Genomic DNA, 55,209 nt, shown 5'->3' with positions numbered 1-55,209 from the left:
AAAAAGGTCGCTACTCTAAACAGCAGCGAAATTCTCATTTGCAGAGTCCCAGAGATATTTTACAAGATTTGCTTCACCGCAGGAAGAAGCAACAAAAACACCCTTTCCCCAAAATGATCAATTTAAAAGAGGGAAAGTCAAACTCTATAAAACTGAAAAAAATGTTAATTCTTACTGATAAAAAAGTGTATATATGTATATAAAAATGATAACAGGAAGGGTGGGAGTGGGGTGGAGTGAGTACAATTTTCTTCTGTCTCAAAACGGAACACTGAGGCCATCATAGCAATAAAATGAATCTGACAATGTTTACTTTTGCCATTTAAACATGTTAACATTTTTGAAGGAAAAAAAAAACCCAGATCATGGATGCGTACAATTTTCATCTAAGCAATTTACATACAGGTTTAGTCAAGTGATGCCTAATCTGTAATGAATATGCTTTTGTGGAGTTTATATATATTTTTTTTAGACTTCAGTATACCAAGTACAATATAGTTAATGCAGCGTTCTAAAGAGAAACCTAGTAGTCACTAGAATTTATTTTTTTAATCTTCACATTAGAAGCTCTTCTAGCACATATCAGCAGGCAGAGTCTTAATTACCTTTATGGAAAAAAGAAACCCAATGTTTGCTTAGTAATATCCAGGATTCAAGGATTCATTCATAATGACGATGAAAACAGTTAGTTTTACATCTTTTCATTTCGTTTGAGAATGAGGAAAAAAGTAGGATGAGGAAGGAAAAAAAAAAATGTGCATTTCAAATGTATTTCTTCCGACAGCAAGGACCGCCACACGTCGGAGATCACGCCACGCACAGTGACTGCACAGAAAGGGGCAAAGCTTCTGAACCCAAGCAGTTCTTTTCTGGAGGAGAGAACTCAGGGAAAATATTGGCATGTGCACAATTATATCCTCTGTGAGCCAACCATTTTATATAGTTTTCAGTTTTGAAGAAACACAAAAAAGAAAAAGAAAGTCTTCGGGAACAGGACAATAGAAAAGGCTACAGCTTCAAAGCTCCATATTTAGCCTGCTTTCTGTGTGTATATAGTATATACATACCAATATATAGATAGATGCTGTGCATTTTATCTATATATACTGATTACATATATAATATATGGAACAAAAGTTCTTTAACAGCAAAAAATGGTTGCCCACAATGCCTGGCAGGTTCTGGTGAATTTGATCCTAGATGCCGGGGTGTGATTGGAAGGCAAATCCTGCTACGACCACTCTGCTCTGCTTCATTACATTGTCATAATGCTTAGAAACCTGCAGGAGACAAAAAACAACGGAGAGAGAGAGAAAGGTTGTTCAGAGTCTTGTTTTAAAAGCATCTCAGCAACTGGGGGAGTGGGGGTGTAGGTTATAACTACTGTGATCCAAACAAGGTCAAACAAGTCAAAATATTAAGCCTGCAAAACAGAAGGGGAAAAAATGCCCCGTCATCAGCACCCTCCTCCAAGGCTGGGATCCACCGTGGCACAGCACCGGAGAGAGAAAATCAATCATTTATGCGTCTATACTGGGAGCCCCTTTAAAGCATCTCTTTCACCGCGCCATTTGAAGAGCGTTGTCATGATCAGAAGGACTTCAGTTCTAAGCTGAGTGTCCTGCCAGAAAGAACAAAGCAGGCAGCTTATGAATTATATATCTGAGGTGCGTGGTGGTGATGGCGGTGGGGGTCAGAGAAGTGTTTTTTGCATGTTATCTTGAATGGCGTTTGCACACGAGGCAAATAATCCTGGGGTTTCGTGCCAACCAGAGATCAGAAATACCCTCTTCATTGTCTGGCAGAATGGCCATACATAGGCTCCACCAATGGGCTACTGTCTGATAGCAAAGAAGCCCAGCCTTATCTGTCATTACCCTGGCAAAGTGCAGGGGTGCAGCTAGTGCCGCACTGTCAAGAATGATGCACCCACTACAGCGCTGACTTAATGGAGTTAGTCCATTTTTCCCAGGAGTGCACGCGCCAACGGATCCTTTTCACTTCACTACAAAGACAAGGAGGAATTACAAAGGCCACTGGCTGCGTTTGATAAAAGTGATGTCTCACAACACTATACATTGTTCACACAGCATAATTACACTTACAACTAACTTTCCCATGGCAAAAAAGGTGAAAATGGTGATGCCGGTGTACTCTGGCCTCGCCCTACAGGTTGTGGTAAAACTGGGTCAAGTTTGAACATGAATGCATAAGGGCTAGGCTGGGCTATATGGCAAGCTTTTACAATGAGCTATCCTTACTTCTTCCCCCTGCTTTAATTTGATCTACCATGATTAAGACACAAAAGCAGCTAAGGTATTGCTGCAGGCACACATAGTGAAGCTGTGTGGCAGGGTAATGGAACAGGTAGGCAGTCTAATGGTGGAGGGGGAGGGGTGATGACAATGCAAATACACAAAACTTTCCAGGCCTGGAGAAGCTCTGTCACGCACCCTGAGCCGAAGAACCCGTCTGTCTCAGAATCACCAAGACGACATGGTAAGGGCGCAAGGTGGATTCTCTGTATGATTACTGACACTGCGCTGACATGAATCCTGCCGTGTGCAGAACATTTCATACCCTGGAACGGAACTTACAGGGCTCTTCCATCAGCCACCAAATTCTTGACGTTTCAAGTGTCTGGGTTTCATTCCACTGGTGTGGACAGGCCAGCTGATGTAACACAGCAGACATAGTAAATAAGGTGAAAGGGGAGCTCCATTCTCCATGTGTGTGCCACATTTAGCACCCCCCCCAACCCCTTTTCAATTTAACAACTAGCCTCCGGGAAAATGCTGTAGAGGAAACCAATCAGTAACTGCTACAGTACTAAGCAGTCACACACGCCATATGGACACCACACATTTTGGTTGGTTGACATGTAGATTAAGTGAACAGGCGTTTAGCTTTCAGCTATTGGCCTGAGACTGGTTTCTGCTTCAAAGAGCCTTGCACTTTTCTTAAAGCTTTGCAAAGCTGAGTGGACATAATACCAACACAAATATATTTGTTAAGTTGTACCTGTTAAGTCTGTTAAATAGCAATTTTCCCCCTTAGGAAGTTTTGTACAAATTTTGCACAAACAATTTTTTTTGTTCGTGTAGTGTAAAACTATGACTAGAAGGCTCCTTAGTCACTCATCAAAACCCTCATGTTGCTATGGTACATGCACACATTATCCTAAAATGAATGTTAAATCACATTATGACATCACAAATGTGTATGTATACTTCTGCATGCATACTACAATAGCAACTATCCTAAAAACAGGACAGACTTGCGTAATGAAAGTGTAAATTTATGTATTGTCCTGAACTTCAACTAGGTTGGTGGGCCTTTATAAATAGCTATCAAGTGGCTGAGCACCACATATGTGCAGTAGGTTTGCCCCTATGTAGACTGAAGCCACTACAGAGCAGTGCATACTAAGATGATGGTAGCTGTCACATTTACATAATGACAATAAAAGGCACATGACATTCAAATATGTGGCAGAAGCATTTAGGAGGGTCAGCTTGCAGAAAAGAAAAAAAAAAACCTGAGGGCTTTTGGTCAGCCTACCTGTATTAACCCCATTATGCTGAAACTGCTTACTCTGAACACATTTCATTAAATGTGTCCATTGTGCGATTACGCAGGAGGGTTGCAATGCAAGTCCACATTAACAATGCTTGCATTGTTACAAGGCTAATATAATGGGCAAGCCAAACTGGTATCCAAGAAACCAGCAATCCCCCTCTAAAGAAAGTTCTTTCAAGCTCGAATACTCCAGAGCTTTCAGTTTCCATTTAAATTCCTAGCCGGGGGGAATTCAGCTTCCTCCACTCGGTTTTTTCTCTCTTATACGGGCAAAAGAGCAAGCCATTTTAACCCTCTTGAAATGGCCGGTTATTTTGTCACGTTGTTCCTTGAAATTAAATACAGCAATATGATATCCACTGACAGTGGGTTTTGACGAAAGACAGGGGGGCTTCATTTGAGAAGACATTCCATCCTCAGTGACAGCTTAATATCGCAGATGAAGGGAATGTTCCCCCCAAGGTTGCTTTCTCCACCCCCACAGCAGCAACACATAAGCAAGGTCCTATGGTACAGAGTGAGGCCGCACACACAAAACCAAAGGCAGAGTACACAAAGGATTAGTTTAATACCACGTCATCAGCAAATCCTATTTATAGCCAGCATTTCTCCAAGGCGCTTGTTTACTGCCATCATTGGGGATGTGCCATGAAAGAGATTGTAAACGTCATCCTGCTTTGATTTCATATCCATATTTAATGAATTTCAAAGCTTTCTCTCCATCTCTCTCTGCAGAGTAGAGGCCGCACTGACGGTAACAAGGCGCTGATGGAATATACAAAAAGGATTTGATTCTCATCCTAAGATGGTATTAAAGCTGATAACCTCTGACCCCAGAAAATGCTCTGTAATAATGGCCCACGCTGGAGAATGTTGAACCCATTTCATCGCCTGTATTTTGTGAGTGGACACTTTGACAGGGACTGGCTTATTTAGAGCCGTGGCGGTGATGGTTGAGTGCTAGGGGGGCTTTGGCGGTCGAGGACCATCACAGCTGCGCCCTTTCCACAGGGCCTCGACTTCATGTGTAGCAAACGTTTTAGACCATGAATAAACGTATAATCTATGGGATGTTAAGTCCCAGCTGAGCATTGAGTCCTTCATTCAAACATGTCTAATCGGTTTTAACCGGGTTTGGCAGACATGGAATTATGCAGGCTGACGGCTCTGTTATCATGCCTGCATTTGAAGACCGTGGCCTGAACTGGGGCTCCCGAACCATGAGGAAATAGAAGCATTGACAGGTGGAGAGGAGTCAGACAACTGACCCATTTAAAAACCCACAAAGTGTGTGAAAGTGTACACCTGTGTCCCCATGGGGAACGCACAGACAAAAGCCTGGAGTATCTGGGGCAGGGATACTACCTCAAAAAATAGTTGTCAAGTGAGTTCTCCTTGTGAGTGAGTACATCATAGCAGCACAGATTGACAGGGCCGAGTTGTGAAAGTCAAACTGGGCTGTAGAACTCATCTGTAAGTTGCAAATTGCAATGGCAAAAAGTTGAAATGGGTATGTACAATTACTTTTTGGTAAATACAAAATCCCAGAAAGGCTTGGTCTGTCAGAAAACATTACAGTTCATCTAAAGATCCCACCAACAACCAGGGAAATTGGGCCACCCATTATAAACTGGACTACTGGAGAAGCAGTGAAATCTTCGTCCATTTAACCGGCCTGCCAGGGCTGGCTGTCTGACACTAAGTGAAAACGAAGAACCTAAAACTGGAATTAAAAAGGTAATGGTTAAATCATATCAAGAGAACACATCAATGGAGGCACATGGGAAAAGTGAAACACACCATTTGATTACCCACCAACACACAATGAAATTTCACAGATCTTCAACACGAGAAATGTCATTGTTAGTGTGTGGTTAGAATCTCACTCCCACTCATCCATTTTCTTAACAGAATTATCTAATAGAGCTCCAATAAAGATTAACAAGTGTTAGATCCAGGAACAATGGTCGAGAGAAATCTGTATCAATATCACATCCCATTTGGAAAGAGGTTAATTCATGGAGTGGATCACTTAATAGTTTTAAGTTCACAGATGACAATTATAAAGCCACCCCTTCATCCCAAAGAAGAGTAAAGACATTTTGGCATAAAGTTAGTAGTCAAATTTCCCAAGGACGTCTTTGCATCTGCAAGACAGACCAATTGAATTTCTATAAAAATTTCGGGTGTCTCCTCGAACTAACACCGTTGTTTTGTCTACTAAATAATATGGGGGGAGAGAATGTTCCAAATCCACTGTATTTTGTTTTAAACCTACTGAGTACTAAAAAAATGAAAGCAATTGGTGTCTCCATTTTTGCACTCAAAACGTCGCTTGGCTGTTTGCTACTAACCTTTCATGTTACTCTTGGGTTTGTCAGTTTGCTTGCCTGTGGGGGTTTGTGCCTGCTGCCCCTGTCCCCCCGAGGATGCGGCCTGCTGGGCTGCTTTCTGCTTCAGCATGGTCCAGTCGAATGTGTAGTCATACTGGTGGTTCAGGGTCCTGCAGACAGAAACACAAGCGGCAGCATTGACACATACAGCTGCAGTCATGCCGAGCAGCTGCTTCAGCCTGAAGCAGCAAAGCTTTATACCAAAAGACGGAGATGGAATGCTACACAGCACGGAGGGTTCCACATGTACTGACTTGATTCCAGGGGCTTAAGAAAACCTGACTTTTAACTGAAAGAACAGCAGGTTCTACCGCAAAGGGAAGTAAAACATATAGAAGACTAACTGCTTCTTAGTCTGGAGAGATGATGAAAAAAGGAACTACTGTCTCTTGGTTTTCACCACTGGCTGAAAGGATTTTACTGTCTCAAGCCGTCTTTAACAAAGCCTACTATCTGCACACAAGCAGTAGATGCTTGAAGAGTCTAAAGTGCTTTTACAACTAACAAAAGGTATCTTCACACCCCAGTGGCTGGGTTGTAATAATTCATTCTTTGAAGAAAATCAGGTTTTGTATACGTTTTCTCTAGCCATTTGTAACAAAGTTTGTAGCTTGTAGCTGTGCGATGTGCAAGGGGGAAATTCTTTTCTGAACAGTAGCAGCATGCACTAATATGTATTACAATCCTCTGATGTCCAAAGACAGATCACTGAATACTGTCAGGGCTGATCCCTCTCTCTACTCTGACGGCTAACCAAATCTGTTCAAAACTGCAAGCTAGCCAGCCTTAGTAGCAGCATAACCGAATAACTAACAGGCACAACGAGATATTTGGCTATCTAGCCAGCAAAATTAGCACTAGCACAATAAGGAAAGATGTTAGCTCTATGTGGCTGTCACACAGTGTTGAACTGGCTATCTAGCAATTTTGAAATGGATTCTTGTGGTATTGACTTTCCATGGTGCTAATATACCAAGTACCTATGGACTCAAAAATTGCACAGTGCTCATTTGCATGAGCTTGTTTGTATTCCGGCTCTAATTCTTGGCTGAGTATCTTCCAGTCTTGCCTGAAAGTGAGACAGCACACAGATTTGGTATGCACTAGAATGCTTCTTCCCCATGCACAACTAAAAATGTAGTTTACCACAAGACTGATATTTACTTCTCCCTTTTATGCAAATCTAAGAAACTAATTGCAGTATGGACACAATTGTAATGTTGGGCGACTCGAAACCGGTGCTTAAATGTTTTATGCCTAACAGTTTAAAACTTGTGTTCCTTTCACGTTGCTTGGGAAGAACCAGCGCTAGTTAGCGAGTGACATTTTTTCATGAACCAGGGCTCTAATCCAGTGTGACAGACAGCATCCAGAGGGCCGGTAAATGTAGATCACCTGAAGAGAATGCGGAACAGCTGTCGCAGGTACATGTAATCAGGCGCCTCCTCGAACCGCAGCCCACGGCAGTAGTTCAGGTACATGGCAAACTCTGCGGGGAAACCCTGAGCCAAGCAGAGAGAAAACGTTAAACATGTATGTAAGTTTTGTATTCTTGTTAATTTCTATTTGAGCTATGAACATCCCGCCAATATGGCTTAAAAACACACACCAGGTTTAATACGTTATGAAAGGTATAGATTAATGGGTAACTCCTATATTTGTTTCCCAGTTTCTAGCACATAAGCTGTAGGCTTGACAGGCTTCCAAGCCACCATTAACCACTGCCCCTACCTTTCCTCAGGGCTTTCTGCAGGATTAGTTCACTTGAAGCGGGTTACTCAACAAAAGTGTGCATCACATGGTCTCCTGCCTGCCACTGAACACACGCACATTGCCCAGGCCTTCGTGTGCTCGGCTCAAGGCCTCAAGTCACCCTAACTCCATTTAAAGCGTGGATTAGCTTAGTCGTTTTATCCACAGCTGGTTCTGCCCTTATACGAGTGACCCGTCTTGACAGTTTCACTCTACAGGCACTCTATTTGGAGGTCCTAGGACTCATCTTTGAGACACCAAAGGACACACATAATCTCTTAATTGCCCAATGAGCTTTTACTTTTCATTCACCACTCTGAGCGACTCATGCGCAGTCCTGATATTTCAAGACCTGTGCTAAAGAAGAAACGTCTTTTCAACAAGACAGTGCTGAAGTTTGTGAGGGCTTGCTACGGGGGTAAAGACACTTACCTTACACAAAACCTCAACGGGAGTTGACATCTTTTTCTCACTAATCTTCTCATACTTCTGTTTCTTTGTGGCCGCCTGTGGAATATGTGGAGGAGAAATGAAAATGATGTGCAACACAAATTCACTCTAAATGAACACCTCTAACTCTGGGAATACGTTAAGACAGAGTTAAAGCACTTTGGGGATGACCGCCTGTAGGCCAATCTCAGGCCAAGAACTAGAGTTCAACCCTGTGCTTTGTAATTCCCAGCTCACACAGTGGACCATGTGTCCTTATGTGTGCTCTTCCACACTATAATCCCCTTCAACAAGCAAGGTGCTATAACTCATGACTTTCCCTTTTCCAAAGCTGGTCCATTGCTCAACTTACATTACATTATCTTAAAGAAGAAAATAATTTCTTATTCACATGAACACTGAACTGTGTATAAAACAATGAATGAAAACAGCTCCAAACTTTGGAATATGAGTCAAGAGATTTTTCTGCGCAGCAGACCACATGCGAAAAGGCAACAGCTGTGGAATAAGGGACTCCCAGGCAATGTGTTAGAACAGTATCCCCGTATTAACTGGACTGGGAGCCCTCGAATACCTGCCTGGCCTACCTTTAGTCCCTGCCAGGGCAGGCTGGTCCTGTTGAAGTACATCAGCACGTATCCCAGTGACTCCATGTCGTCTCGGCGACTGCAAAGAGGAGGATTCATGCATTTAATTACCCTCCATACAAAAAACTTCAAAATTAACACGACTTGTTTAAGGTGTCATTTACATATGACACCTAGAACTGGCTGGCTTGACATAGTGTCATGGAATCACCTTCTAGAAAGAAACTTCAGTGATGAAACAGTCAGAGTGTAGTGAGATAATTCCGTGTTTATTCTGAAAGCTCTCAGGGGAAAACGCATCCAAGCAATCCATGCATAGAGAAGTCAGAGCAATTATAACTTTCAGTAGTGTAGATCACAATTTTTATGCAGTGATGAGGCATGCAACTCTCAAACAACATCATTTCTAGGAAGTATCCAGGCAGAAAAGTTATAATTGTATTTTGAAATATTCGGTGGTTAGCAGTTAATTGAAAATGAAAAACTCCCTAAAATAAATTCTTTTAAACTTGAGCCAGGTGAAACCATATCTATTGCTGACCGGGCATGACCTGTGTGCTTCATTAGACCCACACAGGACAGAAACAAGTCAAGGCCGTGGAGCAGATAATCTGCTCCGCTCAGAAAAGATACAACATCCTTAACATTTCAGGAGAGTACACGGAGGGCTTTGTCAAGAACAACATCTTTGTGTATAACTTTTATACATGCAGGTAGAAACAAAGAGTACAAAATGATCACACAGAAGGCACTCAGCTCTAACACAGCTCCTACATTCACTAAAAAATGCTCTAATAAAATGCAATAAACCTACATAGCTTCCATGGCTTGAAGATGTCAGGAAATAAGAGAACTGCCCCTTCATTCATTATGACAAACATGAGTGGCACAGCCCTGTTCATCGTAAGCAGGACTGTGGGTCAAAGGGAGGTGTAGCTGCCAGTGACAGGAAGCAGCAGCCCTAACAGGGATGTTTGGCATGTCCTGCCCCCAGTGAAAAACTAGAAGCAGGCTTGCCCGTTAAAAAGTGCCCACGACGGATACTCACCTCTGCTCAATGCCCAGGTGTGCGTTGATGCTGGCATAGCGAGCTGTACCTGTGAGGTTTTTATCTTCTCTGTAGGGTATGTGTTGCCGTGTCCTGTTGTCCCGGTATTTTTTTGCCAGGCCAAAGTCAATGAGGAACAACTGCAAGATGGGGAATAGAAAACACACGCGCACACACAGACAGACATTTTAGACATGCTGTTTGGCGTGACCAGGGCACAATCCACAAAATGGGAGCCGCTAGTTATTCTTTACTTCCAATTTCCTGCCTGGTGTCTCATTTGTCTTGACTTCAGGAGCAACGATCTTCCTGAACCAAGATGGATATCTACACAAACAATGCAGCCCATGTGAGCCTAGAGGATCAAAGTAAACGGCTTCCCACCAGATCACAGGGGAAGTGAGAGCAGGAAACCAGCAAAGCCAAACACAAGGCAGGCGGTATACAACAAGCAACACCAACTGCCTGCATTCTTCAACTGGGTCCTACACTAGAGTCCTTCACGGTCATGGCAATACAAGTCATTTATGGAGGTCTGTGCTTTTGACACAAAGCAGTCCACATGTGCCCATGGGCAAGAGCCTGAGAGTGCCTCACCCACGGTATTCTCCCCTCTCCACTGAGGCAGCAGTACTGCACTGTAATGGTATTGAAACAGAACCACTCAGCCATGCATCTTTGCTTGCTTGGCTCAGCGAGGGATTCAAACCTTATTTCCTCTTGTCAAGAAAATTAGTTACGCCAAGCGTGAAATTCCACTTAGACACTTCTATCTGGAAAGTCCAGTTGGGAAAAGACAACCGTGCACACGCGAACGCCGCCCGCCACTCCACGTCTGAGACTCGCTGCTGCAGAGTGCCAAACATCCATTTTAGATGTTCATTAACTTGAGTTTTTTTCCCCTCCCATCCCATAAGTACCTTTGCTTGTATTCAGCTGCAGAAGCAGAATGGAACATCGCAGGGTCTATAAATACTCAATGTGGCTAAGCCAGGACACCCAATATAGAATCTTTCAGCGTTCACAGAACAGACAGCAGGGGGTGGGAATGCAGTGTGCTTCTTCCTCACTTTCATGTTACAGTTTCAGTGTGCTGAATTTTAATTACAGCTGGGAAACCTGATTTGGAAAATGTAAAAATGCTTTTCAGGTGGGTGCCAACCATATTTGGGCTATAAGTTATATGAGCTAATCTGTCCAATAACACAAAGCATAGCAGGAACTATTATTTGAAAACGGCCTGTGTCAGACCACAGTATTCCCAAAATTTAAATCCTCTCCTAAGTTGCACTCCAGGGATCTTACACTGTAATGTAGCACTTTCTTAAATGAGAAGTTTGAACATTACTTTCTGACTGCTTACAAATTTCAGCTGCCATGTTACTCAAATAGAAATCAACCAGTTACATTTATCCAAACAAGATGACAAAAACTGCAAGAAATACCAATCACTCATGAGCTAATGTGCATCACTGGGGAACACACCGGCAGTGTTTACTGACACTTAACTCTTACCTCATCCCAAAAAGGGACAAACAAGCTTGGCTGACATTTCCTTTATGAGGAAAGCAATAATGGCACTTGGTCCTCCAACAGTTACTTTTTTATGGGTGTTTGAAAGTACAATGTTGAATATGTCCAATTTAAACCAAAAGAAAACAATTACTGTAAATACTAAGGTAGTGTTAGGTTTGGAAAATGCTGCAAATCATTTACTGCACAAATGGAAGATGCGGCTTCCAGTAACATGAAGCTTTTCTGACAAGTCATTTCACTTTCATTGAGGAAGTGGTCTCTTGTAAACACTGCTCCGTAGACTAGACTATGTGAGAACCTCTTCCTCTTCTGACGACAATCATTTACTCTTCCCGCAGACACGCAACCTAAAGTCAGGAAGTCTATGAAAAAGCAAAACTATGAACACACAGACTTTAGTGCAGAGCAGAGCCACCTATGTCATATGTTGCTTAAATGAGTGCTATCAGAAATCAGAAGGCCAGGATCTAAAAGCTCATTTTAACCACTCAGAGAAATTATCTGGGGAAAAACACATTATCCCTGCCACATAAATTACATATAATTAAAAACATTTTTGGCACAATTTTCACAAGACCAAAATATCACAGCTAGAAATGGATTTTTCTGGTACTCCATCACCTTAAAAAACACGTATCTGACCAGTTTTCTAGACAAAACAAGACAGGCTTGGTGGCCAATGCCTTTTATTCTTGCAGGGATCAAAGCTTTTCGATTCAGGTTTATTGAACAAAGGCATCACAGGCTACTTCCTGAGAACAGCATTTCACAAACTCTCTCTTGAGGTATCACTGTCAACAGCCTTCAACAGCAGGATGGGTCAGAAGGAAACAGCAGCCTGATAGTGAACAAAATCTGCCCACACCCTACTGCCAGGCCCACTACTTCCACACACACACACACACAAACACACACCCTTGCACTGCACTCCTATCTCTGTGTCCCTGGCTGCTGGCCAGGAGCAGGCTGTGACATCAGCCCTCCTCCAGGCAGCTGGTTCAGATGAGCTCGGCAAAAGATATGCTGTGAGTGGACCTCTAAAAGCAGGCGACTCACCCTGTGCCGATCCTCCGCCCCCATCCTTCTCTCTGGAGTGTGCATACCCAGACCTATCACCATCAAAGTAAACTCCACAGCGGCTTTTACCTCCACAGGTTGCTGAGGTATGACAATTTCGTGGCACGTCCTTTTGTGCCGTTCACAGAGGACAGCATCAAAGTCTGCGGACTGATTCTGATCACAGCATGGCATAAGCACGCTTCCTGCACCACCAGATTTTCAGGTACTCTGCCTTCCTCAGCGAGACTGGAGAGTGAGTGCTGTGGGCTATCCTGTGCAGCTAATGAGGCTAAATCAAGTCAAGGGATGTGGCTGTAAATTCTACTGTCAATCAAGCGCGAGGTTGGCCCATTCTCTTTACCAAATGACTCTGGTCATCTCCACGTTCCCCAATGACTATCTGAGTTAGGAATGCGCTGGTAAATATCTGAGAGAGCAGTGGGGGAAGGCTGGGCTCACGTGGGTTACTGATATGGCTCTGACATTTCCATATGATGCAACACCCCCCCACTTAACTGCCGCATTAGGAAACGCAATAATGTCAATCTTGTTTTGGAAGCCAAAACAAGATGCTGCACTCACGTATTCAAATTCAAATCCGTTTGCCTCAACAGCACAGAAACGGAGCAACTGAAAGACAGGTACATGCAAAAAAATTTGCTGCAATATTCTTTGCTACACTACCTGTAAACCCATTCAAACCAAACCCCCACTCCTACTTCCACTGGTCGCCTTGTCCTTCATCCACCTAAATGCAGATCCCTGAAATCTGGATTAGGTGTTAATCCTCCGATCTGTTTAGCATGTGTGTCTGGATTAAATGCCAACAACTTAATGGTTATTGATCAAATTAAAATGGTAATACTGCTGAAAAATTAAAATTGGAAAAAAAAAACCTCCAAAACAAATAATTTGGGGGAATATTAAGAGGCGGTTGTGGTTTCAGACCTGGTTTAATCCTGAGAAAGATGGGTCCTGAGAAGAACTAACAGCCAAGCTTCTTTTCCTCTTCCCCACTGGAGATTCTAAACACTGAACAAACAATAGAGGGTGCAGTGCATCAAACAGTATTGCTGACAACCCCATATGGCCAGCGCAGACAGGCAACACCAAGGCTCAGAAAAAGAACGGGAGCAGGAGGGAGGAGGAGGAGGAGGAAGAGAAAGCCCAAGGCCTCCTTCCATGATCAAGCTTTCTAGCCAACATCAGAGAGAGAGCTCTGCTGACTGCCCAGCCAGGGCCCAGACGCAAAACTGCCATCTCAATATTACGGCTAGGCCAGGGGTGTCTTCACTGTTTCTAAAGGGCCACGCCTGTGCTGACTTTTTGTTCTAACCTTGGCTCAATTGCTCACTCGGCGCTATCATTCACTTTTCACAGGTAAGCAATAGCTAAAGGTCGCATTTGTGTCATACAGACAATAACTCCTTTACTGATGTGTACACAGGTGTACACGTATGACGCTTCTGAATTAATTGGATCAACTAAGCCAGGGGAATAGTTTGGGAGGATAACTGGCATACCCGTGGCCCTCTGACACCCCTGGGCTAGGCTGTGGAGGGCATTCTGCAAGCTACGCAGACCACACTGCTCTTATTCTCTAAAGGCGTACCAGCAGGTTGACTGGGAAATTACAGCCATAAATTACAGCTGCCCGTCCCCCGCCCCCTATGCACATTAGTTGTAATTTTCAGATGTATACACTTCCAAGCCTGTTCCGCTTTTTGACTTTGCAGTGGCTTTTTGATGTCTCAGCATTTAACGCTAGCCGTGCCAGCTGATACACAAGCTCAGTGGGACTACCCCCATCTAACTGCATGGAACAGTCGACTCTGCACAAGGTCAGAGTACAGGCTGCAGCTGGCTTTCCGGGCACAACTAGGGTTAAAAGGGCAAATTCTCAGGCCACTCCCAAGAATGGAGCCTCCTTTTATAATTAGGCATGAGAATTTTTTTTTTCAAACAAATGCAGCATCCCAAACTCAGCACCCCCACACCACCCCCATCCATGATCTTATAAAGAGCAACAAATCATTTGTGATATTTGTCTTCTGTTTTGTAATGAGGTCACTGAAAAGGTGAAACACCTTCAGTAAGGAAGAGGGTAGAACACTTTGGCAACCTTTGGTGAGGCCCATCAGGCAAAGAGAAGCTCTACAGAGCCAAACAAAAAAAGCATGCAGCTCAACTAATGAGCATGAATTATTTGGTAGCTGTGAATTTTATGCAGATTTAGTACAGCTGAAGAAACGGGACAACAGGACAGTTTTTGTGAAGGTGGTTTTTGCTTTGGAAGTTTCAAGGGTGCAGCTTAGGGAAGGGGAAAAAAGCAATTAGCACACAATGATGCCAGGCTGAGCAGCAATCTCCACAGCATGGAAAAGCAGCTGATCGGGGATGAGTGTGTTTAAATATTAAACACATTTTAGCTTTAGAATAAATAAATCAGGGTTTATTTTCATGTTCAATGGTGCTTGTGAGCAAAGAGGACAAACCGTGGGACAAAATTACCATTTGCAAGGAATGTCTCTCTTAACCATGGATCTGACCGGAGTGGCTTCTTTCAAGTATTAGGAAGAGTAGATTCTCTCAAAGGTTGTGGGGACAGAGCAGTGGACAGCTGAGCCTGCCACATCAGGCCAGTGAAGGAAAAATATCTCCACAGTAAGCACCACTCTTCCTCAGGTCAGACTTTGGGGTGGGGGAGAGAACAAATGGAGTGTGGTTCTAAATCTGCATGGAACCACCTCTCTCCACTTTTCTGTGACTAACATTAACATCCAGGCCAGTTTGGAAAGGGTTTTTTTTTTTTTTGCACTTTTGATACGGTTGCTGGGAACACTTCCCACAAGCACAATTCTCACTCTACCGGTTGGACTGGTCAATACAGTGACAAGTGAGAGAAGGCAATCAGCACTCTGGCGAAAGAGGCAGGGGGTGGAAAGGAGTTAGCAAAGAGTTCAAATAGAGAGGCGCTGTTGATTCAGAACTGATGAGAGGGCTTTTTTTTTCGGCAAAAGCTATGGCTTTTCCAGTCTTCTGTGGCTGTTCTTCGGAATTACCGGATGGGACATCGGGGAACACCGTCCGAAGGGCGAGTTGCTCAATGGGTATTGGCATCGTTGTTGATGAGTGATTTTTTTTCTTGCAGATTAAATTTAGTATGAAAAATAAAAAATGGTATTTTATGTATGTGTGTTAAAAAAAAGAAGCTTGAGGCTGGCATTCACACAGACACACAATGGTAAACACTAGTTCCCAGACAGCACTGCCAAAAATGGTAATACAGGCTTTGATGGTAAGAGTATGTGACAAGTGCTACGTTTATTTTTTTTTTTTCTCTAAAGCTACATTTCTAAAGTAGCACCGACAACCATCAGGGCTTATGCTGGCGGTTGTGTGTTAGCACACATCATGCTTTAACTTTGCCAAATGTTGCCTGTCTGCAAGGGCTCCAAATAACGAAATATTTAAAACATAAAATAAAAATCAGGCAACTTTAGGTACAGTATAAATATGAAAAACTTAAATCACACAAACACCTCATTTTCTGCTGAGGGAAGAACAAGTAGGATTACAGGTCATGCAGAAGCCTTTTCTTACTCCTGTGAGGGCATTCAAAAACCGCAGAAAGAAATCAATGACCAAGATGCACTCCTAGACCCCCAAAGCACTAGAAATCTCACCAATATTGCTCAAGGGTTACAGTGAGTACAAAAGGGTGTCCTATCATATGAAACCTGACATTTCACTGGAGAAAAAAACACCTTCAAACAAACAGCTAATGAGCTATAGTCTAAGTACACACTTGTTCTCACAGTGCTACTGAAAATTGACGATCTGTATATATAAGGGGGAGATGGCACAACTTGAACATACTGACAAATCAACTGCATTTAAACATTTTTCAGTTCTGTGGACAAAAACAAAAATGGAGTCACTGAAATTAATATTTCCCTGCCTCGCCAAATACATGAAACACTGATGACGTGAACATATCTACTATCAGTTAGGTTTACTCTGGATGTGGGAAATTAAAATTCAGTGGGAAAACTGAAGTGTGAGCCATTTGATTAGTTTTCAATGCTGCGCACAACAGATCCTCTTACTCCTACACACTGAAGCAGACTGCAAGTGAACTGCTCACCATACCTCAGCATGCTGTCAAACAGATTGGACATCTGCTCCCTGTAACCTTTGGAAGTGACAGTACTGAAAGCTTACCTTGTTACAGTGACGGCCAATACCCATTAAAAAGTTGTCTGGCTTGATGTCTCTGTGGATGAAATTCTTTGTGTGCACGTATTCGATTCTGCTGATCATCTGTGAAAACAAAGAGGCTCACCGCTTCAGTCCACAGTGGGGAGTCAAGGGCTTCAAACAACAATGTATGTTCTGTACGCCAATATTTGTTCAGAAGAACTCTGCTTCTATACAACAAGGGCAACTGAAGAACTGTACAGGACATGCTATAACCATTTGGGAAAAAGTAAACATTTAACTTAGATCAAACGGCAAATTAAGATTGCTGTTCCAAAAGGCAAGTACAGGTTTATCAAGGCGTTCCAGAACATTATGCAATAACACCGCTGCCTCCATTGTCATAACCCCACCCAAAAGCAGCTTACCTGGTCTGCGAGCATTAGTACGGTTTTCATTGTAAACCTGCGCGAGCAGAAGTTGAAGAGATCCTCCAGACTGGGGCCCAGCAGATCCATCACTAGGACATTGTAGTCCTTTTCTTGGCCGTACCACCTGTAACAAAACCACATTCATCAATCAATACACCATCGAGGTGCAAGCATGACAAGCACAAGGCAAACATTTCAACACTGAAAGTGCTGGCACATTCTACACATTCCATAGGTTTTTAGCACTCTCCCATGATCGATCACTGGCCAAACCCAATGTTAGTGGTGAGGAAATAATTCTTTCCACAGGGCAAATCTGCCCCAGTGAAATGATTCAGACCGATGAAATTGAAATGAAAAGCCACAACATGGGGAAGTACACACTGTGCAAATTCAATATTGTTTCTGACAGAATATGCCCATAAAATATCAAAAAAAATGGTCAAGAACTGACATGAATAGATAAATCAGCTATCACCTAGTCACATCACCCTGAATGTGGAAAATAAAAAGTCAAACAGGAGGTTAATAGGGGTGATGTGATTAAAACGCGTTCCCTATACTGGAGCCTGGTGTAGGGTGGTGGCAGGGTGAGGTTCATACATGACGATTTCCAGGGGTGATCTGAACTGCACGGGCAGACAACAGTTAGCAATGTTGCCTCTCTACGGGGGGGGGGAATACAAGGGGTTCTCTCTCAAGCATGGCAGTCTGTATGAAAAAGAAACTAAAGGCTTTCGAGATAGATACACATCCCATTTCTGCTGAGGAGAACTGCCTGGTCAGACCAGTCCCACTGCTTGTCTGAGTGAAGCAAGAAAGGGTACTCTGCATGGCTGGATTCATTGGTATGAGTGCAAAGGTGACGCATTTAAGAACGACAAGTAAATTTGTGTGGAGAGTAGGGAGGGCGGACCCCACCGCCAAATAACCCCCCAAAGGGTTAAAAGATTACCACACAGGGCAAAAGCAACACGCCAATGAAATATCAGTGAATGTGAGAGATGTCAGCCTTGTGTTTGCCCAGCATGACACACAAGCTTCACAGGTCAGGAGTGGGAGGCCTCCCACTCTCAGCCAATCATAAGGCAGAAGCAAAGGGCTTTACACTACCATAACAAAACTACTGCTGGGAAATGCATCACATTCTGGTATGGATCACAGTCCAACATTAGATCCCAGTGCACACAGCACAGGAAAAAAAACAAAATCCTCATCAGAATCATGTGAGCTCATAAAAAAAAGATATTCACCTCTCATGGTGTACTGCTTTGTAACTCGCTTTATAAAGTCATCTGACTGTTAGCCATGTTTCAGATGGACTTTTCAAAAAAACACATCCACTCACAGACAAAAACATTTAACTTGTACAGACCCTTTCAGATAACGGAACACTACAGCGCTTTATGACATCAAGCTGTTGGCATACTAAGCCAGACATTTCATGCTCCGGTTTTACGTGTGGGTGATAGGGTGATATTTTACTTCTAGTATAATTTGGTTTGAGTTTGGATGAGTTTCCCAATGGCTTTAACTGTCAGCAGAAAATCACACCTATTAATATATTCAAATGCCAATTTAACAAGCTCATGATCAATGAAAATACACATCTATCCATATCTGTAATACATGTATCTAACAAGACAACTTTTAGTAACACTGTGCACAGCCAATTACATTTCTTCATTTGTATGCATCTACCAAGCTCATCAGTAGCAAGTCTGGCTGACACGCTAACTAGGAGTAGTCATACCCAAGGGTTTTCTTGCATAAGAGGAGGAACCTGCCAGGTTTGTTTGATGGAGGCACTTTAAAATGGAGACACTGTTCAGTAAGCCGACCTTGAGGCAGTGTCTGTTCCATGCTAGTAATGGACAACATTCTTTAGGTTTTTACTAAAGCTGTCTCTGTATGACACTGTGGGGGAAAAACATGTGCAATGCCAGATTATCAGCCATTTTAGTAGAACTTCAATTTGATAATTAATTTCAGAAAAAAGAAGATGCCTACCTGTGCAATCAAAACATGACAAAAAAGTGAACACACAAAAGGGGACTTAACACCCAAGTAAAAAATAGATGAAAATATGTCCAAAACTGGTATGAGATGCTTCATTCTGCAGGCAAGGCGCCCCCCGCACTATCCAAAACTAAAGGACACCTGAAACTAAAGGACATCACACCAGTACAACTTCCATAAACGTCCTGAGAAATACCATCGACCCATTATTCTTCATCATTCAGTTATTCTTCATAAAACAATATGACATCCCTAGCAGGGCAGTGAAAAATGTTTTACCTTTATGCACTAGTAAGAAATGCATCTAACTACGATTGGACAGTAACCATTCCTCATTTTTGTCATAGAACAAAATAACTGAAAACGTCACAGGTCCCCCATCTGGCCTCTTTTTCATTTTACCATCAGCCATTAATGCTGGACGTGGGACAATGTTTCCATCTGTCCTCCAAAGACATGTAGTTGAGTATTCCAAGTCCAGTTGTAGTCGAATGTTCCAATCTATAACTGAACTTGGAAAGGAGTCCATGATGTCTAACTGCTTTTGAGAATCTCAGAATGACTGAAAACAGACATGCTGGGAGTTTTGAATGCCTACAACAGGAAGAGGCTTGCTTTCTATATAAGCATCCTGCTGGGAAAGGTCACTGACTGGAAAACTTTTGTTCTCACCTTATTAAACCTCTGTGAAACATAAGATACAATTCAAGCAAAAAAGAAACTTAGATAACTTTTTCACTTAATGAATAGAACAATACAATACCTAACGCCTAACATATCGATGATCTTAAGACTGCTTGGTCCTAGTCATGCAAAAATAGCAATACTGTATTTTAAAAGGTTAAGTTTTAGTTGCTAGCTTTCTAAAATTGTAAAGATTCAGCACATCAGATGTCTCCTCAGGGGAGATCATTAGTCTTACCAGAGGTGGCAACTTGTGCACCCAACAGATATAATGAAATGGAACATTCAATGAGGCTAAAAGCTCCAAAGGATCTAGCCAATCAGTAAAGCAGATGCATCTCCAGAATTCAAGTTCACTCTTAAGATTAAACACCCCAGAACACACCTTGAAAACTTCTATTTCCACTAGTACTTCTTCCACCTCTTTGTTTTCCAACCAGTGATTGTAACACATTGAAACATTCTGTACTGCAAATGAGAGCCACACCAACTAAATAATGGTGTTTTGGGTAAGTAGGTAACTAGGTGTAAAAATCTCTCTACTCACCTATATTATGCACATGATATGTGATATTAGCAGATCATCTCAGAAACAGAATCAGTTTTGCAGAAATTAGCCAGCATTAGCTGGAGAAAAACAAAAGCGGCCGTCGATAATTTCCACTAGTAACCATGATGGGACTACTCTGGACGTTGTTACATTTTGACTATAAGACCTACAATCGTATACAGAGCATTTCGTTCCTAACGGATGGGCTCTTATTTCTGAACAAATTAACTTTCCTTTCACATCATCGTCCTTTGTTACCTTAGGAGGCAAGTTTGCTGGTTATACAAGTTTTGTTGGTTCCAAAACTGATATAGCATATTGTTTTGTGCAATATGATCCCTTGACAACACAAAAAGGTAATTGGCATTGCTTTGCATTTTTATATTCAAAGATCTTTTGTTCACATACATCAATAGATTGCACACTGCAGTGTCCCACAATTGTTTCAAAAAGAAATGCTGTAACCAGCAGTAACCAGGCTGTACCTGTTCTCCTGGAAAAAGCTCTGGTGCCTGGCTGGTCTGGGAAGGGGGGGGGGGGGGGGGGGGGGGGGGCTCATATATCATTAACATCTTGGTTTTATTTTTCAGGCTCCCTCCCGTCAGATCTGTTGTCTGAGGTCACAGGGAGTCCCGGACCTTACTAGCACTCAACAGCCACAGTCGCCAAGCAACCAGCAAGCTAACACTCCTGTGAACAAAGAGGGGCAGTGTGGTGAAACGAGGTGCCCCAACTGGCCACAGCCATTTTGCTTCTGCTTCCGCACTTACGCTTCAGCCGGACCGGCCAGAGCAGCCGTCCGCGTGTTCCGCAAGCTGGCTCATTTCGCAATGGCAACAATGGGGCTGCAGTGGAGACCTGTACTTTGAACTGGCAAACACACCCCCCCCCCCCAAGCAGAGCGTGCACACCCATGCAAACAGAACCACGGAGGGCAGAGTAAATGCCAAATGACGGCCATACAAAGAGGCCCAGAAAATCCCTTGCCTTCATCCATCCCCTCCTCCACTCCCGAGCTAATCACTCAGCCGAGACGACGGCAAAACAGAGTAATTAAAACAACATGCTGTTAATAAAACACAATGGAACCTGCATTAGGAGAAAAGTGAAACCAGCCTTTATTGTTGCAGAGCCCCTCGAGTTATGGAGCAGATCTTACTTATTAAAACTGCATCTGCCAGGTAACACAAACTTATGCACATAAGGAGCCTTGGCAGAGAACATTTTGAGACCGCCGTAATGCCTTTATTTCTGTGCAATGACATGTCTATCACGATAAGCCTTGGAACCAAAGGTTTTGTCCCGCTGTCCTCTGCTTTTCTGGAGTTTCTAAGTTTCCATGTAGCTACAGACAGGTGACTACAAGGATGGGTAGTAGGCTTTGTGCTCCACCCTGCTCACACAGTTGACTCCAGCTGCTCATATTTGCCATGGCATGAAAATAGATAAATTTATTCAGATTCAGCAGCACATCAAGTTCTGAAATGTAATAAATAATTCTCTACCTCCAAATTAATAGGTACTGATATTAAACATTTTAATGAACGGGCTCACTGAAATCCTTTCAGGTTTCCATAACCAATTTTAGGCTAACCTTCTCAGGAGTCCAAAATGCACTCTTCCTCTTCTCTGCAAATCGGACTGTTGATTATTAAAAAAAATAATTATAGGTCATGTAAATGCACAAATACAAACTCAAAACTCTTGCCAAGGTGTAAATACACTATTTAATGGTATAGTTTTCTTATACTGTACAGTACACTTCATAAACAAGTACATTTGTATATGCGTTGTAGCGTCATATGGAGGTCTGGACAAATTATTGCAGAACATAGTTTCACCTTTAGTAGTTAACCTTTTGTACAACAGAAGTAGTATACATGGTACTTTTTTGCAAAGCAAAACGCTCTTTATTTTGAAAAAAGTCTTTGGTGCTATTTTAGGCAGCATCAAAATGCCTTGCTAATGCCATTAACTTTCCATTTGCAAAACCAAAATTTACTCGCTATTCAACTTTAATACTGAATCACAAGCACATAATTACAGTGAGGCGTACCTTGACTTTATTATTGTACTCAAACATTCGGCCCTTACAGGCATCTCTACAATAACAGGAACAACCTCCATTTGGTTACCCAAACCTGGTGGAACAAACAACTCGTTAAGATATTTTAAGAAGGGGAAACCCAGGTGCCTTAGCTGTGTGATGTGGCACAACAGCTGGTTCCTGGTTTTTGTTTACATTTCTAGTATATGCTACAGCCAGGTGATTTTCATCAAGGCTGGAGCCTTCAGCTGCCCTGTGCCTCCCCGGGCCCATTCCATACTCCAAACATACATGTGCACAGGCTCTAATAGCTCAGCAGAACCACTGATAGCACATATTTCATGTTCACAAAAAAAAAATTATCCATGCAGGACCTGGGTATACCCATGTCAAGAGTTACTCAACTCATACCCAGTCTCACCTGGCCATGGAGGGTAGTTAAGAAACTGGATATGATCCCCAGGATTCAGACTGGCAGTCACAATGATAGTGCTTTCCCCAGTGTATTCTTGCAACGTCACTGCAGCACTGCCAAGACTCACAGCTAAGCTACTTTTTTGTCTCTCTAACTCCAAGTTATTCATATTCCTAAAAACGTATGATTGTCTTCATTTTCGGTAATCTACAACCAATAAGCCCATTTTACTTGCAGTGATCAGACAGCAAGCTGCCCCAGGAAGTAACCTGGTAGGCCGTGCAGTTTAATGGTTCTGACTGTGCTCTGGATCGGACTGGAATGCCAGAGGTACCATCGGCCTGGAGATTTGGACTAAATTATTCAAGTGTGGAGAAGCTATTTCAACCTAAGTTACCAGTGCAAGTAAAAATGTCCTGAGTGTGCTTGCTTCAGCCTGCAAAAATAATACTATATATAAGGCTTTAGTAAAGTCATCTCAGTTTGATGGACTTTAGCACTCCAAGTATCAAGTATCAGTATTTATTACATTTTATGCTTTATATACACCTCAAAAATCACTTCAGTTACTAAGACAGTTTTCTAAACGACTTCAAAAGTAGAATATAGGTTTTTCCCCTCTAGTACTGGACAGGCAGCAATTTACATTTCCATACTTTAGATACAGGAAATGACAGTCAAGGATCAAGTCTACGCAAAGGGTGTGTGGCACACTTTCAGCATGATGAGTACCCCCCCTGAACGTGGGGGTGACAGCTTATGGTTTTTTTCCATCTTCCATAGACCTTATGCTTATTCCTACTTGCTGGATCAACGTTGAATTCCCATAACATATGCTTCACATATGCCTCAAAAAGACATGCATCTACATCTACAGTTTAACTTCCATCCTTGTTAAGGGATAAAAGAAAGTATAGTGCCAAACATTTAATGTTTGGCTTAGGTACGTCAAATCTGCTGTATTTCAGCCATGGATTTTTACTAAAAATGACTTCCCAGTGCATTTGTTTGGAAGAGTTCAGCTCTGGCAGATGGAGAGCACTACCCGAGATTACGCAGGACTGCTGTAACACAAACTTGAGGACATCGGGAACATGCTGATGTCTCTGAAAACAATGCAAGTGCCCAAGCTATTGAGACTGGAGGCTTGAAATTCCCGATTATATAACAGCTTCATTATTCCCTTTGGCAGTCCGGAGTGCATAACAAAGCTCAATACAAAACTAACCTGCCAAGAAACGGGCCTTGAATAAATTGTATAACTGCAGCAGTGAGCGGTTAAGCCTGGACCGCTGACTTACTGCTCTGGAATCAGCGTTGGTTTTCAGGGGTGCAGGGTAAGAGTTCGGCCTGCACAGCTGTGGCCTCCATACCTTATCATTTTAGCATCAATGCTGCCTGCAGCCTGCTTCATGGCAATGCATCCTTACTCATTAGTGGCTAATGTCTAGGTCTACTTTATACCATACCTTCATAAAGGCAATCTTACAACAATTAAATGCTATCTTAGATAGCCATTGGGTTCACTGGTAATTGTTAGATGGCCACATCAATGAAATGACAAGATGTAATTGTAAGCTTTGGAACTGTGAATGTAACATGAAAAGTATGGTGGTGCTCCTGCACATGTGTGGTGATGGTGTTCCGTGACAAAAGCCCCCCCCATTTCAAGTATCTGTCAGCTTGGAAAGTTTAAGAATATAAATTTTTGGTAGAGCAGTATTTTCAAGATTCTTTTTTGTAAATCTGATCATGGGTGTTGAAACTACTGGCCAAAAAGTTTTTCAAAGAACTAATTAGATAATCAGCAACACTAACTTCAGATGAGTTGGTTGGCATACAGAATTATGTAACATTGAAGGTTACTATAAAAGTACATTAGGCCATACTGTACTTCTGATTCAATTAAATAATGGTAAATGTAAGGAGTTCAAGAGAAGACAGTGTCCACATGCTACTCAAATGATCCCAAATAATTTTATTTGCACAGGCGTAGCATGGACATCTTGATCCCTGGGGATCAGGACCTGGGCGCCTCAGAGTACTTCCTCTCGATTTAGTTAGCCAATTCCTGCACCTACCACCAACTACAACATATATGAACACATTTCCAAGAACAGCTAATGTTGCATCTAGTTTTGCAGTGTCATCAGTTCTGAGCCTGATGGGCGATAAGCATTTGCTTCTTTCTTTGGTGCAATCTCACCAAAGTACTTCAGCTCACACCATACTGGAATGTGTTCTTGGATATTTCAGTACAGTATGCCGTAAGTATCACCTAGCCACAGTTATACTGCATGACTGAGAACCAGAATGGGAAGGTACAGAAAATGAATTTGAGAATGCACGAGCCAACTACATTACTAGCACTCCCACTAGGGGTGCTCCCCATTTAAGTAGCTGTTCTACCCTGTGGCAGGGTCTGCAAGCAGAAGTGAGAGACCCACAGTGCTGTTGACCACAGAGCAGTGCGCATTCTGGCATGGTCAGGGGGAACCTCATTCATTAAGGTAACAGAGCAGCCAACTACTCAACCTGAAACCCTTCATTTCCTCTATTGTGCAGATTGAAACATTTCAAATGAACATACTCCTGCCAAACCACACTTGCATGCTAATTTTGTGCAATTTCATAGCTGTCAACATAGCAAGACATAACTAGAACTGGAGCGCTACAGCAGTAGTCAAAGGCAAAACAAATGGAAGTATATGCAAAATGATAGATGAGCTGCAGCATAATTACTTCTTTCAATGTTTCCTTAGTTTACAAAGTAACCTGAATTCAGAAGCTGGCAAGCACACTGCCGCATGGTACTAGCAGGTGATGTGTAAGAGGGCAGTGAGGGGTACTGACTTATGATGCTGCAGGAAAGAATTTGCAGACAGATATACCTGCAGGAATTAAAAAAAAAAAAAAAGAACAGCTTAAGCCAACGTGGGACAGGCTGGGTCCACATGAATGTAGCTATGAGGAAAAAAGCAAAATCTTAGTGAATATTCCTTTATCAATCAAGCATTTCATTTTCCTAATTAAACTGGCCATAACATTACTGATTCCTACTTTTCCACAAATTGTTTACCTTTATAACAACCATACTATACACTTAAAACCACTCCATACTTGTGTAACACAATTTAACATAACTGGGTAAAAGGTATCCTCTCCAAACACTGAACATCCCATTTCCACCCATCTGAAAATATTTTTTAAAAATTCCAGTCCTTTCTTTGACCTTAATTAAGGCTGTAATTCAACTGAAGCCATTCCAAATTGTCATTTTAATTGGATTTACAGCAGGATTCTGATCATCAGTTCTATCCTGAGAAGGAAGCACAACTAGAGAAACCAGTTCTGAAAATATTTAAAATTGAACACCCTTATCATTTAAGGCTTCCTTCAAAGCTAGTGAACAGGCTGCAGGGTGCACTTTAACTTTCAGAAATGTTGATTAACAGGCCTTGTAACAGGTCACACACATCAAGAGAAAGTCACAAGACAGACCACAGTCATCAGACAGCGACATGCAAACATAAAGGACACATTAATTCTTTACTACACAGAGTCATATTCCACACTGACCTAAACCTTAACACAGCTACATCAAAGAGGCTGCAGCTCAAATGTAGCTGAAAGTTTGCTAGCTCGGCTTGCTTGGAGACCAATAGGAAGTGTGACGACTCTTCTACACTAATGCAACTCTCCTTGTTCAACTGATGAAACTGAAGTTACTGAAAAATCACCATTACAAAGAACTTGGTTTTGACAAGGAAATGGAGCTTGAAACTTTCTATTATGATGATTAAGCCCAATTGTCCTCCTTGCAAATCAGCCCAACGCTGTCCATGTAGCTCCTTGTAACAGTGAGGGAACACAGCCAAAAACTGGGTTAAAAAAACCAACACAGGGCTTTGGCACCAAAAACTGCTTAATTTGCCTTACAATTCTACAATTCCAGGGAAAGGCAGACATTTCCTCATTACTTGAAGAGAACTTTCATTGAAAGTGGTGCTGCATTCAAATTAAGTGCCGAGCAAACAAACAACACTATTCATGTCCATATGATGGCAATTCCAATGCCAAAGTTCTGTTCGCAGACCGGTGAGACAAAATACTAAAGGCCTATCTTAAAGCAATAAAATCAAAGTTTAAAATGGAAAGTGGGTTCAAAGAGCAATCAAACATGGTAAACATGCAAACCCTAGCAACTTCAACCACTTCTTAAGTGTGAAAAATGCCAGTCCTCATATTGTTTCAGAAAAATATAATTGTTGAATATGTTGAGAAATAGTTTTCCTCAACCAGTCCTCACAAATCCAACCAAAAACAAAAACGGAATTCGATACACCTACCATTATGCACGACCACTTCCAAAAACTGAGAACAAAACTTCCTGGTGGCAGTATTCAGACAAAACCACGCACATCTTAACCATCAAGGAGAACTTTGTTGATATCAGCACCATTCACTTAATCCATGTCTTGGCTACAAGAACAAATTATGTTAAGCAATTACTAACAGATCCTAATCTTAGTCATACTCAACAGCCACTTACAAAATCCCCCTTGCCAGCTCCCCACTAACACTAGGACCTCGGTAGGCAACATTTATTGCCACATGAATCAGTGGGTGCCAGCTACATGCAGCATATTCCATTTTATTGTTGAAAAGGGGTGTGGGAATTACAAAACAACTGAAAAACTAATCCACTTAGTGATGAAATCCATTTTATTTCTCACAAAACAAGGCTGCACTTGTGCACAAAAAAAAAAGTTTTCATCTGATGAAGGCCTGGTTGTTTCAATTTGACATGTTTTCAAAAAGACACGCAAATAAAAGCCATGTTCAATGGTCACTTTATAACAAAACCAGGCCTCAGAGGCCATGCCTAAAGGGAGTAGTAAAAAAAAAATCTGGGGTAGGAGCATGACTGGAAAAACTGATCCAGATGGATAACAGGGGGCTCAGGGGTCTAATCTATCTTTCCCATCCCTCTATGCAGCAGAGGCTAATGATCACTCTGACCCTTATGCGCTTCGACAGGCTGGCTTAATCGGGCCATAAACTGTCAAACATTCTGCCGTGGATTAGCCGAGACAGTGCCTACAGTTTCGGTCTCTCACAACCAGGTTACCCCATCATCCAAGACCACAGCCGTCAGTGACTACTGATGAATAACTGGTGGAAAAAGACCCTTTTACGTTTTGGCCCCAATAAATAATTGGCGTGGGGATTAAACTATGCTGGTTTGGGATTCACACATCTATATTCAGCACCAGGTGGTTACTCAAAATAAATATCTATCCGAAAAAAGTTCAAAAGCGAAGCCACACAATCAAGATATTCATAGTTTAATTCCAAACAAAGTGACAATACACGAATGTTACTGATGGGAGAGGGATTTGCTATAGAGTTCTTGATATTAAGAACACCAAACCAGCTGTGTCGTATATGATCATACCTACGTGTAACAACTACTTATCCTACACTAGAACAGGAATACTCACTTCCCCAACGTTAAATAACGCCCTTACTTAACTAGCTATCGACGCACAAGGCAGCTTTCAATCAGCTAACTAAAGGTCCTAAAATGGCCGATAGGGTGTTTTCAGACGACGTTCCACCAACCTTCCAAAACGGTTAACGAGATTTACCAACACATACGCAGTTTTTGTGTAATTTCACTGATCTGGTCGAAAACATCGAAGTCACCTTGAAAACAATACCCCTAGGCCTACGAAGTTGTTTTCGCTTGCAACCAGCCGCCATTTTCTAACAGAGCAGGAAGACATGTTGGAACAAACACAACAAAAGAGGAGCGGCCATTTCCAACTTGCGCTTGTTAGCTAGCTAGTTATCAATGACATTTCAGATCGGAATTTTCATTCGTTTTTATTCGCTATTTACGCAGAGATTTAATGTCCCCAGTGAACACATCACAATTCACTGCAAACATTCGCAATACAAACATATTACTGATATTTCAAAGGAATATGCTGCTTTAAGGAAAACTGCCTATGATACTCAGCAAGACAAGTAGGATTCTTAGATGAACGATTCGATTGCTAGCTATTAGCTAACCTTATGTTAGCTGGTTACGTCCACCTCTTGTTCAGCTACAGCATTCTAGATAGGAATCTAGAAATAACGTAACCAGAAACATATGTTAGATAGTAGAGATTTCGTCTTGGGCTATGTTCTTCGGGTTACAATATTAGCTAACTGCCTGTGTAACTAGATCCTTACCTTATGTGTGGAATCCCCACTCCTCCCTGTAAGATTTTGTACAACTTGCTTTCATATAATAGCTGTGGGTGTCTGGCTTTCTGGGATTCCAATTTTACTGCAACCTCCTGAAACACAAAATGTGCGATTATCATATTCACGTCAGCTAAAATGTGCCCAGAACGATTCACAACCATAAAGCCAAAATATTGAAAACTGAATTCTGAATCACTTTACTAAATGGCCCTTACCTAGCCAGTAGGACGACTGATTTTGAAGTAAATTTAGCTAATTACATCAACTGTGAAATAACGTTAGCTACCTCGAAGTGTTAGTTACACTGATAAGGTAACGTTAGCTAGCTAATCCAAGGACCGTAGGTAGGTATAGCCAATTACCCAACTAGTTAGTGAGAAGTAACGTTGGATAACATTATCAAGCTAATGAAAATAACGTCCATTTACCTCCCCATTCGTGATATTGATTGCCAGATAAATGTCGCCAAACGATCCGGATCCAATTTTTCGAACAAGCTTGTATTTCCCACCGACGATGAATTCGGCTTTGGAGCCGCTACTGCTTGCCATGTCCTCGAAATAACGAGCCAACACTCGATGGTTTTAAAAAGATACACTGGGATCGATTAGGCGCAGCCCTATTCGGTCTCTTCGTCAACAGAACATAAAGAGTCCCGATGTAGTCGTCAGCGACAACGTAGCTACTTGAAACAATGTTGCTATCAAACGAGCTAGATATCAGTAGCTAGCTAATATTCAAAACGAAGTAGTTACAAACGAAATCCTAAACCCGGATTTATATGGGAAAGCTCGACGATAGAGCGAGTTATAGCAACGCAGTTCCTGCAACGCTCTATGCCTGAATCTCTTTCACCAAGCCTTCCAGTCGGGTCTTTTTTGGTAGCTAGCAAGCTAGCTAGCTAGCGAAAGGACACCAACGGCAATCCAAAGCCCCAGTTGATATCGACGCTTCCTCTTCACAACGCCTCGTCGTGAGGGGTGACGGTAACTTGTCGATTATCGGGTTCTTTGTCGATGTCCTTTAACTGGAGTTGAATTTTCTTTTCTGTCCGTATCCTGGGAATCTGTAACGTTTGAGTCGCTGCTTTCCTCCCAAAGCGCAACTCATTCACTCCGCCATCTTGTCGTTCCTCTATCCGTCTCGAGGTGGACGCACTTCTTCTCACAGAATGAAGCGGCGCGAGGCACTCTGGGGGAGCGGGGGAGCGAGCAGCTGCGGGCAGGGGAGGGGTTGTGACGTCATAACCAACGGAAACGAGCCTCAGGAGCGCGAGAGCGCGCATGAAAAAAAAAACGACTTGGACGCCCTTTATTCAATTTGTCATTTTTAATCACATGAACTTTGACAAACTTTTATCTCCACGAAGGATGCATTAATTCATTAAATTCATGGAAAACTATTCTTGCTATTAAATATTGTGAATGTTTACGGAGTATGCGTTTAAAACATATTACAAACAACAAAGACTTAGAAGAATGCAAACCCTGAAAACACTTTTTTGTTCATGGATGCATCGTTCCTCGCTTACAGTGCTCTGTGGTTGCTATTTATAGGGGAGCAGTGAGCTCAATTTCCAGTGTGGCAAATGGCCCAGTATGGTTGAGGTGGTGACAATTTCATTGTGGCTCACAGCCTGGTTAATTATGGATCGCTGGTGCCATCTACTGAAGTTTGTCTGTTTTCTGTGTTCAGTCGTGCCCACTGCAAGGATGCATTTTAAACTATGTCCTTTGCTAAGTGAGGCAGTAAGTGCTGGTATAGAGATGAAATGGGTAGGTGACTCTAGGACAGAGCTAGAAACATCATCCTGTCAGCAGAAAAGGTCAGACAGCAACATTATGAGATATGCTACTTGAAACCATGGGCCTCTCAGCACCCAAAATAGACAAGCCAATTGCTGTCACTGTATGTATTGCTGACAATGAGAAAAATTCATTATCTTATAAATGTTTTTTTTTTCCTGCAAGTATGTGAAATTTTACCACTGGGACAGATAACTTAGAGTGTATGTTAATGCATACATATGTCATGATACAGAACAAAATGGCACTGACCAAGCAAGATAAGGATCTATTGTGTGTGGGAGAGGAGATTGGGACATTGTGCATATGCTGTTTCCTGTTGCTGACTGAGTAGATCTCTGGGCTTTTATCATACACACACAGCAGTTTCTGTCCAGCATAACAGAGGACACAGCCCACCAGCCAATCTCACCTTGCACCAACAGATCAATTTACTGGCCAACAATCTGGCCAGTCCACAGAGCAGTCTCTCGCAAAGAAATGAGCATTTGATCATATTCACAGGAGCAATGGAATTCTCATTCTGCGGAATAGGCTTCTTGTTTATTGCATTGCCCATCGTATAATTAGATGGGTTAACTGAGCTGTGGCTGAAAGCTGTGCCCAGAGTTGTGCCCAGGGAATCACTTCACTAAACCTGCACAAACCCAACTGTATTCCTGCTCCCTCACACCGCAGACCCGTATTCTCCATAGAATGTGTCCTGAGAGTCAACTCCACTTCACCATGGCAGTCCCTACAAAGTTGTCCATTTAAACACTCAGGAGCCAATAACCTGTGCTGTATATACCATGCCTGACATTTCCATGCCATTATGAACTCACCAGGGATTTCACGATAAGCCTAGATAGGGCAGACAGCTCCTTACGAACATTAGAACATATTAAGTTTGACAGTGACAAAAGGATAAGGGTTTCTGCTTTTATTGGAAATCCAGGTAAACTATTCCAGGCATTAACAGCTTTCTCTATGTGAAAAACACTTTGCTGTGTCAATGTGATTTTTTTTATTAATCCCTTCAAAAAATGTCAGACCTCAATCAAAAAACCCTTAGTGTCTTGTCTTGATGACACTAACGTTAAGTCTCCTAAATATCTCTTAATATGTTATGTATTTGATGCCTGGAACCAGTGCTGTTGTTCATGCCTACTTTCTCAGGAGCTTGTACATCCATTTTGTAGTGTGGTTTCCAAAACTGTATACAGACTGGGGTCTATTATGATTATTATATGCAAGTCATTTTCTTACCGAGCTCAGTCCCAACTTAGTATCTTATTCAGTAAACAATCTCTTCCTAAATTGCTATTCCCCATACATAGAAGTTTACATTTTAAAATGTAGAATGTTGAAATTGTCTATATCATGACACGTTTTACAATTAATAGTGGAGTCATTGTAGTCGCCCATTATTAATGTCTCTCCAGTCTTATCTGAAGTTATCATACATCAAAGTGATGAGGTTAGGATCAGACATCCTTGTATTATGGCCTTGTCACCCCCCCCCCCCCCCCGCGAATTTAATTCAATTCCCTGCACATTTATGTTTTCTGTTAGGTATAGTTCTACCTCTCCTTCTGCTTTTTTCATCTCTATTCATTCTGATAAGATTATAAACAACTATATAGACTACATGGAATCAATATCCTAGAGTAAGAAAACATAATACAATATTAATGCATAATGTTTATGTTCTTATCTGGGGTAACGTATATATAATACATTTATTCATCAAGAACATTTCCTGATATACCATGCTCCAAGGTGAAATGCCAAAGTTCCCCACAAATGTTAAGACTGCAAGCTGCGTTCTAAACCTACTATACCGCACTGCCATCCACCAAAATGCATATACTGACATAAAGATAGGGGTGCACAATATTTGCTGTTAGAGCGTGATTGCTGTAGAGTGTGTACGCTGAAAATCCCCTCTCGTTCATTAACACCAAGAACAGAGGTGAGAAAAACTCCAAAAAAATAAGCACGCCAGGCATAGCAGCTAAATGGAGCAACAGGAGAGGAGGGTCAGGTGCATTGCCTTATTGTGCGCGAGCTACAATTGAGCATCGCCCAGAATTATTTAGCAACGTTAAACTCTTTTTTTTATTCAAGGAATGAGATCACAACACAGTAGAAGGAAAAAGTTACAACAAAAAACAATTCGTGCTCGCAGAACAGGATGTTCAAAGTTTAGATAATTTTGCCGGCGAACTTTATCGTCGAGCATCTGTTATAGATCATGACATTAGAGAAACAAAAGTACAGAGCAGCTTAAAAAAACTTGCAAGGACTTTTTTTGATAATAGGTTCCGGTAATAAGAGGATGGATATAATTTAGCCAGAGAACAGTTTATTAGTGAGGGACGAATACTGCATACGCCATTGTTTTTCCTCAATGCGCACTGACCCCTTTGCAAGCTAAGTTTAACTTTCTCCCATCATTTTAGAATCAACTCTCTCATTATCTTACCTCTTCCTGTCATTTACGTGAAGAGCTGTGCAGTGGGGGCACATCCTCTGACAACATAATGGGCTTATTCTTTGTTATTTTCTACTGACATAACATGAATAAATAAATGGCTGCTTCCTGCGTATAATTATAGCTTCGAATGGAAGGATTGGTCTATGTGCATGAAAACGCTGCATGTGGGCCTAAACATGTCACGTTGCCTCGTGAAATCTATGCTTTGAAAATCTCCCATAATGGCCTGTTACTAACTGTCATCATCATATTCAGAATTACAATGAGATGCATTGATTGCTCTCCCTCTTCTTCCAATGTGTTTCATTTTGGTGTGCGAACGAAAATGATCTTGCCCAAGCAGCATCATGTGGCCATTTTCAAGGAAACCTTTAATGTGTGCAGGTGTATATACATTCCATGTACTGTATTTCTGATCTGTGAAAAGAATTAATACTGTAAACACTGAATCTTACTCATTCATGAAAAATGGGACCTCTGCTCTGCACATTACTCTGCTTTGGTTCATTCATTCTTAGCCTTTGGTCAGTCACACGTCGCTAAAGAAAAATGATGCTACAGTATAACTCAACAATCCCAGGCATTCTATGTGACTATTGATGAGCTTTGGATATACAGTGAGATATCTCTGCAGTCTGTTGACTCTTTTCCAGAATACAGATTGTACCTTTCTAGATGGTGCCAAAGGTCTATCATTACTTATCATATCATCACTTTTTACCATAAATACATATATACAATATCACATTAAAGCCTGATACTACTTTTAAGTTTTCTGTATGGATACAATAAGAATTTGTGTTCACAAAGTATTTGTATTATAACCATTTGTTAAACACTTATTTAAAAGACTTCTGCTTTGTACTCACTGGGTCAATCAAATCTTTCGTGCAGCTTTATATTCTTCAGAAAGCCACGGTAAGTGCCCTTTAAGGTTGATAAATTGGTTGAAACATGGTAAATTCATTTTCCAATTTGTCATTATGGAATACCGGATGCTGGATACGTATGCTTATGAAGGGAAAAGGGTGTGTTATTTGTTCAGGTGAAATATTTTACCAGCCTCAATTGACTGGAGGATCAGCTTAAACCTGCAGCTGAGTACTCCTGTGAGTTTGTGTCTCCACCCTGTGGTCATTCAGGTGAACTGTATACTTAGTGTAAACCTAGGAACAGCACAACTCTAGACCAGAGAGGATAACGGAAGTGGTGGAGGGGCCATGCACTTTCCTGAGAGCGTGATTAGTCTGCGTCATCATAACGAATGTCTATGCTCTGGACACATGTCCTCTGCTGTTGCTCGACAAATATGGATGGGTCATGAAACCGGCCTCTTGTAGGTAACCCCGCCCTGTACACTGGGAGGTGACATTATCCAGTCACTTTTTCAATGTCTTGAAATATGTGTTGTTTTTTTTTGTGAGTGTGTAAACAAATCAGGACATAAAAGAACTAGAACAAAAAAAATGATTCAGTGTTTGTACAGGACATGGTATACCATTCTTTTCCTCTCTGCAGCATAATCTTTTGAGGCTTGGAGTAGGGTACACACAGTATGGTTACCACCTTCTGGCACAGACTTCTAACACTCGTCTACCGCCACACACAGTGTTCATACAGTGAGGGAATCCTTGAAGGCAATATCAATCAGAGGCTCATGGTGTACTCAAAGGGTGGAGAGATAGAGAGAGCAGGGGAGGGGGGAAGAGGGGGTGGAGGGTAACAGTTAGGACTAGCTCCATATAAAAAGGAAGGTGGGGTCAGGGAGAGGAACAGAGGCTAATATCTGCAGTCACAAGCACTCAGTAGCACCACTTCAGAGGCATCATGAAGCTCACAATCCTGGTCGGTACCTTTGCGCTGCTCTTTGTGTCAGGTGAGTACTAGCATGCTAACTCAAGCACACCATGCTACCTCTTAGTGTGGCATGACTTATTCCCCACAGCTGGTATCTTTGGACATTTTGCCATTCTCAGTGCTGTGACAGAATTAAAAAAAATTACTTAATTTGTTGTTATTTATTGGCATTTATGAAGTATTTACATTGTAGTATGAACTGTGAAACTTTTATTGCTTTGCTGACTTTTCGGGCATGTTGAATTCATGGGAAGCATCCTTGCAGTCACTGCTCCCTAAAGCTTTACATAAGAAATTGTGTGTTGTCAAGGCAAAGAGAAGTGAATATTTGCAAGATGCAAGGCAAATCCCTCATGTGAGTTCAAGTCATTGTTACACTTCTATCACTGAGGCCGTTTGTCCGTTTAATTTTTGTTTCTCAAAAAGCTACACAAGAGCTGGTCTGAAAGATAGCATCAACAAAGGCATATCAGGGGGCAACCTTTGTTTACCGTAGGCATTTCTGTCTAGACTGTTCTCAAGCCTTCTGTGAACCTGCTTTGTGATGGTGTGGGACGTGCTAGGCCATTGTAATGAAACCATGGTTTCCACTGTCACAGGACACTGGTGGGAATGGGGACTGTGTGGTAGAGGCCATTTGGCCCACGTTCCACAGACAAGCAGGCCTGCTAAGTAAGAGATGGAGGAAGCTGGCCATACTCAGCTGGGGGTATCTTGTCCTTCAACGCCATCTGTTTGCTTTATACAATACGCTACTGCTGAAAAGAAGAGAGCATAGCTTCTTTGGAGTGAAAAGTGGTTTACAATAGAGCCCGCAAGAGTGGAAACAGGAGACATTTGCCATACTTTCTAAGACAACACACATGTCCTCATTGGGAGGATATGTCAGAGAAAGCTAGTTTTTCCCTGAGCTCAAACAGGAAGAGAAATGTCGGCCCTAACTTGCTCAGAAAAGGAGAGGCGCACAGTGAAGTAGAGTTTCTTGTAATTCCTCCACGGCAACTGTGACAGACTGAAGTATGACCGAAACATGAGATCTCTTTACTGACCACCTTCAAATATAAAGGAAAAGAACAAACTTGCTCACAGCATCTCTTTCTTTCAGTGTTATCACAGGCTGAAGAAAGACCACCACAGCCAAGAGAGGTGAGACACTGCATAAGCCAGCTGTAATAGTATGAGTCAGCGGAGAGTAAATGTTTAACAAAACAAAAGCATTTTCTTTGCATTTGCAGCTGACAAATTTTACAAAGATTTAACAAGAAACAGACAAATAATTGATACAATCTGTGAAAGATGTTGGCAATCTATGCGTTCTAGCACCTGAGATCCCAGGTAATGTGTATTCTGCTTAGTGTATTAACTTTAAAAACAATCATTATACTGCATAACATAGAAATGTTTATCATGTAGATAGTAATATCCCACGAGGATGGTGCTGTGATGTTCAATCTGATTTCTGCACTTAACCCAAATAGGTGCAGGTGGTATCTAGCCTTGTAGCTGGATCATTCATTAAAAAATAAATAAATAAAATAAAGGTACGTCACTCTGGACACAGCCATTTGCTGAGCACATTACAGATACCCAGCTCCAATAGGGAACGCTCTCTCTCCCTTCCCCATCAGCCCTGGTGTGAGAAGTATGAAGATGGCATGTGTTCCCGCCAGTATGATCCTGTATGTGGGGATGATGGCGTTACTTACTCCACAGAGTGTGTACTCTGTCAGCAGAACAAGTAAGTTAAGACAGATGTGCAAGGATACCAAAAAAGCGTCCCTTTGAAAACAGACCACCCTACCTCCAGGTACAAAAATGCAGAGTTCAAGAGGGGAACCAATATTGATAAAATAATATTTGTTTCCACAGAGAAATATAACATACAGAGGTATGCTGTTTTTTATTATGCCTAACTGGCTCTTTGGACATGAAAACCTGACAGAGAAGTGTTTATTAGGCAATAATGAGGTAATGTTTAACTGTCAGTGTGAGAGCCCTGGATGAGGAAACAGGTGGTCACCTTGAATGGGTGATACAAACCCTCAATGTTGGTGTGATAGAGCTACACAAAGAAGTGCTCCACCTGTTTACTGTGCAAACAAATGAAGTCATACAAAGGCAGCTGGTATGCATGCCTGATCAATACTTAATGCAATCAAACCAATAGGAAACGGTTGTGACAATTTGAGATGTAGAAAATACAATATTTTCATATACACTCCACTGTTTAATTCAGTTACCTCCCCCATGTCCAGGACAAATCTGCTACATGAACCATGCCCAGAAGGTTCAAACCCTAATTTACTTTACTAAATTCCAATAAAGACACAGAGCCTGAGACAAGAAATTCTGTATTCACTTTATTGATGCTCAAACTGAGTTAGTTTTTAGGTGGCTTTAAAACAAGGGGTTGATTCAAAAGGTGCTCATTTTCTCTGCACATTTTATACACCCTTCTTGTCTTAGAGGAGACATTTTGAATGCCTCTCACACCAAGGTATGTTTCTTCCACAGGAGCAGAGACACCAAGGTCCTCGTCAAGCACAGTGGGGAGTGTGAGGCTATGTAAGCCAGCCCATCCTGCACCCCCCTCTATTCTGAGGAGTCCATAAGGAAGAGCCAAGAAGGACAGTAGCCTCAAAGACAATCAGTAGACCGAAGCAATAAAGTAATTCAGCATCCAATGCTGTGTGCATCCTCCCTCTTTAATATGCCCGGGGTCCATAAAGGTGCCACGCAGGTTGCAGTGTACAGGTCAACAGTTTTGATTGTTCCTTACAATGAGCTGCACCACTGATGACAACAAAGGGGGTCAAATGACTGGTGGAAAGTGTCTTGTCAATAACTCACAAAACAGCTTGTCCCCTGAATGGGGCCGGGGACCCATTAAAATAGACAATAATACATTCAGAACTACAATTAAGCCACAACTGGGTTTGCTTTATCAAGAGCACTTCTTAGTTTTTCTTTTCTAAGCACCTCATCATATCATATCTGACCGATCATAACCTTTCTCACACTTTTAGACAATATTACATTTGTGACATGACATTGGTGATTCACTCATAAATAGCAGAAGCAGCCCTTAAATTATATTGTAGCGGTCTCTTACCAATCACAGAATTATGCCCATCTGAGCGTACAACAGCACTTTTTGAAATAAATAGTACTTTGCAGCTGGGACGAGAACATCTGATGGATAAGTCAGAGGTCATGCTGGCTTGTCCCCTTTAGCGATGATGCAGCCACACAGGTGCCGAGCGACAGGTATCGGAGGCGGGACATCTAAGGAGTCATTTTCCAGCACAGAGCCCAGGGACAGGCACACAAACCTGTTTTCGGCATTGTAGTCTTTATTGTCCTTTGCTGGCACACATGCCCAACTCGCAGCCCCACCCCTACCGCACTTTCAGCAGCACTGTGTCCAGCAGACCCAGGATCTCCCCGAAGTAGCCGTCGTCCTCCCCCAGGCCCCGCTCGCTGAGCGCCAGCTCCTGGTACTGCTGCTGCAGGGCGCTGAGCGAGTGGGTCAGGGCCTGGTCCTGCCGGTACACGGCCTGGCAGTTGGGCATCATGGCCAGCAGGGTGCGCAGCGCCTTCTCCCGCCAGTCGTGCTCCGGAGAGGCCAGCAGCTCGGGCACCAGGCCGCACCAGCCCTGTTCCGCCAGCAGGGGCAGCAGGGAGATCTGGGCGTACTGACGCAGCCGTTCCTGGTGGGAGGCGTCCGGGATGGGGTCCAAGCCAGCCTGAGAAATCAGCTCCTGAGATAGGGGAGAACAGTGGAGACCATCACCTAACTAGCCTTCAGGGTAAATATATGGCAGAGGAATGCATGAAAATCATCATGGTTAAGGGCATCTCTGAGACACAGAGATAATACCAATACTAATGTTAACACTAACAGCAATACAAGCACTACTACCACTAAGATATGAAGGTAAATGGTATCAAAAATGATTGTGTTTGATAGCAGTAGCTGATTGCACCCAAAAATGGCTTTCACTCCTCCCGCTCACACTCTAGTTATTTGCGAAGAGCGCACCTTCTCAATGATCATGTCATAAAGCAGGGTGACAACTCTCACACGCAGCGGCCCGCCCCCCGCCGCTCGGAACAGATCCCCCAGCACCTGCACGCCACCCAGCTTCAGGAAGTGGCCCTGGGCGAAGGGGAAGTGACGCAGCAGGGAGCCCACGGCAAACAGCAGCTGAACAAAAGCACAGAGCCCACAAGGGTAAACAAACCTCTATCACACCAGCACTTTCAGCCGAGCTCACACTTCTTCTGTTATTGCTGTGTTACTTAAAGACAGCCGGAGGTTTTTTGACTCCACGTGTCTGTCCTTGTTTCATTTCTTTAGCTGTACAGAACACTAACACTGAAATTCCCATCTGGCAAAACAAAATAAAACCATTTTACAGATTATTAAAGTTACCAACAAATTTCAAAGGTGTGACGCTGCGAAAAGAAATAAAATGAGCAGCACAATAGTTTGGATACCAAAGGTTTTTTGCATGGCAGCTCCCAACCTAAAGGTGTTGGGATCTCAGTTTATGCTATATAAGATGAACAAGTTGGAACCTTCCGTGGCATGTGTATTTCCTGTTGCACTGGAAAATGATTTACATGTTTATGCAGAGCAATCACAGTGGCAGGGACTGCTGGCAGAGGCGAGAGGGTCTGTACCTTCTTCTTAACGCTCATGGGCCTCTCCGTGGCCAGCAGGGTCAGCAGTTTCTGCAGGGCACCACCCTCCACTGCCTCCACCTGCACCCGTGGGTTACTGAGGGGAGAGGACAGGAGAGCATTACTCATCTGCTGCATTGTAATCTCTCTATTACTGAACCATTTTGAGAATATCTCAGTTTAGCTGGGAATGAAAACTGTAGAAACCCAACATAGAGAGTGATCTCTTCAACAAATTACCGGTATACTGTACTTTAATATTGAATCTTCTGGAGTAACAGACAAAACAGTACGCGTGTGACTGTACGGTGTCAAATGCATGGAACTGTTTACATTCAAAAATATGGAAGAAAAATAAAGCTCATATACAATGGTACACAAATACAGTGGTAAAAAAATGATAAACATGTCTTGCTTAAGTTTTGCTTGAGTTTTGACTCAGCTATGTCATTAGGTCTTCACCATAATATGCTTTTTTGCTGCATATTTCAGGAACAACATAAACAACAGAAACAGGTGCTGATTAGACACTGAACCACTGATTGAGCACCAGTGCAAAAATTCTGAAACCGAAGCACACAACAGTAATACGTTTTCGCATACACACTCTCTACTTCAATGGTTTCAGAGACTATTGGATACAAAAATAATTAGGCCTAATTCAATTAAGGTGCTGAAATACTTACATGTTCAGAAGGTCAGAAGTTATGCGCTTGTTAACTATCTTAGATGTCATACTGTTATGTACACGTTATACAAGTTTTAAATCCCAGTATGACTGAAACTCACAGTGGGGAAGAAATACATTATTGGTTTTACATACTTAACTGACCACCTAACAGCCATGTATTGGTACAGATACCATCTGCAGAATCTCACCTGGAGACAGCAGAACCCAAGACAAACGCAGCACTCTCCTGCAGACGTGGGTCTGTGCTGTTCAAAGTATCGATAACCAGTTTGAGTCCTCCCATAGACACCAGGTCCTGCGCATTGTCCACCTAGCAGTAAATATCAATGGCAAAGTTGGTTAAATTATTAGCACAAATAAAAGGGAAAAATAGAAAAATATTCATTTTATTCTACAGACGTCTTTCGGTAACCAGTAAGAATTGCTATGAAGAAATTTAAACTGTCATATGTTATATTCTAAGAAATAACTGAACAACTGGGTGATTGGAGCAGTCCAGCAAACAAGTAAGCCTGACAGATCTTTTTAGGTGTTGTGTTGAAGGATGAAACAGTTCCCACCATTTCCTCGAAAATCTGTTTGCACTGAAATCACCTCGGCTATTTCTGCCATGTCTGCCTAGCACTGCCATGAGCACACAGAGCTGTGTGCTATAAGAAACACGTGTAGGTCACTCTGAGACTACACTGTCTTGCCAGATCAGTTAGCTTACGATTTTACACGGTACATGTGGACCCACTGAAATACAAAGAGCCTTATTCCTGATGATAGCTGGTCCTCACCTGGTGCACAAGGTATTCCAGATCAAGTAAAGCAGCAACCCTCTCCTCCACTGTGGCGCTGGAGTGGTTGAACTTGGCGATCAATCTGGTCATCACCTGGAAGTCTGTCTCCACTAGCATATCCAGCTGTGCCATGTCCTTCTTCAGCTCCTCTATTGGGCGGTACTGTGCCCTCAACTCCGCCTCCCTCTGAACATAAAAACTTGTTACAAAGGATGTCACAGATCCCTGGCAGGAACCAATGGGATTGAAAAGGAATCGCTGTGGCTGAGGATGACCAGGCCATTACCCAAGACATACCTTCTCTTGGTCCTTGTCTGAGGGCTCCACTCCTTCCTCCTTGAACTTCTTCAGGGCCTTCTTCAGCTCCTGAGCAGTGAACGATGTGGCCTGTGTATTCACCATGCCCTGCCTGTTTCACCAAACAAACAAGCCCAACCAATGTCACGTAAAGAGTAATACATTACTACTAAGAGCAAATGTCACATTTTTGTGTGAATACTATCAACAAAGATAGTTATATCTATTCGCTGTGGTTATATGATTAGTCATAGTGGAGTCATTTTTCAAGGGCAGTCAATTACATTGACGCAAAAGATATCTTCGACCCTGATATAAGGCCAAGTAGGGCAATCACTTAGCCACCATTTTAATATATTTCAGTACAAATTAAGATATTTTCATGCATTTCGACCCACCTGCCAATAATTCTGGACTCACACTGGTGTTTCTGGGATACTGCATCATTCTGCATGCATGTTCAGTTTCATGTTCATGAAAGCTAAATTAAACACAGGGCTACTTAATTCACTGCAATGTAGCGCTATGAGAACCTAGAACAACCATGAACTTTTGTACACAAATTTTTCTTCCAGAGCAAAGACCAGAGTTGTACAGATGACAGAATATAGTATTTGACAAATTTAAAAGCAAAAGCAGCACATGTCAGGGTTAAAAAGCACACCTGCCTATATTTTTGTGCTTTGTAAGTTGGCTAAACAGGGCAAAGGTACATGAAAGAATCAGTTATAAGTGTTTTAACGTAGAGATTTCGTTACATCAGAAATTCATTGTCAGTATTCCTTTACACAACTGGATATTCACTGAGGCAGTTCAGATTAAGTATTGACACACAAGCCACCTGACCACCCTACAGTCAAAATAAAACCTGCAACCTCTTGCATACCTCTTGCCATCACTCCAGTACCTGAGTGTTCCTTCTTCACCCAGTTTAACCTCCCTCTGTCCTGTCTGAAGGTTCAGCCTCACGTGGGAGCCTGCAGGTACTGCCTGGCCTGTGGACACGGGTACCATATTGTCAAACAGACACACAGCACAACTCTCTGTAGCGTACTGCCATGACACTTTCACTGCATGCTAGCTATGACAACATATCTGTAGAGTAAAGGCAAAAAGAGGCTAGCACAGTGAATGATGGCTGTTTAGGGGCAATGAGGGAGCTCATGATGCACCTGGCCTGAGTGTCTGCCACTGGTTTGTGGGTTGGAATACTTCTAGATCTTCAGGGTCCACTTCGTCATCTACATGGGCCTCCCCATCCCCCTCGTTAGGCTCAGAGCCCTCCACCACAGTCAGGGCTGAGAAAGTCTGGGGAGAATGACAAAAGAATACACAGCAAAGAAATGTTAGAGTGAAAGATGCATACAAAGTAAAATATGATTTATCGATTATTTATCTATTCAGGATTATCTTGGGCCATTGTCAGCACAAAAATCTGTACTGTAGAGCCACCTTTTAAGTGTATCTGCTTGAAGCTTAAAATGATATCAAGATATTTGCAAGACTTTGGGAAAAGTCTGTACAGCATATCAAAATCAAACTCGCAAAAGTGATTAAACCTGCAATAACAAAGCGTATCCTTGAATGCTTCCAACTACACATCCAACTAATGCTTTCTGTCCTGCCCCCATGTAACCACCTTAGCTAAGTGCTTTTTGAGAGGGTTTAAACTAAACCAGAATAAAACCTCAACACTGGCAAACTACCAGCAATTCGCAGCTAATTTTCATTATAAAAACAGAGAACATAATTTACTCACTTTTTCATTGTTGGCATAGACGAAATGAAAACTCAGCATCCAAAGACACAGTGCCAACCTCAGCCCCCTGCTGTCACTGGACGGTGCTCGGCATCCAACAGTCATGCTGCAGATGGACACTTTATGGACTTCCACTCTGCGTATCGAAAATAAAATATGTACCGTGTTTACAGTCCAGTGTCTTTAAACTGAATTTCCGTGCCTGTCATTCAGCACTATCCGTATCACCGCTTCAGATGTCAAGCTTCTCACCTTTTTTACAGAGAATTCTGCCCCTCTAAGCAATTAGTTAGCTTATTCAGGTGGGTATCTCGTAAACTATGTCTTGACTCGAAATCCCATTTAAAGACTGTTTCTCTGACAAAAAAAGCCCCTGGTCGTCATATGACACTCGAACAAACACGTGCATTAACGTGAGCCGTCAACCAATTCCCTCCACGGTACTCATAGAAAAGCGATCGCACTCCTCTTATTCCGGCATGAACACTTGTACACAAGCAAGCGTTCCTCAAATCCAACCACGTCGTCAGATGAACAAACCAATCAGCTTCGGAAAAGTGTACGGCTCCAAAGCGCTTGTGTTGCGACAGGCGATCGCATTGGTTTAGAGCCTACCCGTCTTTCTCCCCGCGACTCAACCGGAAGTGACGCTAATAATGTGCTCGGCTATGTATTTTCACGTAAAGAGTGAGCATGGGTGCGTGGCGGGAATGAGTTGTGTCGTAGTATTGGAAAATAGTTATGCCAAACCGGAAAATATTAAGAGACATTTTTCTTATTACAGAACAAGCGTTTGAAAGATATGCATATTTTTTTATATAGCATATCTGCATATGTAACACCGATATAGGCTATGTCAAGTTTTGTGATCAGTTACATCACAGAAATCATCATTGTGTGTTTGCAAGGAATACAGGATTATTAAAATGAGTAGCTGTGACAGTTTCATTTCTTTATTTGTTTCTGGACAAACAAAACGCTCAAAAGTGAGTTGCTGCTAACACAAATAAGTTGATATATTTAATCAATTACACATTCATCAGTTTCAGACAATGTACAATAAACATACAATAATATGGGAAGTAATTTTATTTAGAACAATAAAACAGACTGCACAAAACAGCTCGACCCCAAGGCTGTGCAACGCTGGTGGTTCCCTGGTAGAGATGTGCATTGAGGAGCTGTTGAACACATGGCACTATTGCTGAGCGCACTGGTTCTCCATGGTGCGCTCAGAGGCCACATGGATGACCTCATGGGATATTGGGTGCTTTTTCCGCGTGGCTCTCCTGTTCTCGTCTCCCACAGTTATCTCCACCTCTCCCTCCTCTGTCTTGATTTTGCAGTCAACTGGGGGAGACCTACAGGCAAACCATCCAATTTGTGTTCAGATTTATAGGGACGCCACTAGGTTCACACTGACCTTTGACATACATCATTCCGTGTGCACATACAAAGTAAATCACTTAGATGTAAAACATTGTATGACTATTTCATATTATGTCATCTTATATGTAGGAATAATTTCATAGTGTTGTTAAAAATATGGTAAAAAAAAATTCTCAGGATACAGTGCATTACATTCAATTGCAAACGTTGCAGAATAAAACCACACTGGAAAATGATTATGCAGTGTGATTTATCAATATTTCTCAACTCAAAGACAGAAATTCAATTTACTGTCATTACTACTGCAGTAAGGCATACGGGAATTTTTATTTTAATGCCAGTTCTTCACATTTCAGTGTTTTAAATGAATCTAAATTAAAAAAAATATTTAAATCTACAGTTGATCGTCATTATACACATTAAAAACTCTAAGACACCCTACCACAATTATCTAGTAAATGAATGGTCAAATCTATTACAGAGAATTATTAGATCAACAAAACCGAAAACATTTTACACAGTAAAAACAGAAAGCATGAGGTGAACAGGTTTCAAAAATATGTTGATGTATATCTTCAGATATGTGTGGGTCTCACACTCACACTTACCCTGTGAGAATTCGGACAAAACCAGGTGCATAAACTAAACATCTATGCTTATCCTCTGTCTTTTTTCCAGTCTGAACCACTTCACCATCAGGACTTAAAATGCCAAAGTTGTATTTGAATTTGCAGTAAGCATATCAATAGTACCCAATAGCTTATTAAGTGACAAACATGTGGATATTATCCAAGAAGACTGTTCACATGTGCAATAAATTAGCACCTGGCACTACGAACTTGTTACTGGCTGCATATTTAACTTTTATGTTCAAACAACGGCCTTGTTGAACTGCCTTCAGTTTACTAGCTGCTTTAATGTCTCCTTAGCTTTCTCCCCCTAGAAGTCCACCCACGTTTTCCCAGTCTCAGTCTGAATCTCCTGAAACACAATTCATCACCACGTCTAAACCATCCTGCATCACTTTCTTGAAGCTCTTTGAAACACTTTCCTGTAATCCTGGGCCTGTTTCCTTGCCACAGTCTTTCTTCTACCAGATGAAAACAAATGCTCAGCATGCTCAAACAGTAAAATGCTCTGTGGTAAATGACCAAAAATTAGAAACTCTATGTAGAAAAAAATGGCACGTGGGTGTTGTAAGGCATTTTCTCTCAAAGGCCATTTACATATCCTCCAATATTCCATCATTAACTGGAATATTTTTAAAATTCTAAACATATCCAACCATTGCGTTAACTTTCCATTTACTTTCCAGAGGAATATTAGTGACGTTTGCATTGTATTTGGAACAGAGGTGTGTCATTTCACCTCCTCTTTTTGTTCGAAAAACAAAAGGCAAAGCATTCAACAGGACAACACAGACTGAAGTAGCGGCTAACTAATGAAAACTTCCTGAAGGGCCAAAGCCATTACTGGGAGATTGATATAAAAGCCTTTTTCTGTACGGGCAATCATAAAGTCAGAGAGTGGTAAAAAAAAAACCATCAGATCTTAAATCTAAATAAAGTATAACTCCTTGAAACCTGAACTGGGCTATGCTGGTACAAAGAGATTACACACTGAAAAACACCAGGATGCTGCCTGTCTCCAGCTGATAAGATGAGAGCATTTATTGTGCCACCAAACAATGATGGTAATTATGTAATAATGTTGTTAAAAAGAAAGTGAACAAATCACAAACTTTTTCATTTGTGAGCCTCTACTTCAGTCATATTTGGAAGGCTTTGTCCTATCAGATTAATTCATTTAAAGTGCATCCACATTATATACCTTTTAAGCTACACAGTTATTCATTGTGACAGTGACTGACAATCAAAGCAAATGCTTCTGAATGGAGTTGGAAGCATTGTAGCTGGTGACACATAAAATTTCAAGCTCTTGTCTTCTGAAGAACTTGAGGTTAAGATCAGTAATTTACAACTGTTTGTAGTTGTAGTTGAAGTGCTACATGATCTTTGTGATATTCAGACCCAGAAAGCAAATATGCTCTTCATCTACAGACAGTATGGGGCTGATGTCAAAACCATTTCAAAACAAAAGTGCTATGATAAAACAACACTACATGTTAGATTTCTACTACATGCATCATTGATTTAAACTGCCCTTAAACGGTCCCTTGAGATCCCTCTGCGGTTGTAGTGTAAGGCTACAGAGGATGTCCTCTAAACAGGGTATTAGAGGGAAAATCAGTGCAAGTTCTTTCCTGCAATGGACTTCCTGAACGGCAGAGCCAGGCTGGGCAGGGGCAGACGAGGGGTGATGGTCCGCACAAAGCCCAGGAAGAGGAAGAAGACAAAGAAGGCATAGTGGACACAGCGGAGGAAGAGAGAGAGGGGTCCGCAGGAAGAAGAGGCCACTGACCTGGGGGGATTTGGGATGGTGATGGGGGGCTCCTCACAAATGCGGACGCACTTGCTGTCTCGGGGCATTTGGGGGTTGGGCTCTGGAACCTGGGCGGGCTGCAAGGGCGCCACGGGCAGCCTTGCCACCGTGCAGAGGCGGGGGTCCTCTTCAGGCTCCTCTTTGACACTTACGGCAGGGTCCACTTCCACGGCTCTGGTGTCTTCCTCCTTTGGCTCCGGGCCTTCAGGAGGGACATCCACTAGAAGCTTCTCACGCCTGCGCTTCTGCACGCGACCTTTATTTACCTCTGACACAACACACACATTTCCTTATTACGTGACAGGATGATGATTGACAACTAACGGACTGTAGGAATAAGAATGGATCGTTACCATTGGGCTCGTATTTCAAACGAAGCTCATCCAGTTTGACCTGCAGCTTGATGTTGTCACTCTGACTCAGCTTGAGGGCTCGCTCTGCGCTGAAGAGCTTCCTCTCCAGCTCCAGCACTCTCTGACTCTCCGACAGGGCCTTTATCCTCTGAAGGGACAGCTCATCCCCCAGCCGCTCTGCATCCTTCCTGTGCACACACACAAGGCATGTACCGTACAACTCAATACAGCTCATTAACCGCGGCTACCACAAACATATTTAGTCACTCAGTACACGCTCGCTCACACTCTAATACCCACGAATTTAAGTCAACAACTGATGATGCACCACTATGCCTAATATCCCTGCTGCCTTAACAAATGTGTTTGGGGTTCTGGCACATAATGTTTAAAGGAACCCTTGGGAAACACAGCTGAACTTACACAGAGTTTGAAAGCTGCATTTTAAGAAGGTCAGTGTAGTAGGTCCCATCGTTGCTTTCAGTTTCCCCCGACGGTGCACAGGATGGCTGTGCTTTCACTGTCATCTAAAGAAGACATTACAGTGAACAGTTCAGTCATCAAAGTTTTATTTCCTCCCATCAACCATCTTGCAATATTAAAAGCATTTCCCTCCACATGTCACAATCTGAACTTCACTGATTTTACAGTCTCTGGAAATGTGTGTAGCATTTGCTTTTGTCCAGGAAATGCAACAACAGTAGTGGTGGCAGAGGGACAACATAAGAGGTTTACTACTGCTCATAGTCCATATATGCTTCAGATGTGCCCATAAAATCAGATGCTTTGCTGGAACAGATATGTGCTATTCATAAAAAAGGATGGCTCAAGGAAGGAATCAACCACGTACGTGTAACTGTCAGTAAGCAGATGGGGCATACCTCAACCTTCTCCAGGCGTCGCACCTTCATCATGAGCGCCTCGATCTCGCTGTTCTTCTGTACCAGCATGGACTGAAGGCGCTCCAGCTGCCGTGGGTCTGCCCTGGAGCCCTGCAGCTGCATCAGAGTGGCGATCTGCACCTGCAATTGGACAACACCTCACCTTCCGAGAAACAATCGAAGCATGACCTGGACCAACCGGCTTACAGTAAACCAAAAAACTCTTGCACAACTGATGCACTTTTACTTGGTCGTCTTTATTATTTCTACCACTAGGAACAGGTTTGCTATATTTAATTAGTGAGTCAGTAAAAGGCCTAATTTAACCTGAACTCAGAGAAGGCCGGGTCAGAGAGATTAACATCTAAAGAACCTCCACTGCATTATAACGCAGCTATACACTATGCTTAAGTAAATATTGAAGCTCTCAGAACATATTTAAATAAAGGTTCAAAAAGTACAAATGCAAAACTCTCACAGACAAAACAACTCATGACCAAAACAAACAGCAATATGATGGGATGTGTATCAAGACCAATTGCATGAGGACTGCTTACAAGACACAGCCAAGGACAGGACAGTGTACCTTCATGCGGTGCAGCTGCTGCTTGGAGAAGGCATGCTGTTTCTGAAGAGACTGATGCTGCACCTTCATACTGATCAGCTGCCTCTCCATCTCCGCTCGCCTGTCCTCTACCTGCATGGAAACAGAGGTCAGTCGATCTCGACACTGACAGATTTAGAACCCACTGGGTTGTCATACAAGATGCTATCCTGTTGAAGGGGAGATACCTCAGAGAACAAGGAGTTGCCTTTACTGTTTGGATCCTGTGCCTGCTGCATAATTTGATCCAGCTGGACTTGGAGAAGCTGGTTGGCTTCCCGGGCTTTCTGTACAACAGAAGGAAACACCACAAATTCACTGATATTCACGGAGAAATTACCATAGTAGATGCTGACAGATTACACTGATAATATTACTACATTCTCAACAGCGAAGAGAGGAAGTAGGTGAGAAATTATAGTGCCCCCTCACTGACTAACACTGATGGAGAGTCAACACTCCCGGATTTGGCTAAACCTCCACATGGCTGGGAGTTTTGTTGTATTTATACTACCTCCATGTATACCTTGCCTGGGCTGGTACTGGTCCTTCTCATCTCAGTTGCAGATATGATATCCCACATTGTTACTGTGGACTGAGTGGAAGTAGCCCTGTGTATTGTGAAGTTGTGGAATGACAAATTAGGATGTCTTTGTTTAAAGCAACCTTCCATAAATAATAAATGAGAGGTCTTTGCTGTTTGTTCTACTGGGTTATTGTGAGAAACGAATTAAAATCAATGACCCTTTGGCCACATCATACACAAAAGACATGCTCAATATACAGGTTCTCCTTTACCTCTAAGGCATTGAAGCAGGACACTGCCTCTTTTTCACGTTCCTCCTTCTCTTCCCTCAGGTGCTCCAGTTGGCGCTGGAGGTTGGTGTTAGCCAGCTGCAGCTGCTGTTCTTTGTAGAGGGCCTCCTGGAGCTCCTGCTGCAAAGCTGTCTAGAACCAGAGGACATGCAGAGTAACGGCCCTGCCCAGGGAACAGAGCTCTTCCTTGGACTGTATAACATGCCTTTCGAAATGGCATAAGAAACTTCTTGCGATGCTCATTCATTTTCAAACACTTTAAATAGCAATAACCAGAGATGTGCAGGATGTAAAATACACACCACACACACACAAATTTGTATTCATGAACTAACACATCCTCCCGAGGCAGGATTGTCTACTCATAGTTCTGGAGGTTTAAAGTCCTGAGGGTTCCATAGGCTGAAACATGGAGTGACAACTGATACAACTTCCCTTAAAATAAAGGACTCAATTAAGAATGTATAAATGAATTGGAGTGGCCAACCCCCAGCTAACCAACAGATATCACATTTCCAAAGCCTAGGACAGACCCTTGGTAAACATCCCTAGGAAGATGCCCAAAGTCTGTGCTATGATTATCACCTTGGCGGATTCCAGCTCTGCCTTCTCAACCTGCAGCTCCAGCATCTCTGAGGACATGGTCTCGTGAGCACGTTCCGTTAGCAGACGCAGCTCCTCCGTCTTGTCATTGAGGGCTTCGCTCTGCAGCTCCAGCTTGTGTCTCAGTTGTTTCTCATTAAGCTGTGCTTCATCTAGCTCTGTTTTCATCCTCTCCACCTGTACAATGCCATACAGACGTGTCACACACATTGGACAGTAGCTAGAACAACAATACAGCTTGTCTGCATGCGTATTAAAAATACTTAGCTGATGATTCTGATTATGATGATGATTTACATATGCAGACTGGTGAGCACTGAAGAACAAAGACCATTATTGCTACATTCTTAATATAATGTCTCACCCACTCCAACAACTTAGACTTTAGGGCTTAGAAAACCAACCAATGTTATTCATAATACTGGTATCAGTGTGCAAATCACTTTCTCAAATGACATTTTCTTCCTAGAAACTTCACATGAATAATGTGAAGTTTCAATGTCAGGACTTAACATAGTCAAAATCAAATGCATGATCATGCGTGTTCCAAGCACACTTAGCTAAACCCTTTCACTGATTAAAAAAAAAAAAAAAAAAAAAACATTCATATGGGCTGTATAAAGGTAAGACCTGACCTTGTTTTTGAACTCGGAGAGCTCCAAAGCGTGTTTTCTCTCCAGCTGGGTCTCCTGCTGCTCCCAGAGGAGCTTCTGCTGGCCTCTGACAGCATCAAACTCCGAGCGGAGGCTGTCCAGCATGCGGCCCTTCAGCTCCACTTCCCTCTGCAGAGAGTACTTCTCCTGCTCCAGGACCTGCATCCGTGCACAGGATTAAGTACCTTGCCCAAAAGCACTGCCCCGGCAAGGAATCAACCTGAGAACCTTTTGGTTATGAGTTGTGCTCCTTACCACTACATCACACTGCTGCCCTTTCATAACCTTACTTCAAATCTTTCTATATATTCCCCAGGGGCAGGCAACCCTGATCCCAGAGCACCTTTATTTTGTTTTTGGTTTTTGATGCATTCATTTAAAATTTCCAGAAACAGATCAATTACACAGATTCACCAATCTACCACAGCTCACAAATAATGCCCTTGCGTCTGTAAGCTTTCAGTTCACAGAGCCACCGAATCAGAGAATGTTAGTGGCGCCTGTGTAACGGGACTCCTCAGCTCACCTCCATGGCATTTGTCATCTCAATGCGCTGCTCCTCCAGCTGGTTCTGTAGGTCCAGCTGGCCATCCAGCAGCTGAAGGCCATACTGGGCCGCCTTCTGTAGCGACTCCTCCACTTCCTTCAACCTGCACCGCAGTTGCTGGACCTCACTGTCCCCTGTGCCAGACATTTCACCACCCTGCAGCGGAGGGGTAAAATTACATTGTTTTGATTTACATTACATTGTCTCGGAACGTTGTCTTATTGTCTTATTTACATTAATATGGAATTAAATTATATTAAGGACTGAAGCAAATGTGAAGTCCTCCCGGTGCAGGAGACTGCAAACTGGTGCTGGCAGCAAGGGAGTGAGAAGTTCATATTTCTATATCCTCCTCTTTTAAAAAAATTTCCATGGACGATTATATAAAGACATAACACACTTCACTCCTCACACCAACATGCAAAACTGTGCGGTGAAATGTTTAAGTCAAACCTTTTCTTCCAGTCAGTGCTAGCTACATTTAATGGCTTCCTGAACATAGCACCTGTCCCCCAATTCTGAATGTCAATCTTATCTTTCGTGGGGAAAAACAGTTAAACAAAAGTTAGTGGGATTGCATCTTTGCTTTTCCTAGGGTAAACGGCATGGTCACGTTGTAACTAACAATTTGTCATGCGTCATTTCAGCTCAATGACTGGCCGTGGCATACTTCTGCATCCTAGCGATCGTTTAACATAACAGCAAAGAATTAAAGTTTCGACTGTAGACATTTTAATGTGCTAATTTGTGTAGCTACAGCACATACGTACCTGCTTGTTAAGCCATTCACTTGAATTTGGCTTTACATTTCAAATAATTGACTTTAAACGATGCGTGGTGTCTGTACCTGTACAATCTGACATAGAATGTAAGACGATACGTTTTAATTACTATAAGAGTTTCGGTGTTAACTTCCAGCAAATGCCTATTCGTTGTATTGCAGAATGTGGCAGAAATCCTGCGACGCGTAAGTGTTAACGTTAACGCTCACTCCATTGCGGATGAGGATGACGACCGGGGCGTGTGAAACTACTCCTCATGAATGCATGGCATGAACCCAAAGAATCGGCGGTCTTGAAAAGGGTATTTCTCCATGGAAACTTGCACACAGGAGAAACAATGCTGTTACGAGTAGCCAACCAACACCCTTTCATAACACCCAGGGGTTTGGACTAGCTAGCTAACGTAACGTTACTTATCGGAGGCACTTTGCAAATCGAGTGTTAAAATGTAGTAAGTTAACAGTGATAAAATCAAGCTCACAATGTCTAGCGACTAGCCAGCGACTTGGCAACTCTTTCATACTGTCTTGGTTAGGTTAACGTTAATTTTCTAAGTTAGCATAGCTGGATGATTACTGTAGCTTTGTAATTTTTATGCAGAATTTGGGGACGCGTTGCTAAACGTAGACCAATACGAATCAAGCTAGCTAACTATCGTTAGCAAGTTGTCTAAAAATACAGCTAACCAGACATAATTTACCTAATGTTAGCTAGCTTACTCAGGCAAGTGTCACTGCCGCTAACTTCAATTAAGAATGACAGAGCTAGCTTTATTAACAGCTAACTCAACTAACAAGATACTTTCGCGACTCAGAAATCACCTTGGCCACTCTGCAGCTTTCTCATAATTAAATAACTGAACATCGTTTAACCGATGGTTTTCATGATTACCTTCTTGAGATGTTCCCCTAGTTTCCTTTTCTTCTAGCCGTTCAAGTCCAGCACAATTTGAATTCAGCTCCAGTACGCACGCAAATATCGCGAGATCAGTCTAGTGGTTTTAAAATCTAGCGTGGGAGGGTCGTGGTTACACAATGATGAAGCTGTAGCCGTATTCCTTCCAACCAAACCCCTCATAAATCAGCCTGAACACACATAATATAACTTTAAAATTTTATCTGATTTTTAAAAAAATATTAAATGTTTACTTTAATTACATTGTGTGGAGCAACGTTGTTTACTGTTCACACGAAATTGATTTTAATCCAGAAAACAACATCACACCACTGTATTTTCTAAATCCTTCTCTGGCATGGATTGTATTGACGACAAAAAAAAAAAAAAAACGCTTCCTGTGGCGTTATTTCAGACACATTTGTTATAGAATCGGTATTTTTGATTGGGTTGTGGTCTAGAGATTAGATGGCTACTTGAGAGCATTTGGTTTGTGCTCAAATAACCAATATATTTTCCCAGAGATACTTATTTGACTACCTTATTTCCCCCCCTAAATATGGCGTTTTCTGGGCTAATCCTTTCGTTTCACCTAACCCCCAAACCGCGTACGCATGTGCACAGTAGATTCACGAGAACTTGTGCTGTTGTATCAGTGCTGATACTAAAACCTTTTTATCTGAACACTAGTGAATATATGTAAAACAGGAGTTATGTACGTGTAGACGCAGACACCAGTTTGCGAAAGGACCAACAAATGAGGCCGCAGATTCGGCTTTTTGATCTTGTATAGGCTTAGCCTACAGTACCGTGAATGCAAGAGCGTTACACAGCAAGCCTTTCACGTGTTCTTGATTTCGTGGGTACGTCAAAATAGCGAAGGAGGAAGCTGAAGCCCGTAAAGGCACCCCTTTCATACACGCGAAACATCAAAAAGACAAGAGAAATCGTCTACAGTGCTGTACATATGTAGCCTCTGCGTTTGATATTTCGCAGCAACAGGGTTATATAGGACATTCAGCATTATGATTTTTGCGAGCAGGGTGCAAAATCCTATTTATCGTATTGCCCGCATATACAGTCGGATCACATTTCAAATAAGTATAATATATAATTATCAAATAATTTTAAATAGTATGTATGTTAAAGTAGTAAGGTAGGTCCTTTGTAATATATTTATATACTCTAACTTGTATGACTTGCTCCGATGTTTATTCAAACAGCACACTGAGGAAAAGGACGCTTTCTGGCATAGTCTAGTAGGAACGTTCCGAAACAGCGGGGAAACCCTCCTCTTTATTGTGTCAGCCCCCTGAGAAATATGTTTGACAGTTAGATTGCCGTTTGCCTTGCTCTTCCTTTTTCATAATCGTCAGCTAGAAAGAGTTGCATAAATGCATTAGATAAGTGTATTACAGCTGGCAATCTACTGTGTCATGAGGTCGGGGGTTCATTCTGCCTGTGACAAATATTCACTAAACCGGTTGATCTTGTCACTTAATGTATGGAGAATGGGTACAAGTATGTGTAAAAAATCCCATCCCTGATATCTTCCTTGCATAATCTCTTGCTCTTGCAGGTAGGGTACACACATTCAGAGTGTTAAAAATCCATGCACTGATATTGGATTAAATATATTCAGTGTAGATTTGGGCCTTGACACATGTGAGGGTGCTTGCAACCTTTAGTATTTAACACACTTACCTCTGGTTGTATTTACCTCTCTGAAGCATATCATTCATAGGATTAAGTGCAAAAATGTGGTTTGCAATGTCAGAGTTATTCTATCCCATCCATTTGCCAAGGGTTCATTTTCACACGTGAGCATTTATTCTTTTTAGCAGCAATATTTATTCAGACATTCATCACCCCATTAAA

The 55,209-nt window shown here is 42.3% G+C and overlaps 4 protein-coding genes across 9 annotated transcripts; 1 reads left to right on the top strand and 3 right to left on the bottom strand.

The window, feature by feature from the left end:
* Positions 1 to 283: 283 nt before the first annotated feature.
* Positions 284 to 30,186, bottom strand: csnk1a1 (casein kinase 1, alpha 1). 4 transcript variants are annotated; one of them, XM_036548322.1, is made up of 11 exons: positions 29,437 to 30,186; positions 28,994 to 29,100; positions 17,033 to 17,159; positions 16,629 to 16,727; positions 13,353 to 13,436; positions 9,810 to 9,949; positions 8,762 to 8,840; positions 8,157 to 8,231; positions 7,368 to 7,474; positions 5,934 to 6,082; positions 284 to 1,280 (listed from the first exon to the last, which is right to left on the bottom strand). In XM_036548322.1, the coding sequence occupies exons 1-11, from the start codon at positions 29,557 to 29,559 to the stop codon at positions 1,273 to 1,275; spliced, it is 1,098 nt and encodes a 365-aa protein (XP_036404215.1). In that variant the 5' UTR covers positions 29,560 to 30,186; the 3' UTR covers positions 284 to 1,272. The 4 variants fall into 4 exon arrangements, with proteins under 4 accessions (XP_036404215.1, XP_036404218.1, XP_036404219.1 ...); XM_036548325.1 differs by having other exon boundaries at positions 5,970 to 6,082; XM_036548326.1 differs by lacking the exon at positions 13,353 to 13,436.
* A 4,899-nt stretch (positions 30,187 to 35,085) lies between these two features.
* Positions 35,086 to 37,738, top strand: si:ch211-195b11.3 (uncharacterized protein LOC100334344 homolog). The gene is made up of 4 exons (XM_036548146.1): positions 35,086 to 35,168; positions 36,255 to 36,295; positions 36,778 to 36,887; positions 37,664 to 37,738. The coding sequence occupies exons 1-4, from the start codon at positions 35,120 to 35,122 to the stop codon at positions 37,716 to 37,718; spliced, it is 255 nt and encodes an 84-aa protein (XP_036404039.1). The 5' UTR covers positions 35,086 to 35,119; the 3' UTR covers positions 37,719 to 37,738.
* sil1 (SIL1 nucleotide exchange factor) lies at positions 37,497 to 43,854 on the bottom strand. Of its 3 annotated transcripts, XM_036548144.1 has the most exons (10): positions 43,620 to 43,854; positions 43,368 to 43,503; positions 42,781 to 42,916; positions 42,495 to 42,603; positions 41,609 to 41,720; positions 41,309 to 41,497; positions 40,715 to 40,836; positions 39,836 to 39,932; positions 39,192 to 39,356; positions 37,497 to 38,910 (listed from the first exon to the last, which is right to left on the bottom strand). In XM_036548144.1, exons 2-10 carry the CDS (start codon positions 43,470 to 43,472, stop codon positions 38,548 to 38,550), a joined length of 1,398 nt encoding a protein of 465 aa, XP_036404037.1. In that variant the 5' UTR covers positions 43,473 to 43,503; positions 43,620 to 43,854; the 3' UTR covers positions 37,497 to 38,547. The 3 variants fall into 3 exon arrangements, with proteins under 3 accessions (XP_036404037.1, XP_036404036.1, XP_036404038.1); XM_036548143.1 differs by having other exon boundaries at positions 43,368 to 43,854; XM_036548145.1 differs by having other exon boundaries at positions 42,516 to 42,603; positions 43,368 to 43,854.
* A 515-nt stretch (positions 43,855 to 44,369) lies between these two features.
* On the bottom strand, positions 44,370 to 53,396 carry spdl1 (spindle apparatus coiled-coil protein 1). Its single transcript, XM_036547899.1, has 12 exons — positions 53,329 to 53,396; positions 51,635 to 51,811; positions 51,091 to 51,267; positions 50,438 to 50,632; positions 49,835 to 49,984; positions 49,225 to 49,323; positions 49,019 to 49,129; positions 48,433 to 48,573; positions 47,975 to 48,078; positions 47,552 to 47,739; positions 47,178 to 47,466; positions 44,370 to 44,728 (listed from the first exon to the last, which is right to left on the bottom strand). Exons 2-12 carry the CDS (start codon positions 51,800 to 51,802, stop codon positions 44,566 to 44,568), a joined length of 1,785 nt encoding a protein of 594 aa, XP_036403792.1. The 5' UTR covers positions 51,803 to 51,811; positions 53,329 to 53,396; the 3' UTR covers positions 44,370 to 44,565.
* Between the last annotated feature and the right edge of the window lie 1,813 nt (positions 53,397 to 55,209).

The sequence above is a fragment of the Megalops cyprinoides genome, chromosome 16 (assembly GCF_013368585.1).
Source record: "Megalops cyprinoides isolate fMegCyp1 chromosome 16, fMegCyp1.pri, whole genome shotgun sequence".
Classification (NCBI taxonomy): Eukaryota; Metazoa; Chordata; class Actinopteri; order Elopiformes; family Megalopidae; genus Megalops; species Megalops cyprinoides.
The sequence above is the reverse complement of the archived record's forward strand: the minus strand, read 5'-3'. Positions and strand labels throughout refer to the sequence as shown.

Bases quoted from the DNA above. Each gene is read 5' to 3' on its own strand.
- si:ch211-195b11.3 (XM_036548146.1), top strand. From the start codon at position 35,120: ATGAAGCTCACAATCCTGGTCGGTACCTTTGCGCTGCTCTTTGTGTCA. The intron at 35,169-36,254 runs GTGAGTACTAGC...TCTTTCTTTCAG, and splicing joins TGCGCTGCTCTTTGTGTCAG to TGTTATCACAGGCTGAAGAA. The intron at 36,296-36,777 runs GTGAGACACTGC...CTTCCCCATCAG, and splicing joins GACCACCACAGCCAAGAGAG to CCCTGGTGTGAGAAGTATGA.
- sil1 (XM_036548143.1), bottom strand. From the start codon at position 43,472: ATGACTGTTGGATGCCGAGCACCGTCCAGTGACAGCAGGGGGCTGAGG. The intron at 42,917-43,367 runs GTGAGTAAATTA...CATTCTCCCCAG, and splicing joins TCTATGCCAACAATGAAAAA to ACTTTCTCAGCCCTGACTGT. The intron at 39,933-40,714 runs GTGAGATTCTGC...CTCTCCCCTCAG, and splicing joins TTGGGTTCTGCTGTCTCCAG to TAACCCACGGGTGCAGGTGG.
- csnk1a1 (XM_036548322.1), bottom strand. From the start codon at position 29,559: ATGGCAAGCAGTAGCGGCTCCAAAGCCGAATTCATCGTCGGTGGGAAA. The intron at 29,101-29,436 runs GTAAATGGACGT...TTTGTGTTTCAG, and splicing joins TCAATATCACGAATGGGGAG to GAGGTTGCAGTAAAATTGGA. The intron at 6,083-7,367 runs GTGATCTACATT...TTCTGTCTGCAG, and splicing joins CTGTTCCGCATTCTCTTCAG to GACCCTGAACCACCAGTATG.
- spdl1 (XM_036547899.1), bottom strand. From the start codon at position 51,802: ATGTCTGGCACAGGGGACAGTGAGGTCCAGCAACTGCGGTGCAGGTTG. The intron at 51,268-51,634 runs GTGAGCTGAGGA...GCACGGATGCAG, and splicing joins AGATGACAAATGCCATGGAG to GTCCTGGAGCAGGAGAAGTA. The intron at 48,574-49,018 runs GTACACTGTCCT...GTCCAATTGCAG, and splicing joins AGCAGCTGCACCGCATGAAG to GTGCAGATCGCCACTCTGAT.